Source organism: Seriola lalandi, unplaced genomic scaffold (assembly GCF_002814215.2).
Source record: "Seriola lalandi dorsalis isolate HSWRI2012SDOR001 ecotype SW California unplaced genomic scaffold, Sedor1 jcf7180002054939, whole genome shotgun sequence".
Lineage (NCBI taxonomy): Eukaryota > Metazoa > Chordata > Actinopteri > Carangiformes > Carangidae > Seriola > Seriola lalandi.
This window is the reverse complement of record NW_019525659.1, coordinates 1,401,177-1,457,292: the sequence shown is the minus strand read 5'-3', so window position 1 is coordinate 1,457,292 and position 56,116 is coordinate 1,401,177. Positions and strand designations below refer to the sequence as shown.

The 56,116-nt window shown below is 40.5% G+C and overlaps 2 protein-coding genes across 5 annotated transcripts; one reads left to right on the top strand and one right to left on the bottom strand.

Moving 5' to 3' along the window:
* Window positions 1–13,295: 13,295 nt before the first annotated feature.
* mvb12ba (multivesicular body subunit 12Ba) lies at window positions 13,296–27,277 on the bottom strand. 2 transcript variants are annotated; one of them, XM_087171684.1, is made up of 11 exons: window positions 27,052–27,277; window positions 25,077–25,215; window positions 21,944–22,066; window positions 20,927–21,034; window positions 20,626–20,722; window positions 20,352–20,481; window positions 19,762–19,905; window positions 18,783–18,877; window positions 17,293–17,348; window positions 16,823–16,882; window positions 13,296–16,336 (listed from the first exon to the last, which is right to left on the bottom strand). In XM_087171684.1, the coding sequence occupies exons 3-11, from the start codon at window positions 22,052–22,054 to the stop codon at window positions 16,250–16,252; spliced, it is 888 nt and encodes a 295-aa protein (XP_087027810.1). In that variant the 5' UTR covers window positions 22,055–22,066; window positions 25,077–25,215; window positions 27,052–27,277; the 3' UTR covers window positions 13,296–16,249. The 2 variants fall into 2 exon arrangements, with proteins under 2 accessions (XP_087027810.1, XP_023253647.1); XM_023397879.2 differs by lacking the exon at window positions 25,077–25,215 and having other exon boundaries at window positions 27,052–27,276.
* A 4,874-nt stretch (window positions 27,278–32,151) lies between these two features.
* On the top strand, window positions 32,152–48,827 carry mapkap1 (MAPK associated protein 1). Of its 3 annotated transcripts, none has more exons than XM_087171680.1 (13): window positions 32,152–32,304; window positions 33,592–34,086; window positions 36,110–36,148; window positions 37,178–37,267; window positions 37,670–37,818; window positions 38,774–38,946; window positions 39,027–39,203; window positions 40,625–40,734; window positions 41,988–42,095; window positions 42,608–42,748; window positions 45,080–45,217; window positions 46,100–46,197; window positions 47,303–48,827. In XM_087171680.1, exons 2-13 carry the CDS (start codon window positions 33,804–33,806, stop codon window positions 47,423–47,425), a joined length of 1,629 nt encoding a protein of 542 aa, XP_087027806.1. In that variant the 5' UTR covers window positions 32,152–32,304; window positions 33,592–33,803; the 3' UTR covers window positions 47,426–48,827. The 3 variants fall into 3 exon arrangements, with proteins under 3 accessions (XP_087027806.1, XP_023253655.1, XP_087027807.1); XM_087171681.1 differs by lacking the exon at window positions 32,152–32,304 and adding an exon at window positions 32,326–32,344; XM_023397887.2 differs by lacking the exon at window positions 36,110–36,148.
* Window positions 48,828–56,116: the final 7,289 nt, after the last annotated feature.

The following is a 56,116-nucleotide window of genomic DNA, read 5'->3' as shown; positions in this document are numbered from 1 at the left end:
CAAACAACAATGCTCATATGAACACAGCACTGTCAAACCACAACCACACCAAAGGCTTCCAACTGTAATCTGAGCAGATTTCTATGAGCAGCAGATTCTTGCTCACACCTCCTCCTCCTCCTTCTTCTTCTTCTTCTTCAAAAGACATTTACTGCTCCCTCACTTGTTTATAACATTTGTATATATTTGTGTATTTAATGACAAATTCCTGATAAACATGTCTACACACATTTCCTACAGTTTGCCTCAAAACTATTCCTATCACATCAATCATGCGTATTCTTGTAGCTCGGTGCTGCCACTTCTCTTATTGTTAACTGTTACTGTGTTTGAATGATTAAATTTACAATGTACACTTTATTAGTTTTAAAGCCCAATAAAGTCTATGGTGACCCAGTCAGTCCTATTGAGCTGTAACACAACAGCTGCATACAGATGTGCAATTTAAAATAATCACCACTGCACACATGCGACTTTATGACTTATACAGTTCATTATATACGATATTACATGAAAACCTAATAAATATGAACTAAACTGAGAACTGAGTCAACATATTAAACAATGAGTTTTCATATAAAAACAATATTGATATTAATATTAATGTTAATAAGATGTTTTAATTCCTAAATTGGATGATTAGTTGATTAGAGAGTATTGTGGCTTTTTTCCTCATATTTCACAAATAACAAAATATACTAATTTTCTATATTTCATATCAAAGCACTGCAGTAAAATTTATGTTACATTATCAATATATAACAGCAATATTAACCCTTTAATTAACTCATTAAATTAAATAAGACAGAATAATAATTAAATTGCTAGCCTAATATTAGAGTTGATTAATTCATTTATTGAAATTCATGATAACTTCATAGGAAAAAAGTAATAACCTTACTAAATTTAAATGTAAATAATCTTTTGAGTTATTATTTACATTGTTTGTTAATTGCAATAACAAAAATAAGGCTCAAAATAATAAGTAATGGAATTCTGAACATTTACATTTAGAATAGCACATGGCCTGTAGGTGAAAAAGAAATGATTTATGGGTTAGAATCTACAGATAATAACAGATCCATCTGCCTTCGATCTGCTGTCGTGATTGTTTTGAAGATGAAAATGGAAAATGATTCAAATGCAGAATGAACCTAAATCTGAACACAGATCAGTATTTAGATACAAATCAGATTAGATTAGATACAGTCTAAAACCAAACAGCCAAACTGTGCAAAAGTTCTTTTTAATACATGAGAGCAAATACCAGAGGTATTTTTAGGTTTACTGTACAAAGGGCTTGAAAGGGATTTTAAGGGACATGTGTGTGTGTTTCTATTGTTGGGGTTAAATTATGGAACAGTGCTGATATAAATTTAAAAATGTGTAATTCACTTTTGGTTTTGTGAAGAGTGGTTTACAGAGCTGTTTCTGAGGGTCACACGTGTGAATGATTTTCTTTTCTTTTTGGTGGGCAGCTTAAATTGATTAGAATGTGGCTTGAGTTTGTGGGTTTTTATGTTTTTTTTCTGTCTATAATGTTTATCTTTAGTGTATCGTGTGTAATGAACGCTACCACTAAGCTTTCTTTCTCTCTTGTATTCTAGCTGTTCCAAAGCTTGCCCCTCCAGCCGCAGCCCTGCAGGGCCGCTCTGAGCCCCGGTGTAAGTGAGGAGAGACGGCTCTTACTGCTGGTAGTCGCTCTTGCAGTACGGTTTGGTGTCCCTGAAGTAGCAGGTGGCGGTGAGCGGCTGCTGGCACGCGGCGCACTGCAGGCACTCCTCGTGCCAGGACGCGTCGTTGACCCGCATCAGGAAGCGGTCTGAGATGATCCGCGCGCAGCCCTCGCACACGGCCCGCTGAGAGTCCCCGCCTGCCGGAGAGGAGGGAGACACTATAAAACCAACAGCAGAGCCCGCGAAGTGACTGTCAGTCAGGGGGAGATGGACAAAGAGGAGCGGCCACTCACGATACACGACCAAAGACCAAAGCCCGTCCGGCACAGTGAGAACTTCATTGATTCATCACTGGTTTTACATCTGTATTAATATAGTAGCGGGTCAAAGCCTGTTTCCTGTGTCATGGCGGAGTCCTCTGTGTTAAAGGCTCAGTTCACACAAATGATAGGAAAATAAAATTGTTCTCACTGAAGTCTGTGGAGACAGTTGCTACAGAATTATCAATAGGTATCACTTTACAATCAGACCCCCCTTATAAAGCATACACGAATGGCTTATAACTAGTTTGTTACTTGGCTTGTTAACACTTATAAATCGTTTATTAGCTGTTATAACACATTAGATAAAATGGGGCAACAATGACCTGTTGCTTGCCAAATAGTGAGCCCACATGTCTCTGTACTGTTCAGCCTCATGTCTCATTAGTTATTGAGCTTCCTTTGTTTTCTCCATCATCAGCATTTGTACCTGCTGCTTCATCACTTTTGTTCAGTTACTATCAATGAACCACCATCAGCATCTTAATGCTCAAACAGTTGCATCTGGCAGATCAAATTATGGCAGATCACATGATCATATCAAATGAGCAGATTCATCGTCTGAGGCCTCGGCAGTGTTGTTCACCTTGACATGCTCTCAGCAGCCGTCCTCATTATAATCTGTTGATATGACATATGCTATCAGTATTTTTAAATGTCTTTTATTTTGTAATGCTGTAAGCAGCACAAATAAATTCCTGTTTACCTTCATTGTTTTAAGGTTATAGATGTCTGACTGTGGCTGTAGATCTTTGGGTGAATGACTCCAGCCGAGGGTTTGAATTATACTGTGGGCCTGTTTCCCTTCACTGTGTCACATTAAAGGCCTAAATAAAACCAACACTAGTAGATTTGGCTGCACTGAATGTGACATTTACATTACATTTACATGTGCTCTCAGAGCTGGTTTTTCCCCTGATATAGTGAAGATCCATGTAGCCTTTTTGTCTTCTACCCGCTGACTGCCTGAAGAGAAGCATCAGGCCTGAGCATTCATCATTTAGATTTCAGAAACCCCTCTGTTTCTATTTTGTACAGTCTGAATTATAAAATGTATCATATGGTTTAAAGTAAAAAAAAAAAAAAATAGAGCTGGAATTATTCATGTCTGTTTAAAGAGGCCCCAAAAACTCATCTAAAACACAAATAAATAAATAATATAAAATGAGGTTACAATGGACAATACAGGATACAACATTCAAATAGTGTTTTATCTGATAATAGAAGGACTTCATGTTTTCTGTCCTTAATTCTAACTTGCAGCAGAAAAACTGTCCTTTATGGAAAGATTTTTTTCACTTTGTGTCTGGCCTCCAATAAAAAATAAAATCCACAAATAAAGAAGAAAAGCAAATAGCCTAAAGAATAAAAAAATAAAGATGGGCCTTACATGTTATCATATGATAATATAAAATCAAATTAAAGTAAATAAAATAAGATTCTGAGCAGTGTCGGGTGGAAAGAGGAATAAGAATTTATACCATAAAGGTAAAAATCAGTTTCTAGTGATGACAGACCGGGTCGTGGGGCGGTCTGCAGGCCCGTCACACAAACAACACGGACTCACCGATCATAACCTCCAGAGAACAGGCGTCAGTCCGCAGACGGTCCTCGATTTTAATGTCATTCAGCATCTTTACACAGGCAGCAGGGTGATGACCGCGCCGCTCCGCGCGCTGCACGCTTCTGCCAACGTCCATAAGAGACCCGGGTGTGTGTGTGTGTGTGTGTGTGTGTGCGCTCTGCTCCTTCCCTCCTCTGAGATCTCTAACAATCTGGAGGAGCGGCAAAAAGAAAGTGGAGTCTGTAAAATCCGCAAAAGCTGAAACCTTCACAAGTTTCCGGTCTCCAGGAAAAGTGATGATCAGCTGATGTAAATCCAGATGTTCAGGAAAGAAAACGGTCCAGCAGTGCTAAGCTCGATGTGCCATCCTCAGCCCGAGTCTCTGTGTCAAAGAGGGTGAGAGCGGAGAGAGGAGCCCCCCCCCACTCCCCCTCCCCCTGCCCTCTCTCCACCGCCCTGGATCCGCCTCCACAAAAACCAGATACTGACTGGATCCTAAACTGTCTAAAAACCCCACACAGGCCTTCAACGTCATGCAGTGACTTGGTGGTAGATTTAAAGCAGGGGACAAATTTACGACCAAGAAACACGTGTCTGCCGTTCATCACTTCTTCAACCTTAGTTTTATCCCTTAAAACATTTTCCCGTGTTTCTTCCTGGCAGCATTTAGTCCAGTGTTGCCCCTTCTTACCAGAACCTCTTCAAATGAATCTTCCTCAAAAAGTCAAAAATAAAAAAAACCTGAAGGGTCACATGATGATTAGAGAAGGAATGAAAAAGAAAAAAACAAATAAAATATAACAGGAACCAATAATATATTTTCATATTTAACCGAATTTGAAATATGAAAATTCCAAATGATAATAAATGGTTTATTGACTTGGCGCCATAGTGATGAAATATTGAAGAGCAATATATTTTATGGTCAAATAGAAATATCATTATTTAATACACATTCAAATTCCAGATGTTTTCCATTTACAGATATATTATTAGACTACATTACGTTATATTATATTATGATGATTATTATTACAGATCTAGATTTACTTATACATTTTAAAATAAGCTTCAGTGAGTTCAAAAATAAACAATATAAAAATGAAATCTGTGCATTAAAATCTGCCTGATGACCCGCGCTGTTAAAAGCCTCCAAAATACAGATTCACCATATTAAATATCTCCCACATGACATCACATCATTGTCTGATTCAGACTGATCATGTGTGAGTCAGTGCGGGCCTGAGATCAGCTGTGTGACTCTTATCCATCAGCTGTCTGCTCTTTTGTTCGCGCTGCATTCACGGTCAGTTTGCAGATAGAAGTCTTCATGAGCGGCAGGAGGCTTTAATTAGCGGGGAATTAAATATAATTTGCCAAGGAGCGAGGACCAATCAGAAGTGACACCTTGTTCTGAACCTGTCCTTCAAGTCTGTGTTATGCAAACACGGAGGTGGTGGAGGAGTCTGCGTTAATGAAACCTCCCGCCGCTTCCGACACACACCGACTGGATTTCATGAGAATTTATTAGAGAAACAGCAAAAACGTATGAAGTCCACATAAACAAGAGAGAGCAGGTCTGTAGTTTCAGCTGAGACACATTCAGATATAAAAAAAAAACGGATTTCAAAAGAAAAAGTACATTTTAGACAAGAAAATACACATGTGGAGAACGAAATCTATTGTTTTTTAAAATCATTTCTTATTTTTAAAATTTCTTTAGGCCTATTTTTTCATGTTTTTAATTTAAATTTTAATCATTTCTATTATATTCATGCAATAACATCACACCAATTGTGATTTAGAATTCTGGCTATTTAAAAAAAACATTATCATTATTATTATTATATTATATTGTTATTAATGGTAGTTTCCTTGTCAGGGGATGATCCCTACATCGTGATGGTGTTTATAGCTACTAAAACCTGTGTGTGGAGCTCATGCGTCTTATATGGACAAAACATAATAATGTTGATGTTAGTAGCTGATATCAGATCATTATATCATGGAAACCTGCAGGTATGAGAGGAGGCGTGTTGGATGTCTGCCATATTAAGATTTCACATTTTAAAAAGTAGTAAATCATTCCTTTTCAGAGTTAAAATGAATGCAGCTATTTTAGATGTGTATGTGCGGATATGAAAGCATCTATCAGGCTGTCGGTCCACCACCATACACAGACCAATCCTGACGCCCTGTGGTCAAAAGCTGAAGTTCACCAACAATACGTCACTGCAGGTCAGAGTCAGAGACTGTATGTAAAAAGGTCAGAGTGCAGTGCTCATGAAAGGATTACAAAAACATATAAACATGATGAAAACTGTCAAGAAATATAGGGCCTATTTATAACAGAGGAATTTTAAAGTGAGCAGCCTGATCAGGATCAATCTGAATCTTCATCTGGAAGTTGCTCGGGGCCCACAACTCGTTTCTGCCCCGGGGCATGACGGGTTAATCAGGGTGTGGTGGACTAGCCAACATGGGTAAAACCAGTAGACTATTGGTAGGTATCAGACACAGGACAAGCCCAGTTGCAGTCCACTTTAATCCGACAGGTCATGTCAGGTCTTTGAATTATACACTCAGCGGCCACTTTATTAGGTACACCTTGCTAGTACCAGGTTGGACCCCTTTCTGCCTTCAGAACTACCTTAATTCTTTGTGGGAAAGATTCAACGAGGTGCTGGAAACATTCCTCAGAGGTTTTGGTCTATATTGACATGATTGGCATTGCGCAGCTGTTGCAGATTTGTCAGTTGCAACATCCATGATGCAAATCTCCCATTCCACCATTTGTAAATTGTAGCCTCAGTTTCCTGTTGTCTGACAGGAGTGGCACCTGGTGTGGTCTTCTGCTGCTGTAGCCCATCTGCTTCAAGGTTCCACGTGTTCAGAGATGCTCTTCTGCTCGTCTTCATACCTCAGCTGTAACAAGTGGTTATTTGAGTTACTGTTCCCTTTCTATCAGCTTGAACCAGTCTGACCGTTCTCCTCTGACCTCTGACCCCAACAAGCCATTTTGGCCCAGAGAACTGCCGCTCACTGGGTATTTCCTCTTTTTCGGACCATTCTCTGTAAAACCCTAGAGTTTGGTTGTGTGTGAAAATCCCAGTAGATCAGCAGTTTCTGAAATACTCAGACCAGCCCGCACCAACAACCATGCTGCGTTCAAAGTCACTTAAATAACCTTTTTTTCCCCATTCTGATGCTCAGTTTGAACTTCAGCCGATTGACTTGACCATGTCTACATGCCTAAATGCACTGAGTTGCTGCCACGTGATTGGCCTATTAGAGTTTTGCATTTACAAGCAGTTGAACAGGTGTACCTTAATAAAGTGGCTGGTGGCTGTATATAGAACATGCAAATACACTACATGAACACATTGATGCTACAACACAAATCAGTCCTCAGTAACAGAATCCTTTGACCTCTTCAGTGAAACTGCTGGTTCAGTTCTCAGCTTTTTTCTTCATGTGTATTAAAGGACCAGTGTGAAGGATTCAGGGAGTCACACACTGCCAAGATGGTGACAGTGGAGCAGCTCACTCACTGTGGGCGATGTCACAGAGGCTACATCCATCTTTATTTACAGTCTATGGTTTTACTACACACTTGGAAAGGGAGTGGTGAGGGGATCGGTGAAGGAAGGGGTTTTCAATTGATTGCAATATGCAACCTCACCACTAGATGTCACTAAATGCTTTACACTGGTTATGATATTTGATTTTTTTTATGCTCCAGTACCAATAATAATATTTACAAATACTTACACATATTCAATCGTTAGATCTTTTGTTCTATATGGATTTTGAAGGTGTTCTCTCTCCGATCCAATTATTGTGAATTAAATTACAGACGCCTGCATTAGGAATTTCTGTTCTTTTTTTTCTTTTTTTTGTATTGAAAACCTTCTGAACTTTGTTAGACCAAAGGAATGAATCTCATCATATTCTAATGTCTGATTCTGTATTTTTCTTAAAATCTTACAAACGAATGAGCTTACATGTGTTCCCTGTCTTTTTTTGTGTCAATATGAACATTTTTTGTGCTTTTCTGCTTCAGAAGTCTAATTAGATCAACCCATCGGATCACAAGTACTCATGTGTTCGTAAACTTATTTTGTATATGTAGTTCTTTTGTTATTTCTAGTTATGCACTGGTTAGGTAAAGTGGATTTGAGTTTTATTTGTTTTGTGTGACAAGAACACACACATCAGCAATGAGATTATAATTATTATTATTAGACAATGGGATTATCAGCCACTTTGCTCTCACATGTATCCTGCTTATTATCCAATTTGCAAATGACGTGTCATCACAGTCTACATATACAGGTAGTTCATACTGTCAGCTCTACCTGAGGAAAACCATTTGTGGTGTAAACGTTGTCAGGTCTGTGCAGAGTTAAAGAAGAAGGAGCAAGATGGGAGTGTGTGAGGACTATGTGTTGCTTAGTTAATCAGACTGCGGTATCATGCTGTTTTAAAGTGAAGCCTAATTAACGCAGCTTCCTAATAGCTCATTCTGCTAATTTTCCAACAGCTGGTGTATAAAACAGAAGTAAAGCTCAGAGGAGGTTTGATCTTAACCCTCACTGCCTGTAAACGTAACGCACCACATGTATACATGAAGATAAAAGAGTGCCAACACACAGTGAAGACTCTTTGAAGAAACGTGCCGCACACATTGACTTCCATCATTTCTATTATTTTAACAAGCGCAACTGTAAATCTTTTATTTTAGGAAATCATCAGCAGCTGCTGAATCTGTATCTGTGATGTATCTGAGCTGCTGGAAAGGTTGTGAAAAGTGGTTGTCGTGGCACCAACACAAAGCACTCTGGGTAGTTTTATGTCCAACAGAATGCTATAGCATTAAAAGCAACAAGATGAGTTTAAATGTGTTCAAAGGAAACAAGTGAAATGTTGTAATATCTGTGCTGGCCACAGAGCTGCGCCGCCAGGAGAGGTAAGCCAGGAACACACTGCGTTGCGTGAGTGTGGCGGCGGACATCATGCTGCGGAGAATCACGTGTGTGTGTTCACACCTGCTGCGTCTCTGCTGCGTCTCTGCTGCATCTCTGCTGCGTCTCTGCTGCGTCTCTGCTGCGTCTCTGCTGCGTCTCTGCTGCGTCTCTGCTGCGTCTCTGCTGCTGCAGCTCTGTCTCTCTACCTAGAGTTTACAGGTTACTGGAATGTTGGATTTCTCTTCATTATAAATTAATTTCTGATTTTAACGTCAATAAAATGTCTCTGTCTCCACATGCAGCTGCTACAATGGTAAGAAAAATATATTTATATTTTCCCATGTCTGTGTCATATTCAGATTCAGATTCAGACATAGAAACTGTAGTGAAGGAGGCAGTTTTATGTGATGTTGCCGGTATGATGTCAATATGACATCAGCAGGTCTGATTGTGCTGGGAGACGCGAGGCGAGAGACGCATGTCTGCCCCTAAACTGTTAATGTGGGCACCAAATGAAAACCAAGACGTCCCACAGCCGCCATGCGCACGCCACGAAGCCACTGTGTTCCTGGCCTGAGGGGAGAAGTTGCCCCCAATCACCCCCTTATATTGGCACATTTTGCAATGACAACTATGACTCCCTTAAACCTCACATAAAGACTCACATGCACATACAGTGCACTGCCGCTGCCCCAAACCCCCCGATGATGTGTGCTCTTTGATATTGTCATGCACCAAAACACCAAAGCAAACTGAAAAATGGTGGGTAGGGGTCATCAATGTGCTTCTCTGCCCCCCCAGAGTCTAGGATCACCACTGGCCATGCGCTGGTTTCATCAGATTGTGATCATTCACACGGCCAGGCTGGGATACCACATCAGGACATAGCATCAGGGGAAGCAAGGGCGTAACAATACACCACTAGTATTATGAAAAGCTAAAAAAAAAATGCACTTCAGACACATTAGTTATCTATGTTAGCTAATTATGCTAGTTTATAGCAAACTATAAACCCTTACCTAGATATGTGAGCTCATTTATTAGCCTGAACATTTGTTGAATTTCATGAATCAGTGGTTGTGAAATGGATGAAAAAGAAGTCACATGTTAGCCAGAGATCCCTATTCAGGCTGTACAGCTGGCAAGTATTGACCTACCATTAGCTTTAACTAATGATATATACAGAAACGTAGAGATACAGACCCGTGGGGACCATCACTAACAAACATGGTCAACACACCATCACAAAAACCAGTAATAATGAGGATCAGATCATGAGAAGGGGCAGAAATAACCTCAGTATGCTGCAGACTCCTACAAAGTAAAAGCACTGCTCAAGAGACGAGAGAGAAGAAGAACAGTGGAGCAAAGCTGATGGACGCACATTGATCGAAACCTCGTTGGGCACTGAGGTCTGGTGCAGGTGAACTTCTGCTGGTTTACAGCACCAGATCATGGTGAAGGTTCTGTAGTCAGCAGTGAAGTGAAGCGGCTGCTTCAAGTTCATGGCAGAAACGTTCTGTGTTAGGAAGTCAAGAGGTTAAGCCTTCATGCTCTCAGCTCTTTGATATGAAATGCTCGTACAGACAAACACAGACCTGAGCTGCTGCAGCTGTCATCAGTCCTCAGCTCGTCTGTGCTGCTTCAGGCAACACGTCACAGCTTCATTCATCATCAGCCTAGTGCAACATTTATCTTACAGTAATTGCTGACATGTTAATTACACATCATGACATCCATCTCATTCCTACTCATTCATGTGTGTGTGTGTGTGTGTGTGTGTGTGTGCATGGTTCAATCAGGAGAGACTAATAAGACGAACAAGAGAGTATGAGAAATTTAAGATAAGGGAAATTTATTGTGAACAGAAGGAATAAACTTTGACACAAGTGGGTCACCATGGAAACACTCCATTCCTTTTCATACCATATTGAGCCCTTGATGTCAGTGAAGTCTGTGAGGGTTCAGGGCCTTAGGGGGGACACTGTGATTGGGCTGTAGAAGGCATGTGCAAGGAGACAGTCTTCCTGACTGAACTTTCCTCACTCAGTCTCACAGGGCTGACATATAGAGACAAACAAGCATTCACACGTATGGGCACTTTTGAGCTGCCAATTAACCTATTGTGCATATTTTTGGACTGTGGGAAGAGGCAAACTCTCACAAAAAGGCCCCAACCAGGGTTCAAGAAACTGAATCCCAAAGTGCCCCCAATGTATCATGGGAGTGTGAGTGTGTGTGATAGAAAAGCCGCTGTATGAATGTGTGAGTGAATGAGTGAGTGTGGCTTGTATTGTGAAGCACGTTAAGTGGTCAATAGGACTATGAAAGAGCAGTCCGTCATCAGGGGTGAACAGTAACGAAGAACATTTACTGGAGTTCTGTACTTAAGTATGTTTTTACACTATCTCTTATTTACTTAACTTCCACCACAACATTTCTATGAAATACTCTTACTTCGAAGCAGCTTTTAATCAGGAAAAAGAAATGTCTTTTATTTTGAAAATGTAATAGACCATACACGATGTTTGAAATTTTAGAGGTAGTGAAAGATTCATTTAGTTTGAAATGTTTGATGTGTTTACCTCGACCAGACTTCATCACTGACAAAAAGAAAAAAGGAAAATGAAAACAACAAAGGCATCTTTTGTTGATTCAGTTGTGCTTTTATGGCTTTGTATCATATACCATCAGCTTTTTATACTACAGTCAGTCAGTCAGTCAGTCAGTCAGTCAGTCAGTCAGTCGGTTGTTTCAGAGTCATTAGGTTCTGTAAATGTGGAACAATACAACAATGGCTTGACAAAAATACAAAAATGTACTTTTGAATACTTCAGTATTTTGAAAATCAAGTACTCCAGTACTTTAACTCAAGTAAAAACTTAACTGAACAAATTCTATCTATACACTGACTCACCTCTGTCCATCATGTAGAGTCACATAGAAGTTTCCAGGGGCAGACATGGTGGGGCAGACTGGGACAAACACAGTGTATTGCTGGTCTAAATCACTTAGATGTGGTTACAACCCCCCCCCCCCCCCCCCCCCCCCCACACACACACACACACACACACACACACATGGAGCAAGTCTTTCATGGAGGTCATCAGAGAATCAAACGAGGTGCTCAGTGTCGTATTTAACTTTTTTAGAAGTAGAAGGTGAATTTAACTCTTTAGAGTTTAAGAGAAAAACAGTTGATGGATTTTGACAGATGTGCTTGTTTTGTGTCAGAGGAATGAAGAGTGATTCACTGACAGCTGCTGAGCTGAGCGTGCGAGGAATTTAGAAAAAATATTAAGCAATGAAAAAAAATGAATGGTTTGCATATGATTCAGAACAAGACTATATAACATATATGACCGAGTAAAGTTAAACATAAAAAGTTTTTCCACTTCCACCCTCTGTGGTGGTGTAGCAGTGATGCAGCTCCAGATGTTAACTGCAGCCTATAAAGCTGCTGTGGTGGCAGTGACAGGAGAAGCCACATGTTTGCTGTAGAGCTAATTGACTTGTGTTTGTGAGTAAACCATCAAAAAAAACAAAGAAAACACACACACACTTGAAGATGAAAAACAGCAGCAGTTTGCTCTCAGAGCCTCCAACATGTGTGTGAAGTCAAAGCAACAGAAGACGACCACACTGAGGCCTCTGATGTGTGGTAGGTGTCTGTTATACACTTCATGTTTTATTTTGATATCACTAACTCTCCTCTGGTTTCAGATTTACTTTCTGCCCTCATGTGTTTTCTACCACTGTGATTATGACATCATATCCTCTATGATCATGTGTCAGTGTTGTGGTTGTCTGCCAGAAGATCAACGTTGATTTTTGGTCTATATTGGATTTTATATGGATTTTAGTCGTCGGACGTCTGGATCTGAAGTTATCAGAGAAACAAGCTGAGGAAATGTTAGACAGCTCAGCTCCCAGCTGCTGGAGACGTCCTGTCCTGTGTCACTGAAGAGCGTCGCTGAAGCTCTGAGTTTTAAAGTCAAACTGTTTTATTCAATGTTTCTACTGGTTTTAATCCCCTGGTGTGTTTGTTGTGGAGAGGAGGACACCTCTGTGGAGAATTCAGCTGCTGGTAAAAACCTGCTGAAAGTCTGCTTCATAAGTTATCAGAGAAACAATCAGAACAAAGGTTAGCATCAATCTCAGCTCCAGCTCTTCCCTGAGTCTCTGTCCTCCGTACAGCGTCGCTCAAACTCTGACTTTATATGTCAAACTGCTTCATTCAGTGTTTTTAACAGTTAGAATCACAGGGTCTGTTTGATTTCCTGAACCACTGACACTGAAGGAATCCAAACCGGGAGGAGCTTACGGTAATGGTGGTGAGGACAACAACTCCCATGATCCCATGCTATTTCATGACATCACCTAATGCTGTCTTTTCTTATTGTTTTGAATGAGGCAGAAGTTACAGTGTTCAAGTTGTGCTTTTGAGTCCTCACCTTGTGGTTTCAGGTCATGATAGTGTTAATCCAAGTCTATGTGTTAACCACAGACCTTATTTCTGTCATCTTACCAAAACCCATTCAAAAATCCAGAGACTTCAGAATAAGAGAACAGGAAGTGCTAAGATGCTGACTCAGCTTGAGGACTCGTCCCTGCAGCACTCTGTGGGAAAAACAGACTGTCGAGTGTCAAACTCTGCAGTGAAGCTCAAAATACATATATGATGTTTAGTTCATCATGTTTTTAAACATCTTTATCAGTGTTGTTGAGGCTTGAAGTTGAGTGACCAAAATAAAAGGCAACTTCAGACTGAGATCATCATAGTTTAATAAAACATCCTTATAATACAAAGTCAACTGATGCTGTTTTGTTCATTCTTAAGTGAATAAAATCTATTTATGAGGCTTTTGATCAATAACCTACAAAAATAACGTCTCATTGAAACCTCACGCCGGCACGCATGCAAACTAACAGACGTCATCGAAGCAGGACTGTTACATGTTGTTAATGCAGACATCGTATTAGTCCCATATTAAGTGTTTGTGGCTGGAGGTGAACACCACGGCCGACAGGTGATACAGGTGGAGCTGAGCACAGAGCAAGCAGCGTAAATACAGAGCTTCACACAGACATGAGCCGCTCATCTTTTCCCTCCATCAAACGTGTCAGATTGTACAGGTTAAAACAACAGGGTCACGATACTGAAATGACTAATACATTAATCAAACAAAAATATAATGTAAAAGGTGTTAATCCATGCATTTATGACTGGATAATATTGCAGAGACACTTAACAAAAAAGTTAAACTAAGTATTTCCTTGTGGAGTAAACAAAGATAAATAAAACAGGGTCATTGTTCTTAAGACAACACTGTGTTAACAGGAAGGAGAAGTTTCACTGAAGACATATTCACAGTCTCGATGAATCCTCTGTTCAGTAACAGTCGATCTTATCACAGATGCTGTGACGTCTCAAACCAAAGCCGATGTTCATACAGAAATAAAAACTCCAAATTAAAAGTCTACCAAGAATGAAAAATGATGATGGCGGTCTTTTAATTTCGAGTGGAGCCCTGATGGAAGAAACTGCTCAGTAACATCAGTCTGCAGGTATGTTGATAATAACTGACCTGTCCAGGTTAATCTTTTTTCTTTACAGGACACATCTTAGTTTCGCACAGGGCTTCTCCACCAATTAGAGGCCAGTATTGGAACCAATCATGGATCATTTGAAACATCTAAAAGAACCCTCGACCGGATGCATACCAGGCTCTTCAAGCTGCTACATCCAGTTACATTATTATGGAAACATAACTGCCTGACAATAAAATGTAAAATGTAAATATGTTCGTGGCTGCCAGAAGAAGCAGAGAAGAGAAATAAAAATGATAACAAATCTATAAAACATTTATAGGTTGAAGAGACTTCTTCTCAGACCCAGGACTGACCCCCTTTAAGTGTCCAAGTCCCATCAGTCTCATTAGAACTGGACTTTAGTGGTTCTTGGTGGGTATAGTGGTCTTCACATGTCAAATGGATAAAAAAATAAAACAGCTTAAATTAAAGTTACCAGACTAAAATTAAATCATTTTCACACATCAAGGTAAAAGAAGCAGTTTGAGCTGAATGAGAGATCTACCACTGTTACACAGGATCAACATGCAGACGCTACGTTTCACATCTAAACAGTGTAATCCAATAAAAAAAAAAAAAAGAGCACTTTAACTTGACAACTTTTTTCATGTGTGATGAAGAATGGACAACAGACTGCAACATGTTTGAGTTTGTTGAACATTGTGCTTAGAAAAGTAACTTTAAATAGTGGAAATAGTTCTTCTAAAGTAAAGAAACGAGGGCTGGGTATCAGACCTGAACATACTGACTGAAGAGTATGTTGTGTGGTTCACGCTGTGTGTCAAGATCAGGATGGAAACCAAAAAAAAAAAAAAAAAATACAACAATCTTACTCATGTCATTTTCCTGTTTTTGCAAACACTATAAGCTCAAATGATTTATAATGGGAGCTGTGCTTTTCTTTGTGTGCCGGCAAATTAATCATGAATGTTTCTACTTCTAATACCAAGGTCTGCAGCTGACACTCGAGACTGATGCGAACCCTAGAAGCCTGATGACAACAGACTGTAGAGAGCAGGAGGCGCTGGTGGAACTGCAGCAACACAGAACCCACAACTAAGAACCCTGCTTTCATTTCTGACTCTAGTTTGAAGTCATCATTTGAAAAGGGATTCAGAGAGTAACCAGCAATATTTGGGTCGTAGTTCTGCTGCAGATGCAGACAGATGTGCTGACAAAAACTAAAATGTTTCTATTTGTAGTTATTTCAAAGTAAGGTATTGAAAATGGAGTTTTTGTTGTTTTGTCCCCAGTAAAACTCTCATGTGTTGAATCATCACTGATATGGAGAAATGGCGATACCCAGCCCTACAACAGCAGACTCTACATTAGCTGTGGTTGACAGAATCAGAATCAAACAGTGGTGTGTGTGTGTGTGTGTAACACATGTCTAAGCCAAGCTGCTGGCTCATGTAGAGACAGTGAACAGAATATCACACACACAAAGTGCACACACCAGTCACACCAGTATATCACAGTAACATCTAGAGAACAAACACATCATTCCCCACAATAACAACAAAAAGGTTGTTTTGAAAAAAATCCCAGGTTTCCTTTTGTATTTCCAACACATGAAGCGGGGTGATTTCCCTCCTCCTCCTCAGAGCAGCAGGTGTCATGTACACAGAAGGAAGGCTGATCTGAGGTCTGTCTTCACGCTCACAGGCCACTTCACCCAGCAGAGGCCTGACAGGGGCCGTCAGCTTTCACCTTGTCTGTAACAAGTCTCTCACAGGGCTGTGGGAAGAACACTTCAACACTTCATGCTTTTGAGATTTCAATTTGAATTTCCTTTGAGCAAAAACGGTCCAATGGGTGATTCTGTCTCTTCATCAGTGTTGTCCAGTGATTTCAGCCGCGAGTCCCTCAGTGTTCTGCCTCTGTCTCAGTGTTTTCAGTTTCAGTTTCCTTTTCATTTAAAATGAACAACTAACAAAGAAAGACAAACAACATCTCCCAGAATTCATTGTTTTGTTGTTGTTTTTTTTTTCTTCTTTCTTCTCAGTACGGTTGTGTTGGAGGTGGTGGGGTGTCACTGTTCACTGTGGGAAGGTCAGTAGTTGTGTACGGGTCTCTCCTGACGGGGTCCGGAGAGGGGAGTGTGGATGGGGTGGGTGTGGGAGAGAGTTCTCAGGCCTCAGAGCTCAGGGAAGTCCGCGTTGGACTGGGAGGGAGGCGAGCTGCTGCACTGTGCTCTGTACGGAAACTGTAATCATACTGACAGAGGGAGAGAGGAACAGAAATCACTGCGCTGAGTCTGAACCATCATCTGCTCTGAGTCTATGAGATTCACAGACTCAGGAGTACACTGACCTCTGGTGGACACAGTCTGTAATTACAGGAACATTTCTACTGGTCTAATGACTCCTGACACCAGGTCTCTTTGGAATCTATCAATATTAAATAAATAAATAAATGCATGAATAAACAAATACTTATTTATCTAAATGAATATTGATCTATTTACAGTGTGTTCAGAGGGGTAGTGCTGGATAATTACTGTTTCAGGTGTTTCAGTGAGACTTTCAGATGACCTGATCTCATGGTCTGACTGCTTGTGTTTGTACCTGTCAGACTTTGTTTTGGAAATGTCTCAGTGGTTCCACTGTGGTGAGGACAATGTTATAACTGATAGATGATGATGGACACAGCTATGAAAATAAGCATTCTGTATTGAATATCCGCAGAACTGTAACTCCTCACCTCTTTCTCAATCTCAGCCAGTGACTTGATTGTGATGCCCATCAGATCCACCTGCTGCAGCTGCACACACACAACAGTGATGGTTACTTATTTGCCCAGTTATGTGAATAGGTTCAACCTCAATAACTCATTACCTGCACCAAGGAGCTCGTGTTTTCACCCGAGTCTGACCTGGATCTGACAAACTTGTATAGGACTGTTTGGCCTTGGTGGAGGTTCTAGTGTTTCTTACACACTTTTCTTTTTTCATTTCTTTTCACCTTATTGCTGCCATACATTTTCACATCTGTTGCACTGACAGAATGTCAGGCAAACAAAATAACTGGCTGACAGGTTAAACATTCTTCTTCACACTGTCACATGAAACAACTTGTGAAAGACTTCAGCAGAGGTGTTAAAGCAGACAGCTGTTCAAAACTATCAGCTCAACCTGCCACCACAAAGCTTCAGATAAGGTGAGGGGAACTTACATCGGACGAGGCACAGGCAAACTTCTCAGAGATCATGAACGGCACTCCGTCCATAGCTGAAAAAGACAGTTGAGATAACTGTTGCATGAATGTGTCTTTGCAGTAGAAGTAAAGAAATAACCAGTAGGGTGTTCCTGAACTGGAGGCTGCATTTCTACAACCTTAGTTTTTGGTGACACTGCCACCTGAAGAAGTGGACAACAGGACAACAATCGAAGTGTGAGTATGACAACTCTTATAAATATATCAAGAGTAGCAACCTTATTAATATAACTATCTACCATATTTATAATAATACATATAACTATATATATATATATATATTCATTCGGCTCCTCCAGGCCACATGTCCAAGTGTCCTTGGGCAAGACACTGACCCCACATTTCCCTGATGGCTGTTCCATCAGTGTATGAGTGTGATGTGTGAATGTGGCAAATATTGTAAAGCGCTTTGAGTGGTCAGTAAGACTAGAAAAGCACTTTCTAAGTGCAAGTCCATTTATCATATTATTATTAATGATACACAACGGTGGTCCTGAATCTGCAGCCTTCTGTAGGCTCTGCAGGAATCTACCATTGCTGATCTTAGCAACATTAATCTACTAAATTATAGCGGCAGGGAAATTCATATAAAATTAGTATTAATGTTAACCTACGTTTGGACATTTTTATACTTTAGATAACTGTATTATTGTTATATATATCAATAACATGTTATTTCTGTTCTCTCGTTGAGGTTCTTTCATACTCCAGTGTCCTCCACCTCCACTCATCTGTGTTGCACACACTTGCGGAGGTCGTTCACTTTCCTTGTTATTGTTGATTATTGTGTATTCAGTGTACAGTATATAATCTTGAACGCGTCCCCAGAGCTGCCCTTGTGTCTTGCCTCTCTCCAACCTTTCAAATATCTGGTTGACATCTAGTGACTGTAAAGGCCATAGCATGAGTCCATATTTATCTTATCTATATTATCTATAATTACCTAATTATGCTAATTACACAAACATGCAACTCTTAGCAACCATAAGGATAAGATACAGTCGTGAATCTGGGGTCCTGAAATCAGCCTCCAGTACTCCTATTCGCTATGTGACGCTGACACGATAAATTCAAAAATAAATAAAATAAACAAATGAAATGAATACAAATTGTAGCGTTTAAAGTACAATTTTACACAGTAACAACACCACGTGTGTAGGGCTGAACAATTCATCAAAATATTATCGTGATTTCGATAATGCAATATCCAAATCACAGAAGCTGCCGTTTTGAACATAGCTTTACCGTTATAAATGAAGCGCTGTGGTGCTACAAATAGCATTCTCCAGATTTAGGGAAACAGGCTTGTTTGGTACAAACCCCGGCAAAAATCACACCATCATCATTTTTGTAATTTTTGACAGTAAAAATGTAATTAAAAAATTCCCATTAATTTGCAATAAAGAAGGTGATTGTTAGGAAGAGGACATTAACAAGCTGGTGCTGACCTGAGATAGCATACAGGTTAGAGTTCTGGTGCTCATAGTCTGGTCTGGTGGTGTTCTTCCCTCTGAAGCTGGCAGGGAGAGTCATGGAAATATGCCTGGGGTCAAAAAAGGGGAAAAGAATATATTAAAGAGCTTAAAACACGGAATCTGTGCATTTGTTGTAAGTCCATTCTGTGCTGATATTCAGTGATGTGTCTTCTGGAAGCCTCAGCAGCACAGTTATTATGACATCCACTTCGAGGGGCAGGAGCAGCGAGATCAGGACTGCAGGACAGGAAACAGCTGGGTCCTCCAGGGTGTCGTCTCTGTATGATTTCTCTTCTTCACATTCACCACAAGCCAAACAGCTTTAAAGGATCCAGTATCAACTCTGCATTTCCTCTCAAGTTAGATGATAAAGCACGTTACCCTGTTGTATCACACGCCAAATGAAATGTTCAGTGGATCAATGGGTTACATGGATCTGTGGGGACATTTTAAATAAAGCGCACTCTTTTGTCTTTCATTTTGACACTGCTCATCCTGAAGCTGCTACTTTTAATATGAAATTTGACCTCATTTTATCAGGGAGCAGGAAAGAGCTGCTGTCTCATGTTCATATGTTCAGGACTCAACAGAAATATAAACATCTACACTAATGTTCTGATGAAACGCAGGATATTATCACCATTAAAACAGGTATTGTGATTATAAGTGATCGGACAAATCCAAGAATGCAATGTTCACCAGAAATCAAACTCTCCTCCTTTCTTTCTGTCAGCGTGGCAGTAACTGGACTCTTCTTCTTTGCTTGCCAGCTGACAGCTTCTCCTCCTTCACTGTGATCTAAATATGGAAGTGTTTCCTTCCTTTGAGGAAAGGATGTTCAAGGACAGCGAATATCCTATTCCCCTGATTCTAAATGTTGAGTTAGTTGCATAAGTGAGAAAGACTCAGACACAAGTGAGCACACTCGTGTACATAATTAGGGTGAACGTACTTGGGCATAGGAGCTGTTGGCACTGGGGCTGAGCTGGAGGAGGAATTCACATTCTGCACGTTGTTGGTGGTTGGAGTGTGTGTGGAGTCCTGGGCCCGAGGTACAGTCCCCATGCGATACCAGATTCCCATGTTGTTGAGCTCTCTGTTCAGAAGCATTAATAAGCAGAAAAACAGGCTTAACACTTTGTCATGTGCCCACCCCCTCAAAATCTAAGTACATACATGGTCCATATTTTCTGTTGTCATTAATACTTTCTCTCAGGAAATAAGGCTGGACATGCTTCAAGTGTGTTCACGTTTCTTTTATACTTTAACGTATTTAAGGACAAATGTCACATGTTTCTTTTCCCACCCTCAGACAGAAGCTCAACCAGTGAGCTTTCTTGACATTGGGATTGGGGTACTGTGAGTGTCCGTTCTTCTAAGAGCCTCTGTGACTTACAGTTATCAGATCATGATCTGTATCTCAACAGTGATTTAGATTCAGCTACAGTCAAACACAATATCTTCTGGTCCTTTTTAGATTTTCTTGCACCATTATTTGTCCAGTCTATGATCAAAACTAAAATATAATCCCAAGATACTGACCCTATGAAGGTGTACTGAGGGGGGGCCTGCTTGGAGCGTCCCAGGATGCGGATGTCACAGATGGCTGCTTCTGTGGAGTCCCGTGGAATAAACTTGATGCAGAGTCGTCTCTTCCTGAAGGCCTGCTCCTCTGTAAGACGTAGAAGAGACAGACAGAGTCACAACCCATTAGCTACACATAGAGAGATTAACACAGCAGTTCTTATCATTATGACTTTTTCATGTCGTTTTCAGACATGTTTTACCACACAGTGTTATCGGTTCAATAACTTACGAGTGTCAACGGTCTCCTGGATCGGAATGAAACCCACAGGCAGAGTGTCTTTTATATCTATCAGCTTCATGTCCACAAGAACGTTGCCTAAGTGGCTCTGCAGAGAAAAGGATAGAGAACAAAAAAGGGGGGAAAGGGGACGTGGTGGCCAGAGATTTTGGGAGAAAATAGCCCAAGGCGGGAAAACGAAGAGAGTGAATCTCACCAGCTCAAAATCTCCACTAAATAGTCATTTCAAATGTCGTATGTATATCAAAATATTGTCACATGCACAGCTGGTGGGTGAGGTGAGTTCACGTACGTTTTCTTTAGAGAAGACCCTGGTGAAGCAGAGGTAGCGGGTCACCTTGGATTTGAACAGGCCGTCTTTCCACAGGTCGGCATCCAAGCCGTCTGTTGTTGTGGAGACCTGGAGGCAGAACGTTGACGGGTCATCCAACAGGTCATCAAACTATTTACCTGAGTTCTATTTACCTGTCTAACATCTGATTTCGTTAACAGGCTGAATGCTTAATAAATGTCACTGCTGCTTAACAGTATTTAGGTTAGTAGTTAGTAGTTAAAAGAGGTGTGACCTCTGTGGTGTGGACGGCACGGTGTGGTTATTTTACCAGTTCTTAATTGTAAACAGAAAGCATAAACAACTATGTTATAAATAAACGACTCAATAAAAACAGCAACTAAACAGTAACTAAATCTCATTAATTTGATTGATGGTTCATTGCGCTCCACTTTAATCCCTGTGTACTTTAGAAAATGTAAATAGTGGAAACCCTTATTACTTTATAAAAACACTGAGAAACAAAAGCTGAACAAAGTTTACCTGAACCTCCAGACTGTCCCTGCTCCCTGCCTCCCTGTGCACAGCTCTGCTCTCTGTCTCCTTGTCCTACAGCTCCATAAGCACTTCTTTCTTGTCAAGATTTCATTCAATGTTTGTAATATTACTGGGGGTTTAATTGGCGTTTTGCTGCACTGAAAAACAACTGTATATCTGTCTTCCTTTTCTCTGAGTACATATTATTATATTACTTAAATCTACAGTTAGGTTTACAATGATATACTGAGGGGGACAACCCTGAGGGAGGGGGGGACAGGGTCACTGCCAAAGTTTTCTTAAGGAGTGGTTTGTATGAGCGTATGGATATCAGATTATTAAAATTCATGCCATAAGTTTGACTGCTGTTGTATCTGATAGTGATAATGACAAGAATTATTGAATTGTTAGAAGTGGAAGTAAAACTAAAGCGATAATTATTCTGCATGGTAATTTGGTATCCGGCTGTCCACCTGTGCTTAGCTGTGCTCTGTCACTTACCACATCATATCCAGTGGGTGCCCTGTTCCTGGAGGCCACTACTCCGACTCCAGTGATTGGGTCCATGGGCATCTCTGGTAAAGCTTCAGAAAGCTCCCGAACCTCCGGCATGTTTGTAGAGTTCTGCAACAGAAAGCACCCGGACAGATAAACCTCCTGGTCTGAAGAAGCAGGAGAAGAGTGGAATATCCACAACTAATGATCCACCGATATGGGTTTTTCAATGGCCAATGCCGATTTGTAGAGAGCAGGGCGGCCGAGGGCCGATATATAAAGGCGATGTCTTTTTCTCTCCTCAAATAAGACACAAAATTGCTGAAAGTAACATTTGCTGAACATTTATTGAACACCGTTGTTTGCATTGTCTGCAAATAGATCTGCACTCTGTCTGCAGTGCACTTATTATAAATTAAAAAATGTTAACTTAAATGTCCACAGGTAAACTTATGAATGAAAAATAAAGTTTCAGTGCACTTGAGAGAGAACAAAAAACTAAAAATTGTAAAGTTACATGAATAAAAAAATAAACAATATCAGTACTGTGCAGAGTAGCAGCATCTGCTTGTTTTTAGTTACAGTCCCAGTTAAACAAAGTTATGAGTTGCATGTTGTAACGCAGGAAACAAAGTTTCTCAGCATTTTCCCCACTGAGCCTTTTCTTCTCATAAATGTTCCCAATCTCACTGAATACTCTCTCGCTGGAAACAGAGTCTCTGTCTATTTATTTGACATTTTTGGTTTAATCGACCTCGTGAGCATTTTAAAATGCCATTAATCGGCCTGATTAATCGGTCGACCACCAACTACCTGAACCAGAGTCAGTTTACATTCCTCTCTGCTCTACCTACTGGGCAGTCTTCTTTAGACTACAGATTCAGCTGTCAAGTAGCAATACATATTTGTATATATGTTTCATTTATTATTACACAGAGAAAGTACATCAATTAGGCCAGTGGTTCTCAAAGTGGGGTCCGGGGAACCCCAGGGGACCTTGAGGGGGTTCCTGCGGTCCATCCGTAAGTAACACAACGACAGAGTGTGTGACTATATTGGTTTCTGTAATAAAACATATAAAAGCAAAAGTCTTATCAGATGGAGGTCCGTGGTCTCATTTGTGTCACTTTAAGGTCATTGATATGAAAAAGCTTGTGCTCTAGGCTATACAGTGTAAAGTGATGCAACAGTTAATTCAAAATTAAGCTGCAGTCAGCGTAGTCAGGTCAGCAGCCTTTGTGTTATCGTAAAGAGGTGATAAACATTGATCTTTATATGACATTTTATATAATTTTTTATTTGATATTTTTATTTGAAGCCGTTTTACCAGTTTGTCCTTTATTTTATAATCCAGCAATCTATTTTTCTGGATTGTTTTCCTTTTAATACCCTACTTATACTACTACTTGTTTCTGGTAATTTATTTTATTTCTACTTTTATTTCTGGTTTGACTCACTTCCAAACATCTCCTCTCTTTTACCATTTTATCATTACTAGTTTGTTTTCATCTTTTTTTTTTTTTAATATCCTAGCTGGCTAAAAAGTTGTCAACAAGTATAAATCACTGTTAAAGCAGCAGCAAAGAGACACAATCCTCAGAGTTCTTCTGTTTTAACAAACATGAACCAAACAAAGTTAAATCTCTACATCTCCTCACTCTGTGATGTCTGCCCCCATGTAACTGACAAACCCTCAACAGTGAGCATTCCCACTGCATGACATCACTTCATGAAAACGCCCCACAAACTGATATATCATACTTCCTCACTCATACAACATGACAAAGTTCCAGCTTCTCAATTGTGAGGATTTGGTGAGTACACTAACCTTTTGGAGTGGTAAATAAAAACAGAGGGGTAGGTGTGTCAACAAGGCCACAAGATCCACATAAAGCCAACACTTGAGCCTCTTCTTGATTCAGTGAAGACCTTGTAAATGTGACTGTAAATGTGAGTCTGAACTGTGGTGCAGAGGATTCTTACTGACTTCCTAAAAGCCCAACAATCCAGCCTCACACTATACTGCAACACAGCAGCATATTAATAAGTAGTAAGCAGTGTGTGATTTACACAGAGCAGAAACCCTTCTGCAGCGGCCTGGACGACAGAGGCCTCCTGCATAGCATCTCCTTGACTACTATAGTCCTGTGTTCAGAGCCATGACGCAGACAGACAAAATAAAAGATCCAGAAAAGGCTGAAAGCTGGGCTACTGACCCCGGAGGCCTGCAGACCAGACACACCCGGCTCCTGATATCATTACTATAGCCAGACAGCACACAGTAACTATTGCTGAGTGTGTATTCACATTTAACATGAAACATCCAAACATCCATGTAACCAATAAACCTGGTTAAAGGATCAAATATACATAAACCCTATGACTTTATCAGGTCTCCTTTATGACAAAGATCCAGCAAAGTAGCTGTGGCAGTGATGCCACAATAATATTATATTAATTATATTAGGTTTCTCTTGCCAGTGCTGTCAACTGACACCGGAACTGGAGCAGCCCGGCCTCGCACTGTTGGGTGTCACGTTGCCCTCTGTTTCCATCACCCGTCTCTACTTCCATCAGTTAATTGTGATTATCTGTGGTTTGGCCATTTTAAGACAAGTTGTTTGAAAACTTTACAGCCTGTCACACTGTTGCTCCTGCACCGTGTCCTGTGAGCCTGCTAAACAATAAATACTGTAGTGAGTTGACTCATAATGGACTCAGGGGCTTCCTGACTGACCCATCGGCTCATTGACCTTTAGAGGACAGTAGGGGACATGCAACACTTCACGCCACTGCTCTATTTCCATCCTCACTACCAATAACAAAAACAGTTTTGTACTTCACAGCTTCTGTAGCAGCTCGACTTCCCTCTCCTCACCTCTTGCGGCTCTGTCGCTTATGGGGCAGTTCAGTTCATGTAGCGTCTTTTGCGCACACACATGCATTATATTCAGTGGAGACATGCGTCATGCACGCTCACAACCGAAAGCAATCATCATGGCACATTAGATTCCATGCACTCGTTTTGTCAGGTGCATCCACGCCACACAGAGATGGAAAAATCGGAACTTTTTTGAATGCAGCAAGCACACCGTAGGTTATGTGACAAGAATTAACCAATTAGCTCCACAGGACTTACTTCTCCCTTTTTTTCCCAAGGACTTCACAACATCTGGTTGAAAGGTTTTGGTTGCTTAGTAATCTCACATAGCCCGATTTATCTCCACAAAGCTGTGTCAGTCCTGCAGAATGTTCTGGCTGCACCTATTATCATTCTGCTGTTGGGAGAAAAAAAACACACTAGCTTGTTCGCATTTCTTTAAACCAATCACAATAGTCTTGGGTGGCGCTGAGCCCAGGATGCAGCGATGGTGCAACAGCAATTAATCAAAATCTTTGCCATTGCCATTTTCAGTGTGAGGGCTGCTCCCATTCCAAAGCCTGATTTTGAAAATCAGGCAGGGGGAGTGGAAAGGGAGGAGAATGCCACCTGAAATAGGCACAACAGTGGCACAACCTCCCAAACACCTTGGATAAAAGGACGAAAACAGCCCGGCTAGCGTTTTCCATGCATTTATTAGACACTACATTCTGAATATCCCCTACCATGGTGACTAAGATAACCCCAAATCCTGCTTCATAGTACAGGCCACCAGTATATACACCACGGGAAATAACACTGGAATATCCAGGGGCCGGTTTCACAAAGATAGACTTTGGCTGTGGCTTATAACTAATACTCAGACATTGCACAAAGCACTTAAGCTCTTGACTATCTTAAGTAGGACTGTGGTACAATGAATGCTGGGTAAATTCTGGGACTTTTTTTCAAAATAAAAAAATGGCCCACTCAGGAACCACATTTAGCTCCGTTTACACCAGCAGAAAGTTTTTCTGTTTAGGAAGAATTCAGCAGGTACAAGGACATTTTACGTGAAGAGTGTTAACATAAAAAGAAAAATCTGATTTAGAAAAAAATTGCTGTGGTCTCTAAATTTACCTTCTCATTGCTGTTTCCTTAGCCAGGGGGTAAGGTGTTTTTTTTTAAGCTTAAACTGAGTCAGTCTTTATGAAACGATCTTACTTGCATTATCAATGAGCAAAATTAAGACTGACCTAACACTACAGACTAAACCGGCCCCAGGTCTTATGTCTAAATCTGTTCCCCTCTGACACAGTGCACCATCTGAGGCTGTTTACCTCCCGTTAGAATAGTGTTTCCCCCAGCGCCCCCCTCCGTGGTTGTGCTTTAGGCTTAGTTCATGATCAGGCATAGCAGAAATGAAATGTAATATATCCCAGATATTGACATGAACTTTTGTTGCAGGCAATCGCGCATTTGTGAGTGGTCATACTATTCAGGCTCATCGTTGTGTTTAACATGTTGATTTGAGCTCTCGCTAGACAGCATCAACTACTGCACTACTGCCACTTGGAAACGCAGGGGTGAGAGCAGAATGGACCATTTCTAAAACAACCCATTACACAAAAACATTTATTTGGGTATTAACTAGCTATACATCGAATTCTCCGCAACACTCGAACTACTTGGTTATGGTGATATTTCACACCCTTCGTTAACACAAAAGCATCTCTTTTGAAAAGCATCATTAACTGTGACCATTTATCAATTGAATTTGGCATGCCATCTTAATAATGGTGGCACTGGTAATGTGGTTTAACAGAAAAAGCTAACAGTTTAGCAACTAACCCGACTAGTTAGCCGTACCCACCTCAGAATAACATGTAATTAAACGATAATCTGCTTGCGCTTGTCACTCTTGTTGTCTAAATTTGGGCCGTAGTTTATCAACGTTATTTTAACGCTAGCGGAGATAACCTAGCTATGCTAACAAGCATGCTAGTAGTAGCATCACACCAGCTGTGACCAACGGGCACGGCTGTCAGACTAGTCTGTGGTGTCCCTGACCAGCCCGGTGGACAAACGTTATTCACCAGGCGATTTAATAGCGTATCCTTCATATCTCAGTCATTGTAGTTCCCACTGTCGAAGACAAAGCAGCTTTACGTGCCACTGTGCCGCTTCAAGACACCGAATCGGCAGTAGCTGCTAATGCTAGCTAACTTGCTAACTACTTGAGTAGTCTACTTACATAGCGAGATTAACAGTTGGATCGGACAGGTCTTCCTCTGTTTTTTTCTGTGTTATCCTCTCTCGCTCCTTTTCACAGCCTCGGGGAGAATCGCATCTTTACGAAATCGCTCCAATCAACAAAGCACTCCGACACATAAGCCGCTTTGTGTATATTTGCATAGTGGTCCTCGAGCTAGTGGATTCAGAGGGGCTCGGTTGGCAGGGACTGTAATGGGGGTGTGATCTACAAACCAACTGGAGGAGCCTTCCCCTCACTGCCACCCCGGTGCCTACGTTAAACACTGAACACAACACTTGCTAATGATGCAATACCGTGTGTGTTTGGACGTTTTCTCATAGATTCTTGATAAACGGTTGCATTTAATGGAGCGCTGCCTCCAGTCTCTTACACGCATTTCTCCTTACAAACAGATTACAGGAGATGATCAAGCATGAAATATTTGTCTGAGAATCTGGATTATAAAAATGGCCACTCCATCTTCACCTTGTACCATTGATTTTGGTCAATTTAAATTAATTGCAAATGTTTACTATATGGACCACTAAATCACATTATGAATAAAATTATAAACTTGTGTTATTCGCTGGTTTTGAGGCCCAATCTTGAATAGGGGCCCTGAGTTACAATCTTTTTAAAGTCTTTATATACAGTGCTTACAAGGTGCATTTTATTGAATATTACGGTGCTCCATTAACACAATGTATACATATATAGCCTATGCATCAAACTGTTGAGCAAATAGAATAGGAATTGTAGAGAAAATAATTTTATATTGGACCTATTGGCTCATTGACTTCTCTAACAGAATTTTAATGGTGTAGATGTGGTGCATGTCCATAACCCATTCATACTCCTTGGTCTGGCTGCATTAAAATGCATCTGTTTATGCTGCAATTTCGCCTTTTGTTCAGTCCCTCATAGATGCCAGTTATTCCACATATTTAAATATTTCATCTTATTATTGTAACCTATTATGTTTATACATATATACATATATTATACTGTGTTACACTAGTAGCAGTTTTGCACTCAGTAACTTTTTAATAACCAAACTAAATTAATTCACCACAGTATCACAAATCATAAAATCATAGTCTTGCAATAGATCCCCAGCTGAAATGAGAGGAGCTCACGTCCTCTGACCTGGCACCATCATATTCACTTCAACATGGCACAAAAATATCATCCTTATCAACAGTTGCTTGGGGCACACATTCATTTTCAGAGTTAGTGTCCTGAATAAACAACAGTATGGTTCCAGGTCTCTAAAGACTTGAGGTCTGTGTTTAACAGTTCTTAGTTACTGTATATCTAATAACCAGAAGTCCAATCATTTGATCTTCCACTTGTTTCACAAAGAGAGAAACACGCTATAACATTGGATATGAGGTTATTAGATATAATTTGTACCACCATACTGTAGTCCATGTGTGCATGGGAATGAATAATAATAATACTGGGGTAAATTATACACAACAATACATAATACAGCTGCTCTGGTGGACGATGGAAATGCAGAAATCTTATCATTATGTCGTGGATTTTGCATTGTTCATATTTAGGCTACTTTTGTTTTTAGAATTTACAAAGTGACCTTTTGACAAAGTGAAAAAAGTAAAATTTTAATTTACAATAAAATGTGAATTACTTCATGTGTACTGCAGTTATTAAGACAGGAACTCACACTGTATGGAACTATTATATTTGCTCACAGTATATCTACTGAATGCTGAGTTGTGGCTAAACCGTTCAGGTCATAGTCAGTCACGCAGTGGTGAGGCATCACCTCTCACAGTCTCAGGATGCAGATGATGTGCAGTTTACATTTTATAAGAGACCTGAGAAGAACCTCTTCATTAATGTAAGCTATGGACTTGTATGTTTATCTGATGGGAGCACCTCTAAACAAACACGCACCCTTCAAGAACATCTGACACTGTTTTCTCAAACACACTCCACTGGGGTCAAATCATAAATAATCATTAAATGAGCCAGAATTTGCCCAATGGGCTAATTTTCATCTGTTATGTTAAGTTATCTCAGGGTACTTTTGTTATAGAGCAGGTCTAGACTGTACTCTAAAATATGATTTACATTATTTACATTGACCCAACATTACCCTATGAGCAAGCACTCTGCGTTTAACAGGCAGGGGGGCTCCAAACTCCAAACAGGAGGGATTTAAACAGTCTGAATGAGGAATGAATAGTTATAAATTCATAGTTTTAGTATAGTTTTATCTCACAGAGGAGGTGCAGGTACATTGGTCAGCATGTTTGCATGTTAACAATAACCCCCTTAATTCAATTTGCTATAAATCATGCAAGCCATGGATTTTTATGGATCTAAAAAAAAATGGTCAAAATCGAAATCGCAGTTGCAGTTTTAGAACTTTCAACAACACATACTTAAAGAAAAGATAGCAAACAAAGCCGGTCTGAAACAAACTGCAACAGGGAATTAAAAAACAACTTGTTTGTAGAATGGCTGCTACTACAGAAAATAACTGTAAATTCAGCATGTAATTAAGTATGTAAATAATTTGCTCAATGCAACACGCCCATAGATCTCACCCAGAGAATGGATTGGTTCCTTTTTGTCCAGATGATCACATGAGGGAGGGTCCTGTTTGAACTTGATTATTCTGAGAGGGTGTTTCTTATTTATCATGGCTCATGTGATGCTTTCATGTGTTGCTTTGTGCTCTTATGTGTAATTATTGTGCATAGAGTTGGTGTCAGTGCAGTGATTCTCAACAGCCTCTCTCTCATCACCTCCCTGGTCCTGTGTATTCAGTTACCTAGAATCCAATACAGACTTTAAAGCCTTTTCCCTTGTATTATTCGGTATTAAGTACGTAGCGACAGCTTCATGGAGTCTCTTTGGTTTTAGGCAAACGTATTACCTCAAAACCTGGAGGTCTGCTGTGACCATCATTTATATGATCCTATCAACAGTAGTTTTATCTTATTGTTTGCTTGTATTGTTTTGTTACTTGCAGGTGTCTACGATAACTTTGTCGAGACATTACATATTGTTGTCCTCACCCTGAGGCACTTTCAGGGATTGGTCATACAATTCAGACTCCAAAAGCTCCTGCACTTAATAGGTCTGGATGTGTTTTTTATACAGCCTAGTATCATTCAAAGTAAGGATGTGAGGAGGTCAGGTTGGTGGATGGACATGCAACTCAAAATTAATGTTTTTTTGGTTGCACTGGTCTGATGTAATGGCTTCAATGTTTCTCTCTTTTTCAGTCCCTCTCTTGGTGCTCTCAGTCTCAATCCACAGTTCTGTTCTCTAGTCACAGGGGGGCAGCATCAACACTAAAGTACTAAGCCAGACACACAAGTCACTCATAAGCCAGTGAAAATTTGTATATAGAGTTTTATAATCTTTTTAATTTATTTTGAATAATGTACTGATTGCATGCAACAGGCCACATTTATATGTCATTATAATAAATTTGCTTCTACAAAATGAAACCAAAATGTTCTGTCTAATAAGAAGAAAGAGCCTCAGGAGTCAGCAATGTTGATCATTCAGGAAATCAGGGCTTTGTTCCTACATTCGTGGACAGAGGGAAAGAGAAGCTACACAAAGTTTGATCCCTTCGTCTCTGACTACTACAGTGATGATAGAGCCTCATATGACTAAGCGGTCATGGTCACACAAGCCATGGCCTGGAAAACGAGAGGAGAAAATATAAGTAAATAAATATAAACCAACATAAATAAAAGAAAGGAACTTAAAAAGGATTCTAGAGTTATTGGGACATCCTGATAATAAAGAATTGTAGTAGTCCAGTGTAGAGGTGTACTAGTTTTTCAGCATCCCTTTGAGACAGGATATTTCTGATTTTCACAATAATGCGCAGGTGGAAGTAGGCTGTCCTAGAGACTTGTCTTTACGTCTTTAAGACATTCCTGAAGTTTGACCACCTGATCAGTCTCACCTGGCTTCATAGAAAATGGGATGAAAATGTATGTGGCGATTTCTGATGATATTGCCTAAAGGTAAGATATTGCCAAGGTCATTAATAGGCATCTGCAGTCCGGGTACGGACACAGAGTAACCTATAACCTCTAAGTAATTGAGAATTAATCAATTTTCTCAAGCGTTTCTATTTTGACTGCTACAGCCTTTATGTGATGCTACTCAGCCAGTCACTGCAACTGAAATCTGTGAGTGAGACACACACACACACACACACACACACACACACACACACACACACACACACACACACACACACACAGAGATGAAAGACAAGATGAGAGCTCATTGCGGAGAGTGAGATATAAGAGAAAGAAAGAGAAAATGAGGCGTTAAAGCTGTTCAATTGGTAATATGTTTTTTGAGAGGAAGAAAAAGGGAAACGGAAGCTTTATTTCATTTTTCTAAAATCAAGCGTTTTAAGATGCACGTTTCAAAAGCTCTGATATGATGTAATTATTACACCATTAGTAACACACAGTGAAGTCCAACAGTCTTTCTTCAGCTATTCCTCCCTGGTTATTTGTGATGCTATGACTAGATTTAAATATACAGCAACAACTGAGGAGGAAGTCAGGTACCTGCTAGGAGCATAGCACAAAATAACATTTAGCAGCACTTTGGTGATAAGTTAGTGTTGTTTCAAAAGACCCTGAGACTGGAGGTAGAGGACCTGTAGTTTTCATTGAACTGGTCAAGGTAGTAATTAAGAAAAAGAACCGTAGATCACCTGTCAGTATGCAGTTGACCACTCACAAGCATTAAATCTGTAAAATCATGTATACACAAAATCCCCTTTTTGTAATCCACCCTTTAACATACAGACTGCACAACAAGGGTCTGATGGTGTCCTTCGTTTGGGTTCCTGCCCATGTAGAAGTAGAAGGAAATGAGGATGTTGATATATCACTCAAATAACAAACAGTTAACATGTAAATAATGTTGAGTAAAGCTGAAGGTAAAACAATCATAAAGAGACAAATGCAAAAAAAAAAGTATGGCAAGAATATAGGGTCTGGGGGCATTTTGTTGATTAATTACATGTTTTTGCGCAAAAACTAAATCGGAATAGTCGCTGTCTTTTACTTTGAAGGAATGAAAGCGGAAGTGAAACTGAACTACCACTGCAAGGCAGAGCACAGATGATCTTGCTATGTTGCATTATTACTAATGAATAGAGTTATTGTCATTACTGGGAGTATGCATGGATAAAATGAGGCAGTGTGGACATCTTTTCGTGTGGGACCTCTAAAGGTGGGACGCCGTCATGAACTAACTACTCTGAGAGGCTATGGTAACAGCTAACCACAGACAGCTAACCAAAGAAAGCTTTAGTGATTTTAGCCTAAACCAGCTTATGAGCTAACTAGATACACACAATGCAATTTGGACCGACATTGGTGGTTAATTTTTTATAGTGTGAATACCAGTTCTATGCTTTGCTGCTACTTCTACCAAGTGAACGCCGACTTAGCTAAAGTGCAGGACTTTTAAGTTAGCCAGTTAGCTAGGTTCAGAATAGCTAGCAAACACAATAGCTACATCAGCTAACGTCAAACTAGCTACTGGGAATCATCACTACCTAACTGGGTTGTAGGGTGAAGGTATTTAAGACCAAATATGAGCCACTTCTTGTTTGAGAGACGCTGACCATGAAACTGTCAACATTCAATGGTTTGTACCAAGTGACAAAGCAAACTTGACACCACATTGCAGATTAGCATTAGCTGCAGTTAGCGTCAGTCGAAGAAGCTCTTTGCAGAAACTGGCTTTTAAACATGAAATAAGACCCCGCACACAGTGTGAACTATGTGATATGATTGTAACAGTATGCTGCGGTTAATCTGACGTTTGCTTGTTAACATTAGATGACGTTCTAACGCTGTAGACGTTAGAGTATTCTGCATTTGACATGCTAACTCAGTTATCTCAGCCAGGCTAATGCCACACCGGGGGATGGGGTTGTTATGTCCTTCGTCACAGCTCTCATCACTTTGTTTAAATTATCAACAGCCTTTTGTCCACAGTGTAAATACTCAGAAAAGTGAAACTTAACTATTTAGAGGAGAGGCCATTTGTTTACTGTTAAATACAAGTGTCCAGTGATGGCTAACACCCTGTTCAAGCAGTCAGTGTTATGACAATAACAAAATCGCATAATTGATTTGACTGTTGATTGGCGGTGTTATCAGGCTCATCTTTACTTCTGTTTTTTTGGACTATATGATTTAAACAACAAATAAACTGTATTATAGATAGAATACTTAGTGTTTTGTATTTATTTTTGCCAAAACAATAGTGGGTAGTCCATTTTGAGAAACACTGATGCTATGATTTGTGTCACTGTGTCTTTCCTTCAACATCAAATCAAATTCATAGTTGCATAAAAATCTTTATATTACATGTTTGGAACATGCCAAACCAGGAAGTTGCTCCCCACTATACTAAATGATCTTTAGAGAAGTTAAAACATTTGTTTTTTAAACCGATCCTTAAGCTTCAGCCTGCACCATGTAATAACTGTTATCTTACTCCAAACAGGTACTGACACCTTTCCTACCTTGGATCAGAGAGAATAATCAGAAAAAGGAGATGGAAAAGATGGCTGCTGTCCACTTGTCATCAGCTACTGCTTCAGCACTCTCAGAGAGAGACTAAAAAGGACGTAAAAGAGTACCTCTGTCTTACAGGCAAGACGAGAGACAAAGAGAAAACATCCAAAGCTCTAAGCCGAACTTTATAAAGCAGAGGAAATGGCTTTCTTGGACAATCCAGCCATTATTCTGGCCCACATTAGACAGTCTCATGTGACCAGTGATGACACAGGAATGTGTGAGATGGTACTAATAGACCAGGATGTGGATCTGGAGAAGTGCCAGCTGGCTCTGGTGCCCGGCAGCAGCTGTGGGTCAACGGGGTCAGGCTCCCTGAGTGAGGAGGGCAGCAGCGTGACGGACAATCATGCCTGTGATCTCTCTCAGTCCATGGACATCACCTCCAGCTGGGACTTTGGTATTCGGCGGCGTTCCAACACAGGTAGGCTCATTTCCAGGCTCTGGCCGGTTAGCAGGGCAGGCTTTCTGATGGGCACACCTCCCTCCTGTCATCGTGGCAGGGGCAGCCAGAAAGCCTGTTCTGCTGTTGTTTGGAGGGGTTTTGTGTGTGTAATCTGGGCCAGTGGTTTAGTGAGGCTCAAGTCAAATTGTGTGTGCTATTGAAGGTTGTCGCTGCTCGGGTGGAAAGCATGGGGTTACATTGTAGTTCACTGTGTGAATTTTCTTAATTGTTTATTATGATTAATGCCAATATAGTTTGTAAAGTTCGTGTTGGGTTGTTTTGTTTATTATGCCATTTAGAAGAAAAGTGACACTTTGTAGAACTGAATGTAAGTCAGCGGCTATGGCAAAGGAGTGGGACTCAAGTGTCTTTGGATTCACTCATCAACTTCATTAGATAGTTGACAGTAGACATAGATATGGAAATATGCGGCTGGAGCAAGGGAATTACATGCAGGAAAGATCCCCAGCTGGAATCTAACTGGAGATGTTGACACAACACATTATATGTCTTACACCACTAAGCCATTATGACGGCCCCATGCCTTTGGCTCTGAGCTCTAGCGTAAAGTGCGCTTACACTAACTTGCCCCTACAGGATCACAAGATTTTTAAAAAATGAAAATAAAATTACTCATTATTAAAAAATTTTGTTGCTCCGGCCAGGTCAGATGGGTTAAGAAACATGTGCCACCAGACAAACAGGTTGAAAACAAACTCCCAAGTTAATTATATCACTCTATTAAAGTGGTCCTGCAGGATAATTCTGATTCATATTCTCTCATATTTCCCCAAGTTGAGCAGGATTTTTCCCTACATGTTGCTGAAACCAGTTTTAGATGATTTTAGCTTTTTTGACATTGAGCATTATCCTGCTGGAAGGAGCCATTAGAAGATGGTACAATTTGGGAGAATTTTTGTTGTTGGCACCATTCTGAGTAGCACAAGTTGTTTGTGAAGATCCAAGAATCATGTCACAGTCAAAGTCACTGAGATCACATTTTTCCTCATTCTGATGTTTGATGTGAACATTAACTGAAGCTCATGACCTGTGTGCAGGATTTTTGAAGCATCTTAATGGCTGATTGGATAGTAGCATTAATATGTAGGAGCACACGTGTTCCTAATAAAGTGCTCAGTTAGTGTATTTATAAAATTCTCTCAGAGCTGATGAAGTGATGATGAATAGATGAAATGTGAATTTACTTCCTACAAGTGTGTATTTCTGCTGTTTTTATTTTGATCTGTTGTTTCGATTTTGTCTGTGTTGTCCTCCAAACTTTGATTACATTTCTGCTTCGCTTCCATTTGGGTTTGGCTGTGACAGTTTTGGTCTAACTGTTATCCTCTGAGCAGCAGTGCTCTCAAATATCTGGTTAGACAGTTCTACACTAAAAGGGAGGGACGCAGGGATTTTTTTCCCCAACACACCAAAGGTGGTTGCCAACAAGGCAACCACATTAAACAGAATGTTTGACAACTATTATGTTTAAGCCCTGGAAAATATCTGGGTCACTTTTCTCCAGCACAAAGACAAAACACATTTCATGTGAGAGACAAATATCCTAAATCTTTCTATTTACTTTCAGTAACAATGTTTGTCAGAATACAGACGTTCCTGTGGTAGCCACTTAAATCTCAAGGTTTGGTGTCCTAATCACCATGAAATCATCAAATCAGTCATGAAATGAATATACCGTGTTCAGGTTGGGATGTGGGTGTGTAACATGATGTGCTGTAAAAACTGAGTATAGTGAGTTTCAATCAAATGAAGAGTTTGAATCTATTCTAAGCTACATTCAGGTGTTTTATTTGGAAGGTAAATGTGGTTTTGGTGATAGAGGGAGTCCAAAGGTAGACGACACGTCTCCTTTTGGCTCCCTTGAATGTTTTACTAAGTCTGGTGGAGTGCCGGTCGTGGTTGTGGTTGTGGGTAGACAGCAGCAATCCTGAAACTTTCAGACTTGAGCTTGAGAACTGACCTGTGGTGGCTGTTTCATCAGGACTCCAGCAAGAAAGCCGCGAGAAACCTGGGGCTGCTGGTAAGATTACTGGGATAAAAACTTTAAAGGTATTATACGTAAGAATGAGAAGAAATTTACATGTATTAATCACCTTTTTCTTGCCACTGTGTGAATGGATTGAAACGTCACCTTCCCGGACTTACCTATAATGGACATTTGACTGATCTCTATCGAAGGAAACCCAAAGGATATGAGGTTAATGCTCCTGAGCACCTCGCCTCAATGCCTTTCTTCTTCTGTTTTGTGTAGTTGGACTAGCCATCACGTCCACCAGGACAAATCCCGGTGTGCCGCCACATTGGTGGACTGTCAAAAAATCCTTTTCCTTTTCAACTCTGTGTGTCTGTCATTTGGGTTTAGAGCGTGTCACATGCGTGTTCCAGCAGGTAAGTCCAGGATGTTGCACTGTCGCCGCTAGACTTTCCTTCCCTAAACTCGCTGTTACGTCGCCACCAGTCTCTTGTCTGCAGCTCTAGTTACTCCCATTCAAACCTCCACATGGTCTGGTGCTGACAAATGTGTAGACTGCTCCTTCTGTTTCTCCCGGTACTTACTGGCCTCCGGTGTCATTAATAACAAGGTTTTCTGAATGCTACAACTACAACCTGTAAAGCCAAAGTTACACTGTCTGCATCCACAAGGGTCAACATGACTTAAACGTCGTCATCAGAGGGTGTATGTGTGGCTCTGGTGCAGACATGCATCTACCCACCAAGTTATTATGATCACGTAGACAGTCCGTTCAGCCACTACGCTTCAAGGGTAGCATCTGCACATGTGATCCACTGGGTACCGTAATGCCCGAAACAAGTAGATGATGATCCACTGCCTGGAACGTGTCCTCCAAACAGATTATAACAGAAAACAACTACATGTGGGTGGTGTCTGCAGCTGTCTCAGCTGATCTTGTATTCCTCTCATGGGCCAGGTGTTCTGATATTTTTATACTACAATTTATGTGTATGTGAATTTTTCTATTTCATCAGGTTTGTAGTGATTTTGACTCGTTTTTGTGATAGAAACTTAAAAGTTGTTTTTTCTTTTCAGCCCAAAGACTTGAACGGCTACGGAAAGAACGGCAGAACCAAATCAAATGTAAAAACATTCAGTGGAAAGAGAGGTCGTCCTCCCAATCAGGTACTGTTTATTACAATTTTACATAAATATCCAAATATCAAAGCATCAATCACAATTGATTTTGTAGTAAAAATATACCGTTCACTTTTCACTTTGTTTCTGTGGGAAATGAGAGAAAGAATTTGGCTACAGCAAATCATTTTCATATTGTAATCTTTATTTTGGATTGGAGGAAAGATTTTGGATCATTTTACCTTTTTTAAAATTCAAGTAAAAACACAAGAAAACCAGTCTTTGGTTGAACTGGTCACGACTGGTAAATACATGCAATTGTAATCAAATATTCTGCATGAAATCCTTCCTTTTCTGGATATGTTCCAGCACTAAGAACAAAATAAACTGTCACTGTTGTCAGTGTTCCTGAAAATAATCAGGAAATCTGCTCTCATGCTCTCGGTGCAGTGGAGGATCTGGGGACTCTGTTTGAAAAGCGGGACTATAAAGACAGGCCCCGGACGACAGGCACCAAATCCACCCTCTCACTGCGACTGGAGCAGTGTCCCCAGCAGCTCAACAACCCCTTCAATGAGTACTCCAAATTCGATGGCAAGGCGAGTGATTCAAAATTGAACCCAGTTTCTTTTTATCATTTAAAAATAAATGTATCATGAATGAGAAGTAAAAATAGGCAGATTGATTAATTTTGCTTTGTTTTTTCTGTTTGACTGAAACAACCTTTGAAATGAAAAAAAGTTACTGTGAATTAAGGATTAGTTGACTTCAGTAAACCTTCATTCATAGTTTTACCTCAGAAACTGTGAGAGTGAAGTTTTGTGTCAATGAAAATTACTTTCAAGCACGTCTTGAGCTCTGCATGGGTCGATAACACTAGAAAAGTGATATATAAGTGCGGTCCATTTACCAAATTGTAATACTGCAAATGATAACGATAATTAAAGTTCCTCTCCATGTTTTAAACTCTGTAAAAATCCTCTGCTATGATTCATATTTAGTTTCACATGTTTTCACACGGCTGCACAGTGGTGCAGTGGTTAGCGCTGTCGCCTCACAGCAAGAAGGTTCCGGGTTCGAGTGTGTGTGGAGTTTGCATGTTCTCCCCGTGCAAGTGTGGGTTCTCCACCTCTTCCTCCCACAGTCCAAAGACATGCAAAATGGGGACTAGGCTAATGGGATACTCTAAATTGACCATAGGTGAGGTGAGTGTGAATGGTTGTCTGTCTCTATGTGTTTGCCCTGCGATGGACTGGCGACCTGTCCAGGACGTACCCCGCCTCTCGCCCGAAAAGATGCTGGGATAGGCTCCAGCCCCCCTGCGACCCTACTAGAGGATAAGCGGTAGAAAATGAATGAATGAAATGTTTTCACACATTGAACTGGGTCTGAAGCTCATCTCTTACTTCCTGATTGAGAAATGTGGATCAGGCCTTGTGCCCCCGCCCACCAAGTGAAAAGAAGTAAATTCAAACCGTGAGAGTGAAAGGTTTTAGTTTTTTTCACTCTATGTAATCAGGATTTTTCTCTGCTCTCTCCCTCTTCACCTTTCAGGGCCACATTGGCACAACAGCTACAAAGAAGATCGACGTGTACCTGTCAATGCAGGTGGCTCAGGAGAAACTACATCCCATGACAGTGGTAACCATCGCCAATGCCCGCGTCCACGACCTCATCGGTCTCATCTGTTGGCAGTACACGAGCGAGGGACGAGAACCTAAACTCAAGTGAGTGTGTTAAGGTGTGTTAACAGCAGTTTCCTACACTGACAGTCTCGGTAACACACTCTGCTTCTGTCTCTCCACAGTGAGAATGTTAACGCCTACTGCCTCCACATCGCAGAGGATGACGGCGAGGTGGACACTGACTTCCCTCCTCTCGACTCCAATGAGCCAATCCACAAGTTTGGTTTCAGCACTTTGGCCTTGGTGGAGAAATACTCCTCGCCTGGCCTCGCCTCCAGACAGTCGCTGTTTGTCAGAATGTAAGTCAGAAACATACTCATGCATATAATCAACATGTGGGTGTATATGTAAATGTTTATCCTGATGTTTCCAGGCCCGTTGTAGAATACAGCACAATGCTGCTCAACATCTGCACTGCAGAATGTGTTGCCTTTGAACTGTGTGTACTGACACTCCTTTGCTGCCTGTTGAAATGTGTCTGTAGCGCCAAGTGTCATAAACTGTCAAATACTAAAGCTAGCATTGGTTGTCTGCTCAGATTCATGATCATGATGTTTAATTATTCTTTGATCAGACGGATCCTTATTAAAATCATATCAGAAATCATCTCTGATCTCTGTCCACACTGTCACACCTGAAAACACACATCACATGACCATACATGTTGGTGTGTTGGTGTAAACAAGAAGCAGATTGTCTACTCTGCAGTTATTGGCAAACTTCCTGGGTACCTGACATTTCTTATTAGCTTAAGGTCAACTTCACACTGCACTAGGTCCCAAGACCATCAGGTCCTTGAGAATCAGTGTGTTAGCACTGAGACTGGGAAATTGGCTTTTAATTTTCTGCTCCACACAAGTGGAATAACATGCGGAAAAGATTCAAATTAGATGAGTTAATCCCTTTTAATGTTTTTAAATCTTTGCTGACTCATGGCAGTGTGAATGTGTGCTTCAACTGAGTCATATTGCTTTTATGGAGCATGTCCTATATTATATGTTTTATGGCTTTCATTTGTGGCTTTCATTGTTTTTATACATTACACTGTATATTGCATATCCATTCAAAATAGTTTTTACACTTATGGATTATTGTCTCTCGTATATATTGTGTGTGATGGCGTCCGTGTAAAAGAGAGCTTGCTCAGAACAGCAAAGACAGTTGTAGCATTAAAATACAGAAATAAACAACAGCTGCTAGCAGAGAACAAGGTCAGTAACACTTGAATCCGTGTTGTATTGACCACTGGTAGTCGAAACTGATGCGAGCCAATCAGGAGAGACCATGGGTGTTTGTGTCATTGTTTCCGAAGGTCTCAGTTTCTGACCGTCCAGATACAGCACAACCCCAGAGTTTTCAAACTAAAACGGCAGTGTTTCCAAAAGTCTCGGTTTTAGGTACTCAAAAAACTCGTGTGGACGCCAGGAGTCAACATAGTAAGAGTTTTTATCAGATTATCCCAGTGTAATATTGTAGTGACTTTCAGTCCAGATAACAGAGTAGATAAATAAACAAAATATATTCACAACACAAACACATCAGCGGATTGTGTTACTGCTGTGAAAATACAGGCTCATACAGTTATTGACTTCAGTCATAACTAAAGAAGCCAGTCTTCAGTTGTCCTGTTCCAGGTCCAGTGGTCCACCTTTCTGTCTGTCTGGATGATGGAGGTAAATACACAGTCATTCTCAACCTTCATCTGCTTTCTCCCTTGTAGAAACGCTGCTCATGGTTTCTCTCTGATCCCTGTGGACAGTCTGAAGGTAACCATGAAAGAGATCCTCCAGAAAGCACTGAAGAAGAGGAAAGGCTCACAGAAAGGCTCAGGTATCATTTACTGCTCGCTCCCTTTAACCTGACAGTGACACTACAGACAGACCAGACACAGGGAAGTGTGATGTCTTCTTTATATGAAATAGAACTGCCAAACACTGCTTATAAGAGATGAGGGAGGCGGTGGGATGCAGCCAGGAGGAAGCTGTAACAGCAGATTGTTAATGTGGATACTCTTCCTCCTGATCAGAAGACACATCAGACAAACTAGATTGGCCTCATCTCTTTCATTCCGGCTTTACTTCTGTTTCTAAAGGCTATGGCTAGTGGACATTTGAATTGTTTCCTGAGAAGGCAGTTTTACAGACATGCAACACTGGTTTGGAAACAAACCAACAGTTTAGCCTAAGTTCATGAGTAACACTGGTGCTGGCAGGATTATATTTCATAGTATGCACAACAACCACCTGTCTGCTTGTAGGCTCCCTTTAGGTTTCCTACACACACATACAGTATGTCTACTCATTGAACGAGTGAGCGAGCAAGAGAGAGAAAGAGAGAGGGGATTGATTAGTGTATTTTAGCGCTAAAGTTATGGCACAACACCACCATAAAACTGATTATCTTACCACATGTATTTCAAAGAGCAACCAGCAACAGCTGCTAAATAACAGGCTACAATATACTATTATATACTATATTGAATATCCCTAAGAAACGTGCAGTGAAAGATTCCCTCATTTAGCATCGTCATCGTAAGAGCAGTTGTCTCCTAACTCCTAAAGATACTAATGACAATATTCAACATCAAGACCAAACCAAGCTGCAGCAATAAACAATCAACAAACCACACGATATAATAAAATGAAATGGTGTTCCTGCCTATAAGTTCCTTCTGCCTCTGAACGTTACATCAAACTCTTGTAGAACGAACTTCATCAGCGCTCCACATCTGCAGAGTCAACACTGTGCATCAAAGCAGCAAACCCCTCTTTTATCTCCTGCTCTGCTCTTCAGTCTAGACAAGATAAGATGTTGAAAAAACAAACAAAATCCAGAATAGAAAAAAGTAAAAGAAAAAAAGAAAAAAGATTACTGCTGCCGGCTGCTGATGAGTACGGCCCGATTATTACCAGTAGGATTCATGACCAAAAACTGACCTGAAAAGAAGTAAAAAAAAAAAAAAACACAATTATCCTTCAGGATGGAGCTCTCCAGCATCAACAAGAATGATAGCTGTCCTCCACCCAACTCCAAAACTCCCGAAACGCTGAGGTGTGTTGCTGTCGTCTGACTCTCTCCAACAGGGCCCATGTATCGTCTGGAGAAGCAGACGCAGCCAAACGTGGCAGTAGACCTGGACTTGACGCTGGAGACCCAGAGCACCCTGGAGTTCTGCCTTGTCCGAGAAAACAGTACGTTCCATCACCACAACTGCCTCATGTTCTCAGTGAATAACTCACAGCTGGCTCCACTCCACCAGCTTCACTCTGTGGTCATAGATGTAACTGTTTAAACACTGATTTCACATCTTAGGACTGTTTGGACTAAAGAATGAATCGAAATATTTATTGCAGTCCATGTTGTCTTTATGTAGACAGCACAAACAAAAGGATTGTTAGCTGCTGGTAAAGGATACACTTTTTTTATTTCAACAGCAACAGCATAAAATTCTGAATTCACATTGTCCACTCATCCACTCTCTCCAGTGTTTCTAAGAGCTCACCTGTAGCCAGGTGTAGCCTGTGGGCTCAGGATGATTGGGTGTGTTTATGATGCAACAGATGTGATGCAAAGACAGCATCATTGTCATATAAAGATAAAATCCCAAAGGCCTGAATGTAGAGTGTGATTGTATTTTAATGCCTGGAGCCAAAACAAGACTCAAGTTTTTAATGTTTCTCTTTTTTTTTCCTTTTGCCTCCAGGCTCCAGGGGGGAGGAGAGTTCGGAGGAAGACCCACCTATTGACATCACCACAGTCCAAGACATGTTGAGCAGTCACCACTACAAGTCCTTCAAGATCAGTATGATCCACAAGCTGCGCTTCACCACAGACGTCCAGCTAGGTACATCCTTCTTACTGCAGGTTGCAAAACTGTAAAACTGTCATTGGCAGATATACCACTCCATACCAGAAATAATAGGTCCTGGATTTGAGACAGATTGGCAGTTACATGTCTTTTCATGCTCTCTAAGCATTGAAAGTAATTATAGCAAACATTTTTGTGAAAGTTATATCGCGATTGTTATTGATTTATTTTAAAGCCCAGAGCTCCTTCAGACAACTGTTTTGTTTTTCTTACACTCATTTTAAAATGAAAACTCTGCATCCTAAAATGCATTAGCTACATACACAATACCATGCTAACTCAAACATAGAAATAAGGTACTGCATGGTAGAGCTAGTCAGGCTGTAGTTTTTATTCCTCATTGTTTTCAGGTAATCCGTCCGACCATCCATCCGTACATCCCATTCTCGTGGCCACAATATCTCAGTAACGCCTTGAGGGATTTTATTCAAATTTGGCACAAAAATGGACTCAGGATAAACTGATTAGATTTTGGTGGTCAAAGGTCAAGGTCAGTGTGACCGCACAAAACACTTTTTAGCCATAACTTGAGACTTCACACAGCAATTATGACAAAATTTCATTGAAATGGTTCATATTTTCTATGACTGGATAAACAGGGATGTAACCTGAAACTAGTCTCAGTGAGGAGAGATACAACCACAAGGAGGTGATTCTAGTTCCCTATAACAGCCGTGCTCAGCTGCTTACTCACAATGCTTCAAGGATGAGTTGGACAAACATCTTTTAGATAATACTCTCCAAATTCAACATGAACATTAGCATCAGTAACATTAGCAGCTCTGATCTCCCACACAGTGACTGTTCTAGTCCTTTAATAAGACTTTTCTTACAAAACCTGTGACCTAAAAATAATTGGCAATGGTATGCCAACTCTTGGCCTTAGAAGTCTGAGGTCATTATTGTAGCTTGTGAGGTCACCAGGTATGCTAAGGTTTCATCATGTCTCAGACCTCCATGAGGACCAGCGCCTCACTTTGAGTCCCAGTAGGAGACTAGGGCTGTGCATTTAATAGAATTTTTTTCTTCGATTATGATTTTGGCCTCCAACGATTATAAAAACAAGATAATTGAGAAACATTGTGTGGCGTTCTGTTTCACAACAAATTTTTATCGGTTCCGCTCTCGATACTGAAGGAATTAGGAAAACAGATTTCATATTTGTTAAAAAAACATAAAAGTTCTCTCTCACATTCACCAAGTCTGTTTCTGATGAAGACATTTGTCTATGATGCATTTTCGCTTTTCCCTACACAGAAGTTTTTATGTCATCATGCTCAGATATCTTTAACTCAAATTGTGTATAACGGGAATAATTACATAGACACAGCGCTTTTTGTTTGGAAATCATTTTTTATGTCCTTTTCCAAAGTCAATGAGAAATTGTGCTGAATAATCGTGATCTCAATATTGATCAAAATAATCGTGATTATGATTTTTACCATAATCGAGCAGACCTAGTAGGAGATGGATGCTGCCTTTTGATTGACACCTTGATTTATCATATCTCTTTATTCCACACATTCAACCATGTGACTGACCAACAACAAATCTTCATACGCCAGCAGCCGTGTGTGTTGGTGTGTGCAGAGGAGTGTGTCCTGTGTCTGGCTATTTAGTTCACGGTTCTGCTGCTTTAATATCTTTTCACAAATTCAGATCATGGAAGTTCACCCAACACAAATAGAGAGATTTTCTATGATGTGAGCACAGCTGTCACAGCTGGCGGCTGTGATGGAGCTTGAGGTGTCCCCGTTCTGTCGAGTCCAACTTTTTCAGGGATCTTCACATGCTGTTTACTGCCATTCAAAAGAATTTGAAACAATCAAACAGTTACTCTTGGCTTTTCAAAGAATGTGCAAGTGCATGACACATCAGCAGTTCTGCATATACAAGATTATAAAGAGCTTTACGGTGCTAAGAAATCTGCTAAATGCTAACATGCTGATGTTCAGCAGAAATAAAAACCAAAGTATTAGACAAATTAAAAATCTGACCAATTGAACATAACAGTAAGAGAATCACCTAAGTTACTACTGTTCATCGTGAGAGGGAGATGAATGTTCGGACCAAATTTCATGACAACTCATCCAATAGTCGTTCAGATATTTTCACTGACAGACATCCTGAGAGCTCAGTGTCAGAGTGGGATAAACATATCAGGTGATGCAGCAATTATATTTGTCCATGGTCAAATTAAAAACATAAACCTCTGTTTCTCCTCAATTTGTTTTCCGACGATGATGAGTGTGTTAGTGGGTCATCATGTGTTTTTCATCATGAACTGACGGATATCTTTTTCTTCAGGCATTTCAGGGGAGAAGGTGGAGATCGATCCTGTCACCAATCAGAAGGCCAGCACTAAGTTCTGGATTCGGCAGAAACCCATCTCCATCGACTCGGATCACCTCTGTGCCTGTGACCTTGTAGAGGAGAGAAGCCCCAGTGAGTGAAGCACGGACACAGTGACTCACTGTCTCTGCATGATGTTCACAGTAGAAACCACCTCTGTTTCCTCCTTAGTTCATGTTTTTAATTGAAGTTTAAGCTCAAGTCCAGTGAAAAATCTTAACAGGTACAAAGTTCAGTAGTTAAACTGCCTAAGATTAAAAAAAAATAGAAAACATCTTTTTCAGTTAACTTAGAGCTTCCTTGCAGCCTGTCCTCTCTCTCTCTCTCTCTCTCTCTCTCTCAGACTCTCTCTACATGTTTATCTTAAAGTTAGAACAAAATAAGACAAGTAAAACAGATACATAAAACACTTTATTTAACATAAGTTTGGTCAGACTCTAAGAAGTTCCTCATTCCAAATAAAACAAGTTCATATGAAGATGTTACTTAGATAAAATAAATTATACATGAATTTAAAGCGGATATTTCTTTCTGTAAATCAGAAACTCATTTATTCTATGAATGTTTTTTTTTCTGTTCTGTTCTGAGGTCTGGGCTGAAGTTGATTTATTGACATCAATATTAGATGGCATTGATTCTGAACTCTAATACAGGCTCACAGTCTTCTAACAGTGGTATCACACTTATCTGTCTTGTTGGCAAATATCAATCATGTACATTTTAACATATTGTCTTTCCATAAGAATTTATTTTTTACATACATCCAGTTGTTTTCCTGTTTTCAATTTTTACAATGTCCTGTTTTCTAAGATGAAAAATGATGCGTAAATTCATGATTCCTCTGAAAGTAAACTGAGATGATGACTCAGTTCACACAAAGACGTGACTGAAGATGTGCAGACAGAGACAGAAGGTGTGATCTGTGCATCTCTGCTGTTGTCAGTTTCTGTGATATTTCTCCTCTCTGTCTTACAGGCCACGCAATATTCAAGCTCACGTATCTAAGCAACCACGATTACAAGCCTCTCTACTTTGAGTCTGACGCTGCTACTGTCAATGAGATAGTGCTGAAGGTGAGTTCTGTCTGAATGTGCTTTTCCTATTTGTCTTTTCTCAAGTCAAAGTCTGGATCAAGTCTGTTCCAGGGCGTCTCTGTCTCTGTTTGTAATCCAATATCATATAGTGACATGTAAAGGAGATGAGTGGCAGCAGAGAGTATAGAACTGAAGTGTAGTTTAAATGTACTGGACCTTTCCTATCTCCAAAATCATTCATGTTATCAGACGACTTTTATTTTTATGCCTCCATGCCGGCGACAGTCAGAGCCAGAGTCATGTTGTTTTTGGGTTGTCTATCCGTCGACACCTCGAGGGAACTTTTTCAAATTTGGCACAAACATTCACTTGGTCTCGAGGATGAACTGGTTACATTTTGGTGGTCAAAGGTCAAGGTCTTGGGGACCTCACAAAACATGGTTTTGGCCTTGTGAACGCATTATCTCCGGAATGCCTTGAGGGAATTTCTTCAAATTTGACACAAACATTCACTTGGGCTGTGTCCGAAATCACTCATTACTCCCTATATAGACCGCTATGTAGGGAGTTTGCCATTTATAGTATAGTGGCAATTATTATACTATATATAGTGGATTCATAGTATCCCACAATGCATTGTGAAAAGTAGTGTACAACCCGTGGTCACTAACCAAGCAATATCTACAAACAGTGCAGAGAAAATGTCCCGAGTCTCTGAAAGTGTTTTTCATTTTACTGATGAGCTCACAGTATAGTCCTCTACATGGAACGCCCTGGATAGTGAGGAGGGAGGAGTGAATGAGTGAGTGATTTCAGACACAACCTAGGACTCCAGGACGAACTGATTAGATTTTGGTAGCCAAAGGTCAAAGTCACAGTGACATCACAAAACATGATTTTGGCCATGAGTGTAATATCTTGAAAATTTCTCAAAGGAAACCCTTCAGATTTGGTACAAACATTCACTTAGACTCTGGAGAGACGTGCGATTGTTTGGCCTGGGTGGAGGTACGAGTGTCATTGTAGTTCTGATGATATGTCGTCTTTGTATTTTTGGTAAAGGCCTGTGGATGTCAGATTGAAAGCTGAATGTATCATAGTAACATTTGAAACCATTTCATGGATAAAACTGTTTGTTTCTCAGGTGAACTACATCCTGGAGTCACGGGCCAGCTCCTCTCGGGCTGATTACTTTGCCCAGAAGCAGCGGAAGCTGAGCCGGCGGACTAGCTTCAGCTTCCAGAAGGACAAGAAGACCGGCCAGTAGACAGACGGCCAACAGAAGCCGCTCAGCCACCTGTCTGTCTCTACACGCACAGACAGACACAAAAACAAGGCCTGGTCTGAGTCTCATACACAGACGACCTCAGGCGAAACAGAGGTGGAGACTGACAGGACGGTGACGTCAGAGGAGATGAGAGCAGGAGAGCGACGGGCAGAAGATAAAGCAGACGTGTCTCTGTTCAGCTGAGTGCGGTGGACGCCTCCGAAACTCTGCTAGCAAAGACAGAGCACAAGCAAAAACAAGCGCACTGTTCTGAGAAAGAAAGAGACTTCTTGTGGGACAGAGTTTTTGTGTCATGTTGCCATCAGTTTCAGCTTTTTGTTTATTCACTGCCTCTGAATTTAAGCTCCGTCCTCATGGATGGATCTGTACAGCTTCAACACATTGACAACAAATCAAAGCTTCATCTTTGCTTCTGTCCTTTATCTTTAACAGATTTAACTCAACATAAAGAGAAGTCCTCTGCATTTTAATGTTCTGTACATAAACATTTTACATTCAGGAAATCAAGTAATAATAATAATGATGAAACAGCCCAGTCTGGATTATTAAACAACACATCAATACGCTTCTGCCTTAAATCCAGATTGCAAATCCTTTATATTATCTATACTCGGTTGCCAGATTATTAGGAACACATAGCTAAAGCTAATACAACACCTTCATGAAGGTTTCAGAGGGTTAGATTAATTAAACTATGATTATCCAGGACGCTGTAGTTTGTGACACTGATCAGTGAAGTCTCTAAAACAGTTTCAACAAAACTATTTATTGCAGGACTGTTTTATCAGACTGTTAGTTTTTAAGTGTTCCTAATAGACTGCCACCTGAGTGTATTGACAGTGCTGATTCAGGTGTGATCACAACACATTTTTAGGATTTTAAACAACAGTATGCTCATTTGAAAGCTTTGAAAAGACAGCAGCAGCGAATAGGAATATTAAAATACACATGTGGATACACATGGAGGTCACTTAAAAGATGTTTGACTGCTTTTTTTGTCTTTATTTTGTCCCTGCTGATAGCCGTACTCTGTCATTCATCACTCACTGATGTGAGGCCCTGCATCGTGGTGGAGGTGAGGTTGGTCGAGCGAGCAGCAAGCACCATGGCTGAGTGAGACAGGCAGAAACACCTGTGTTTGGATGAAGATGCAGCACTGGTTGACATTAGATTCCAAGTCTCAGGACTCAATTCTGGGGAAAGTGAAGGATATGCTTCTCCTGAACTTGATCTGAACTTAATCTTATCACTAATCCTCAATCATGTTTTATGATGTTTTAAGTTCCTCTCCAGACATGTTTTGAACGCTGTAAAAATCCTCTGCCATGATTCATATGTTGTTTAACATGTTTTCACACATAAAAACTGGGTCTGAAGCTCATCTCCTCTTACTTCCTGATTGAGAAATGTGGATCAGGCCTTGTGCCCCGCCCACCACCTGCTTGCTCCAGGTGTACAGGTGAGAGAGCAGAGAGTATCAGGATGGTTAGAGGAGGAAACATCAGAGAGACTCAGCCACATGTTTGAGCCTCAGTCAGACCCAGACTCAGATGTGGAGTCTGTCCGGACCAGAACCAGAGACTAGCAGGCGGATCAGAATGGTTAGCATAGTTAGCATCTTTTATTTGTTTATGTTGTTTTTTAGCTTGTAACTGGCAGTGGCTGACATATTATTAATGGTTGTGCTAATGCTAAGTCTCTCTCTCTCTGTGCCTACAAGGTTTCAGGTTTATTTAGCCCCACCCCCTGTCCACACAAGTTGACAGGATTGGTTCCTGAGGTTTGTGACGTATGAAACCCTGACTGTCTGAATTTGTTTATGAGACTGTCATTGGTTCACTGCAGTTCAAGGTGGAAACACTCCGTCATGGTGTTGATGTTTATTTCAATCGTCATATGTCTGTATTATATAAGAAAATCATATGGATGGCTCAGGTTAAACACTGGATCATCAGAGGGCCTTAAAGGAGCGATTTGTAAGTTTTGCTATTGCTACATAGCTAACGTTAGCATTAGCAGCTGTTTACTCACCAGTGTAGAAGAAACATTGTGAGTTCAGCATCAAACTTCATTCCTTTAGTCACCAACAGCTGTCTCCAGAGGTGGAAACAAACGCTAATGTTAACTCTTCTCTCTATCATGTCTTTTCTTCTACTGAAGTTAGCATGCTAACCAGCTAGCTCTGGCCCGTCTCCTCACTTTCTGATAGCGACTCACTGTAGCCTCCAGTCTGTCCTGAAGACGAAGCTGCTCAGAGGACGTATTATAATCTCTTGTCTTGTAAACACAACGATGGCCGAAGCTCTGGTGAAGCGTCAATTACCACAACCTGCTCCCAGCAAGAAACCAAGTTCGGCAGCAGAGAAAAACTTCCAAATAGCTCCTTTCATCTGACCAGAAACTTTAACCTTCCCGGTTGTTCTCTGCCAACTTCAGAGCCTTGGAATCTAATGTTTACCATGACACGACACACATTCCTGCCTGTTTGTCTCACCGTCATTTATTGCTGGTATCTCACCGAAACATGAAACTGTGTTCCAGTAAAAGGCTGTGAGCTAATGTGACGTCCAAGTGAACAATGCAGGTTTGGAAATACTCCAAAAAATCCACTGAATGTTTTTGAAAGGGGGAAAAGATTTCAACATGTCCGTTACGCTGCGTTCACACACACAAACAGATACAAAGAGGAAAGAAGTCTCTTGTTGCTCGTGAGCTTGAAGGTTGTAAGTGTGCAACCATAGTGGCACATGACAAGCTGTTTCATTGGCTGAGTCTTCACACATCGGTTTTCTTCAAGTACCAGCAGCTTGTACAAGTTACATATGGGAGGGGAACCTCAGCTTGATCATGTCACTGCTCATTTTCAAGCTTCAGTGAATCATCAGTGAATGGCGTCTTGTCACACCTCCACTGTTTGAGTCCATATGTATGAACAGAGTACACAATAGATACTGTATTGGAGAGATACAAGAAAACTCCACATGGTGTATTTTAAAGGATACTATGAGATACTTCCAGGTTCATCACAGACCACTGTTATGTCCTGTCTAGGTGTGGCCAGGCCACAACATGAATAGCCCATCTTCCTCAAGGCCCAAGTCGCCACAGGCACAAATAATAGACTGTTAAGTGGTGTGTTTATTTAGGAAGTGTTTTTCAATAGGAGGAGAGTGTGTTCCAGCTTCAGGGTGGACAAACGCCAAAATGATAAACAAAACAAATCTATCTAGACACAAAATGTCAACATAACCAAAACCAAAGTACATCAGCTAACTTTCCTACAGTGACTAACAAAAATGTGGTGCAATCTTGGTTCCTTGTGTCTGGTGAACATCCAACAGGACCCAATCAGCTGCAACCGCCAATTATGTGCACCAATCACACTCGCTCGTGCACACGTCATGCCACCTTTCAAGCCACATGGAAGAAAAACATATACAACAAAAAAAAAAAAAACACAATTCAACCGCAGCCGTAACACCACGTTTATGTTGAAAGTGTTATTGGTGCCTGTGCTCTCTGTGAAGCAGTCTGTTTGTAGAGCGCCTACAATGTAAAGGTGAAGGACCTGTGCAGGTGCGCTCAGGTGAAGCTGACGTGAGGCTTCAGCAGTCTGACTTCAGGCTCCGATACACCAGATATGAACATGGTTCTGTTCATACTGCATGTTGTGTTCATGTATCACGTAAACATGCACTCAAATGTACTTCACGCTAACTCTCAACGCTACATGACAGTAAACACATCATTTGAGCTTTAGTCAGATTGAGTGTGTATCTTGTCCTGGCACAAGGTTTGTTTTCTCGTGGAATCATCTCTGTGACAACCAGGATGTATTCCCTCTCACACCACAATGGAATTTTGTATTAAAAAGACTGTAACTTTGGAAGAGGCTGTAGACGGTTCTATTTTGGATTTGGTTCCAGGTTGGTAAAATACCTGGACTCATGAAGGTCCACAGCCAGTGGGTCCTTTCTTTTACTTCTTCAATCATGATCTCTCTTTAGCTTCTGGTCAAATGCACTAAGTCAGCCACACAGTTAACAAGATTAACTGACTGAACATGGTGGACTGCATTAAGTACATCATGCATGCAGAATGAGTGGAATTAATATTACACAATCCTCCAGTAGGGAGCAAACACAGTCTTCACAGAGCAGTGGTAACATGTGGTTAAAGCCCTGCACCCTGTCAGCACAGCAGGGGCTCTGTGCTTGTATGGAGGAACAGAGATGTCACAGCAAAAATAATAAAGCATTTCCATAATTTCATATTTTAAAAGGCATTAAAAATAGGAGTTGTAAAAAGAATTTATAAATGAACGATTAATAACATCATTAAATACTTAACATTTAAAATGGATTGGAAAAATGGATGAATAAACCATTCATAAATAGATTTATTAATTCATGAATAAATCAAATCAATCAAATAAATTTGAAAAGGCATTTAAAAAATGAGTATACATACCTGGATTCCTTCTTCAGTTTCCATTTCCTAAGACCCTCTGGTTAGCTTTCCAACCAATCAGAGAGATGTGGTTTTACCAGCACTGAAGGTCCAGAGTGTCACAGAGAGGCTAAAAGGAGAAGCTAAATGATTAAGCTAACTGATTAGCTAATAGCAAAAGGAAAAGCAGCTGGAAAAAGGAAATGGAAATTATAGAGTGAATCCAGGAATTTATTCCCGTTTTTAAAAAGCCTTCTCAAAAAGTTTTATTATTTATTAATAAACGAATAAATTTATGATTTATGATGTTTTGATGTTTTTGTAAATCCGTTTTTATTTATTGCTGGATTTATCATTTATTTATTGTAATTTAATTTAATTTATATATTATTTTACAATTCTTTATGCAGTTGCTATTATTAATGCCTATTGACTTACGATACAGAAGTTGAAAAGGAATTTTATTTGTAACTGGTTTCAGATTGGATCCAACCCCATTGATGATTTGACTAATCTGAACTACGTAATGACGCTTCATTTTTGCAGCAGCTGAACTTTAGAATCCTTTTGTTTTGTGCAAATGTGTGTCAGTCGTAGTCAATGGCACTTTTTTTTTTTTAATGAACCAAACAAATCAAAGCAACAGCTTTGTTATTGAGAGTTCATGTTCCACTACTTTACACCATGTGTTTCCCTGCTGCTCAGACTCTTGTAACTTTCCGAGTGTTACTTGAATGTATTTTCTTGTATGGACACACAGCAGCCAGCAGGTGGAGGCCAAATCAAACACCAAACATAATCTGCTCTATAAGTGACAGACGATCGACAGCTCGGATGCACTTTCTCCCAGTTATGACTCAGCATCAATGTACAGTATGTTATTTGGTTTTCTATTTACATTGCAGTAATCAACAATGCTACAATTGCTTCCTTCTCAATAAATCAAAATGTATTAATCTAATTAGATTTAATCTGTGAATAACTGGCATTAATACCATGTGCTATTACCTGCAAAGGCAAGTGTCAAAAAAAAATGTCAAGAAGTTCATAATTTAACAACAAAAAATGTGATGACATCATATTTGAAAGTGCACATGGCAATATAAAGTTTATTCATTGACTCAGAATGGATGAAGTCTCTCCTGATTGTAAAAAAGAATCAAAACCAGAGTTACCATTGGTGTTTGTCTCCACCTCTGGAGACAGCTGTTGGCGAGTAAATGAATGTTTGATGCTGAACTCTGGTAAGTAAACAGCAGTTAATGCTAACGCCGGCTTTGTAGCAATAGCAAAATTTACAAATAGCTCCTTTAAGTGCAGTGAAGTCTGGACATTTGGATTCAGAGTGAATCTTTTGTCTTTGTTGTTTTGACACTTTGTTGGAAGCACACTGAGGCCTGAAGGCACAGGCTGTGTAGAGCAACTGTCATGTCTGTGTTCAGATCCACACTTCAACACTTCCAGTACAGTCACCGTCTCCCTTGCTTCAAATAAAGAAGACGTGCTTTCATCTGAGAAAACTTTGAAATCACTCAAAAAATATTTTTGCCACATATTAGCATATATATATATATATATATATATATATATATATATATCCAATCCATTAAGATTACAGTGTTAACAAATACAAACTAATATACTTAATGTGTTGCACATTTATCAGTCAAACATGAATTTATGCAACAGTACTAATAAATCCAGGGTGTTAAAAGCGGTTAATAACCAGGTTTATGTTGCATAAACCTGGTTATTTAAAGCTGCCATCTGGTCGTCATGAGTGAGTGAATGAATTTACTCCACCGCAATATCTCTAAATGCAGCTCTCTCCCCCTTAAACAACTAATGGACAATTCGCAACATTGGTGTCAGATTATTTATTACATAATTGTGATGAGTGATATGACTGATAAGAGGGAGGATCCCAACAGATTCTAGAATCACCATATACAGTGTATACTGTTATATGACAGTGTTTTAGCAGAGCTTCAGCTGGTCTGTGTAACAGCTCCACTGTTTACCCCCAGCTTATTAAGGAGAGATGGTGATGCTATATAATGAAGCCCAGTTGAAGGATTATGCAAATGAAGGGCTTATGATGAGCCAGTGTTCAGGGACCACCATGGTTTCTTGGCCCATCGTGATGACTGGTTCATTGGCTGATTGGTAGAACTTTGTACTGGACTCAGCCTTAAAGCAGCTCGACCCAGAGACACTATACTGAGTCTTTTCAGCAGGGATGAGGCAGGGATTCAGGATTAACATTGTTAGCGAATGAGTGATGTACATCGTGGGAGTTACTGGCCAAAAAGTCTTTACCTTGATTACAGCGTCACCTGCTGGTGAAAATGTGTCATTTTTGGTGTCTGACATGTTAGCACCTTTCTATACCTTAATATCTCTTAACAAAAGACAGCGTTAGGTAACATCATGAAAATAGCATGGGATCACGGGAGTTGTTGTATTCACCACCACTACCATAAGCTCCTCCCGGTTCGGATTCCTTCGGTGCCAGTGATTCAGAGAATCAAACAGACCCGGTGATTCTAATCAGTAGAATGCTTAATAACCAGGTTTATGTAACATCAGTAGGAAACCTCCCTAAAGGGGCCCCGTGTCATTCCCTGGATGATTTCTAATGACATCTCAGAAACAAATATTTTTAGTGAAGCTGCACATATAGGCTACAAGGTTATAAAAATGATTAAATTAAAATAAACTGACAGTATCTGGCCTTATAATGTGGGTTATTTACAGTGTGACAACATTGAAGTTATTCAGTTATGTGATTTATGTGATTATTTCACAGAGGTGTCCTCTCCACAACAAACACACCAGGAGATTAAAGCCAGTACAAACACTGAATCAAGCAGTTTCACTTTAGAACTCGGCGACGCTCTTCAGTGACACAGCACAGGACGTCTCCAGCAGCTGGGAGCTGAGCTGTCTCACATTTCCTCAGCTTGTTTCTCTGATAACTTCAGATCCAGACGTCCGACGACTAAAATCCTTCATCTGGTTCAAATATAGAGCTGAAAACCACCAAGGTGGAAAAAGTGAATGTGGCTTAAAACTAGATAAAAGTCAACGTTGAGCTTCTGTCAGACAAACACACTGACACATGATCATAGAGGATATGATGTCACTGACAGGCGACCAATGAAACGTTACCATGATTAAAATCACAGATTCCTCTGGTTTGAGAATCGATGGAAACATGTGGGATGATGTAAGAACACAACTCAACAACATATAGAACACAGGTCCAGTTGTTTTTAGACATTTTAATGTGGAAAAGTTACAGATTAGAACTTTAACACATTGAGTCTCAGTTGTTTAATGTGTACAAAAACAGAAATGTAAATGTGACAATTTGTAGTTTTAAGGGGAGTTATAGTGGCAACTGACCTACAAGACTCCAGGAAGTCTCTGCTCATGTTGTTGTTCTAACAGAAAACAAGCAGCACTTACACTTCACTGACCACCTCCTTGTGAGGTTTTGTGGCTCCATGATGCACTGCTTCCCTAGGCTGGTCCTGACAGACAACAGTCTTCCCTCACAAGACCACCACTGGTTACTGGTCAGTTAAACACAAACATAGAGGACGACTGGGGCTGAGACTGTCCAGGCTGAGATTGAACTGTTTTACATTACAAGTTGTTTATCGAATTCTATAGTCGTGTCCATTCAACCAGTGAAAATGTTTATAAATCATTCGCAGTACAGCAGTGTTCTAAAGGAAACTGAGGCCCAGTCTACCTCCCCCTTTGCTTTAGATTCCTCACTCACATGGCCTACATTCTGTGTGAACACACACACACTCTCTGCTGGGTTCTCAGAGCACTGGTATTGACTGTGGCTACAGTTGAGCTGCTCTCTTGAATGAACTACAGTGCACTAATGTGCTGCACTCTGTCAGACTGCCAGCAGCCACAAAAGATGCTGAGCCGAGCAGCTTGATACGCAGCCAGCACACGCACGCGCACGCACGCACACACGCACGCACGCACACACACACGCAGCTGTAACAAATGCCTGAGTGAGTTCGATGAGTTATTGAGTGATTGTGAAATCGAAGGTGGTGCATGTTGGGATGTAGGACTGATGGAGGTCACAGTGACAGGGAGGTTCATCTCATCCTGAGAGTCCGAGGCTCCACCAAGTCCCCCTGAGGTACCTGAAGACAGGAAGAGAGAGAGAGAGAGAGAGAGAGAGAGACA

What these genes read in the sequence shown, in the direction of transcription:
- mapkap1 (XM_087171680.1), top strand. Translation starts at nt 33,804, where the DNA reads ATGGCTTTCTTGGACAATCCAGCCATTATTCTGGCCCACATTAGACAG. An exon ending in TCGGCGGCGTTCCAACACAG is followed by an intron (nt 34,087 to 36,109) that starts GTAGGCTCATTT and finishes CTGTTTCATCAG; the next exon opens with GACTCCAGCAAGAAAGCCGC. An exon ending in CGAGAAACCTGGGGCTGCTG is followed by an intron (nt 36,149 to 37,177) that starts GTAAGATTACTG and finishes TTTTCTTTTCAG; the next exon opens with CCCAAAGACTTGAACGGCTA.
- mvb12ba (XM_087171684.1), bottom strand. Translation starts at nt 22,054, where the DNA reads ATGCCGGAGGTTCGGGAGCTTTCTGAAGCTTTACCAGAGATGCCCATG. An exon ending in CCAGGAGACCGTTGACACTC is followed by an intron (nt 20,482 to 20,625) that starts GTAAGTTATTGA and finishes TACGTCTTACAG; the next exon opens with AGGAGCAGGCCTTCAGGAAG. An exon ending in CCTCAGTACACCTTCATAGG is followed by an intron (nt 19,906 to 20,351) that starts GTCAGTATCTTG and finishes GCTTCTGAACAG; the next exon opens with AGAGCTCAACAACATGGGAA.